The following is a 72,089-nucleotide window of genomic DNA, read 5'->3' as shown; positions in this document are numbered from 1 at the left end:
GCCACATCGATACCGACTGAGTTGGAAACCTGTGTGGGAATCGACGAGAAGCGACTCAATAAATCTTGCTAAATTCCATGGTGCTTATTAGAAATGCAGTTTCTGTTCACCTCAATTAAAAAGGCAGTTTCTGAACATAGTAACAGAAGTTCCTACTCACCCCACCCCCACTCCGGGAGAGGTGCTAACTGTCCTTGAGTGCTTTTTGTTCTCGATGTGAAGAGCTCTCACGCCTGAGTCACCTTCACGTCTCTTGTTGCTGAGTGACTCACAAAGAAGGAGTTTCACCAGAGCTGCAACTGCCTCACTTTCCCACTCGCTCTCCCCGTTTACATTTTCCTGCTCGTTAGTGATTTAAAGAAAACCAAAAGGATGCGATGTCATTCTGTAGCCTTCTCTGTCGATTCCTCCGTTTCAGTTCCAACATGGCTTAGATCTCGGGGCTCACCTTAATACGAGCGACGCTATGAAAGCACAAGTCCAGAGGTTCCCCTGAGAGTGTAATTTCTTTCATTGCTGTTGCTGATTGAATGAGTCGCTAACGTGCGAACTGCTCCAAAACATGATTCAGCACCTCTGCTGCCAATTCTCGCACGTCGAATAGCGACAGACAGCTTCCAATGAGGCCTTGCAGAGACGACTTTGAGGTACATTTGACAGACAGACTAGTTCAGGAATCCGTGGTGCACTGTGACACCAGCGCATCAGCTTCTTCCCTGTCTTTGAACAGGTCCGCCTGCGCAAGGAATGCAAATGGGGGACTGTTTTTCGTGGAAGGGATCAGAACGCGGTAACTACACTCTCAAACAGAATGGCATATGATCAGAACCGGATTGGAGAAAACCTTTACAATGCTTTGCACACTAATTAAATTGGAATTGTATTACATTTCACAAAGAGAGCAGATTTGTTCGAGCAATTTCGAAGGCAGGTTTGCAGATCGGAAAGCAAGCAAGAAAGCTCCCTTCTTGTCCGTGTAAAAGAGTGCAGTTGAAGAACAACGCAGCTTCCGCCCTGTTTCGAAGTGGGGACTTTTCGTGTGTGAGGCGAACGTGATGGCCACTACACTACAGAAACAAGCCTCAGTCGGGCGCGCTGCGACTCTGTGGCATCCTGCACTGAAAGTTGAAGACATTCTACGTTTCACCTTTCTTTCTCCAATAGCTCGTTGTTATCCAGGGTAATTGACATCTTGAAAAAGTTTTTAAAAATTGACGTGAAATTGGTGACAAAATATAGACAAGGATATCGTCAATGTTTGGACTGTAGGGTGAGGTGGAATAGGCTGGGACAACTTTCCCAGCAGCGTCACGGCTGCGACATGATTTTATGGAAGGGTTGTAAACTGAGTATTTACGTGTTTTACCCAAGCTAGGGTGCGGTGGAAACTCGAGAGCATAGGTTTAAGGTGAGTGGTCTGAAATTGACAAAGGACACCGAGGCACATTTCCCACACACAAGGTTATGCATGTGTGGAATGAGCTACCAGAGGAAGTGGACGAGGCGAATGCACTCAGAAAATTGGAGAAATTCAATAACATATGACATCGAAATTCATTGGAACGATTATCCCGTTCGCCAGAAAGCCAAATAACTGCAGGACTTTGTTTCACAACAGCGCATGAAATAACAGTCTCCATTCGGTTCCAGTAAAATCTCAACTTTCCTGGAACGTAAGGCAACAGTCGCGCTGTTTGAGATTTCTGCAGGGGAGGCGAACACCATCATGGCAGCAGAGACACTTTGCAATATTCGGCACGTTCCCACACCACAGTTAATTCCCCTGGAAGCTTACCAATTTTATTTTCGTTTTGAACATCAATGCGGCAGGAATCAAAGCAACATTTTAACAATGCTGCGGAGGTGGAGTTGATCAGCAGAAATGAGCACAACTCTGGTCCATGCAATAATCTACATTTTAAAAAATTGAATGATGAAAGATAGAGGGCTGAAGTAGAAATCTTTGCGCATCAAACTACTTCACCGCTCAATGAATTTACCACTGATTCCTCTCCAAGTCATGCTGGTATGTGCCTTGGAGGGTAATTCGCAAATGGTGAAGTTTCAGTGCATCTTCAACCTTGTCCGAATAGTCGGTACAGTTTTTGAGCTTTGAAGGTTGTGTCAACAAAGCCTGGATGACTTATTCCAGTGAATCTTCTATGTGGTGCATTCTGCTGCAATTGTGCCTTAGCAGTTAAGGGTATTAATATTGAGGTGTTCAACAATATACAGTTAAGTGACTGCATTGTCGTGGAGGGTACCCAGTTCCTTCAGTGGCATTGAAGCTGCACGCACCCAGGAAAAGGAGAGAGTTTTGTTAAACATCTAATTTATGCGTTGCGGACGATGTAGGCTTCACGGAGACGAGAGTTGAGTTAATAATCAAACGAAGTCGACCGACCGACATGTTTATGCCGTCAACTTCTTTATATGGGCAGTCAGGTTCCAATTCTCCTAAATACTAGCTCCCAGAACGATTACATGGAGGAATTCAGTTACATTGAAGCCATTGAATAACAATCATTTGTAGAGTTATAGAACATAGAACATAGAAAAATACAGCGCAGTACAGGCCCTTCGGCCTTCGATGTGGCGCCGACCGAAGCCTACCTAACCTACACTAGCCCAATAATCTCCATATGCTTATACAATGCCCGCTTAAATGACCATAAAGAGGGAGAGTCCACCACTGCTACTGGCAGGGCATTCCATGAACTCACAACCCGCTGAATAAAGAATCTACCCCTAACATCTGTCCTATACCTACCTCCCCTTAATTTAAAGCTGTGTCCCCTAGTAACAGCTGACTCCATTAGCGGAAAAAGGTTCTCACTGTCTACCCTATCTAAACCCCTAATCATCTTGTACACCTCTATCAAATCTCCCCTAAACCTTCTTTTCTCCAAACAGAACAGCCCCAAGTGCCTCAGCCTTTCCTCATATGATCTTCCTACCATGCCAGGCAAAATCCTGGTAAACCTCCTCTGCACTCGTTTCAATGCCTCCACATCCTTCCGATAGTATGGCGACCAAAACTGCACACAGTACTCCAGATGAGGCCGCACCAGAGTCTTATACAACTGCAACATGACCTCAGGACTCCGGAACTCAATTCCTCTACCAATAAAGACCAGTACACCAAATGCCTTCTTCACAGCACTATTTACCTGGGTGGCAACTTTCAGAGATCTGTGTACATGGACACCAAGATCCCTCTGCTCATCCACACTACCATGTAGCCTACCATTAGCCCAGTAATCCATTTTGTTGTTACTCCTACCAAAGTGAATGACTTCACACTTAGCTACATTGAACTCCATTTGCCACCTTTCTGCCCAGCTCTGCAACTTATCTATATCCCGCTGTAACCTGCCACATCCTTGTTCGCTGTCCACAACTGCACCGACTTTCGTGTCATCCGCAAACTTGCTCACCCAGCCTTCAAGCCCCTCCTCTAGCTCATTTATTAAAATGACAAACAGCAATGGTCCCAAAACAGATCCCTGTGGTACACCGCTAGTAACTGCACTCCAAGATGAACCTATACCATCAACTACTACCCTCTGTCTCCTTCCAGCCAACTAATTCCTAATCCAAACCTCTAATGCACCCTCAATGCCATACCTCCGTAGTTTTTGCATTAGCCTGCCATGCAACCTTATCGAACGCCTTGCTAAAATCCATATACACCACATCTATTGCTTTACCCTCGTCCACCTCCTTGGTCACCTTCTCAAAGAACTCAATAAGGTTTGTGAGGCACGACCTACCCTTTACTGAACCATGCTGACTATCCTTGATCTCATTATTCCTATCCAGATGTTCATAAATCCTATCCCTTACATTTCTCTCTAAGACTTTGCCCACAACAGACGTGAGACTCACTGGCCTATGGTTACTAGGGTTATCCCTACTCCCCTTCTTGAACAAGGAGACCACATTCGCTATCGTCCAGTCTTCTGGCACTATTCCCGTAGACAACGACGACATAAAAATCAAGGCCAATGGTTCCGCTATCTCCTCCCTAGCTTCCCAGAGGATCCTAGGATAAATGCCATCAGGCCCAGGGGACTTATCTATTTTCACCCTTTCCAGTATTCCCCAGACCTCTTCCCTACATACCTCAAGGTCATCCATTCTAATCACTTGTGACTCAATATTCACATCAGCAACAGTGTCCTGTTCCTGAGTGAATACTGACGAAAAGTGTTGATTTAGTGTCTCTCCAATTTCCTCCGCCTCCACGCACAACTTCTCACTACTATCCTTGACTGGACCGATACCTACCCTAGTCATCCTTTTATTCCTGACATACCTATAGAAAGCCTTGGGTTTTCCCTAATCCTACCAACTAAGGACTTTTCATGTCCCCTTCTCGCTGCTCTTAGCTCTCTCTTTAGATCCTTCCTGGCTACCTTATAACTCTCAATCGCCCCAACTGAACCTTCACGCCTCATCTTTACGTAGGCCGCCCTCTTCCCTTTCACAAGGGATTCCAATTCCTTATTAAACCACGGCTCCCTCACAAGACACTTTACTCCCTGCCTGACTGGTACATACTTATCAAGGACACCCATTAGCTGTTCCTTGAACAATCTCCACATGTCATTTGTGTTCTCCCCTTGAAGCCTATTATACCAATCGACGCATCCTAAGTCATGCCTTGCAGCATCATAATTTCCCTGCCCCCAGCTATAACTCTTGCCCTGCAGTGCACACTTATCCCTCTCCATCACTAGAGTAAAAGTCACTGAGTTATGGTCACTGTCCCCGAAGTGCTCACCTACCTCCAAGTCTAACATCTGGCCTGGTTCATTACCTGGAACCAAATCCAGTATTGCCTCACCTCTTGTTGGCCTGTCTACACATTGTGTCAGGAAACCCTGCTGCACACATTGGACAAGCACCGACCCATCTAACGAACTCGAGCTATAGCTTTCCCAGTCGATATCTGGGAAGTTAAAGTCCCCCATAACAACCACCCTACTACTTTCACTCTTCTCCTGAAACATCCTCGCAATACTTTCTCCTACTTCTCTCGGACTATTAGGAGGCCTTTAGAAAACTCCTAACAGGGTGACTTCACCTTTCCTATTTCTAAACTCAGCCCAAACTACCTCAGATGGCAAGTCTTCATCCATCGTCCTTTCCACCGCTGTAATACTATCCTTGACAAGCAATGCCACACCTCCCCCTCTTTTGACCCCATCTCTGGCCCTAGTAAAACATTTAAACCCTGGAACTTGCAACAGCCATTCCTGTCCCTGTTCTCCCCACGTCTCTGTAATGGCCACAACATCGAAGTCCCAGGTACCAACCCACGCTGCAAGTTGACTTACCTTATTTCTTATGCTTCTGGCATTGAAGTATACACACTTCAAGCCACTTGACTGTTTATTGGCACCCTCCTTCGTGATCGATGCCATGTTCCTACACTCAAGGTCCTGTACCCTAAAGCTACAGTCCAGATTCCCAAGCCCCTGCAGAGTTAGTTTAAACCTTCCCAAAGAGCACTAGCAAACCTCCCCCCAAGGATACTGGTGTCCCTCAGGTTCAGGTGTAGACCATCCTGTTTATAGAGGTTCCACCTTCACCAGAAAGAACCCCAGTTGTCCAGAAACGGGAATCCCTCCCTCCGGCACCATCCCTGTAGCCACGCATTTAACTGTTCTCTCTCCCTATTCCTCGACTGTCTATCACGTGGCAGTTATTTTCGCTGTATTTGGTCCTTCTGTGGGTCAATCCGCTTCTAATCGCTTTCTGATTTCAAGTTCCAATTCCCATCTGCGCCTAAAATTTCAACGCGTTTCCCGGCCGAAATTTCTCAACCTGTCTTAATAATATGTAAGGACGCTGTAAGAGACAGCACAGACTTACTAACATGTTGCTAACTCTGTATACAGTAGAACTTTGTGGAATGATTGGTTCGGCTGGGATTATTATCCTTGAAACAAAGGAGATGGAGGGGAACTTTATAATCACATAATCACAATTATAAACCTTCAATATTCGTGGGATCTTGACAGGGTAGATACGGGCAGGTGGCTTGCCCTATGCTCTGAGGAGAGCACCAGAGGACACAATCTCAGAATTAGATATTGCCCATTTAATTCAGGAATGAGGAGTAATTTATTTGCTCAGGGGTCAAAGAATCTGTGACATTTTCCAGTAACCGCTGTTGAGACTGTGTGATTGGGTATTTTCAAACTGTGCCAGATAATTAATTAGAAAGATAATGAAACTTTGTCGAGCTAAATGAGCAGAAAGGAATTCAAGATTATCAGATCAGCTATGTTAAAAATCACACAAAACTAGGTTGTAGTCCAACAGGTTTAATTGGAAGGACACTAGCTTTCGGAGCAACGCTCCTTCATCAAGTGGTAGTCAGGTGACTATCACTTGATGAAGGAGCATCGCTCCGAAAGCCAGTGTGCTTCCAATTAAACCTGTTGGACTATAACCTGGTGTTGTGTGATTTTTAACTTTGTACACTCCAGTCCAACACCGGCATCTCCAAATCAGATCAACCATGAGTTTGTTGAATGGTTGAGCAGACTCCTTGGGCTGAATAGAGTACTTCCACTTGGTTTAACATTTGGTCTAACGCCTTATTTTATTCATAAGTTCAGAATTGTGAGGGGATGGGATGACGTGACAGTAAAGGTTTAATAAACAGATCCGGCAGATCAGGAACAAGACTCATAAACTCAGGACGAAGAAATGTGCTGTGACCTGGGGGCAACAAATGAAACTGAGCACAGCACAGCTGGCTGTGTACAGAAGCTGTGATTGCTGAAGGAAATTGCTATATCTTATACAGTTGGCAAGTCAGTAATCACGCTGGATGTTGGATCGTTGTATGATTCACACACAGCAGGAATTTGTGAAAGAATGAAATGTTTGTTTCATTGGAGACATTTTCTGCTGTTCCAATTCCGAGTGACTGTTTGAAATATTGATCAGATGTTTGTGTGAAGCGTTAGGTTAAAATACTCATGAACAATCCCACTCGATAAACTTGTCACCCCAACCTCTTGTTATTTTTTTCTCTTTCTTTCGATGTAAATTCATCGAAAGACAAGATGGAATGGAGGGCGGAAAGAAAAATGCGTTCCTTCTCATTACACCAATTTCATCTACAATTGAATAGAATGACTGTTCCCACTCTTCATTTCGACTTTAATGTGCTGTCGATTATTTGGGAATCTCCCGTGCAGTGAAGGGCAAGAACAAGATTTTTGATCCAGTGTATACCAGAGTGTGAGGTGGAAAGAAAAGCTGCTAAAGCGGTGCGGCAAGTTAGCAACAAGAGTGTGACTCGAACCTATGAATGTGGAGCACAGCGGTATAATAACCCACCAACATAATCTCTGGGGCTCCTCTGCACATTTTGTGGTGGGGTGACATGTGACCCCATCAGGTTACATGTGGTAAAAGTCATAGATGAGAAAGTTCCAGAGTGGAATCGAATCCACACTACTGTGTTTCTGCTTTCACTAGAATTATAATAGCAGCATATTCCAATAAATAGTCATGCTGGTCAGAATGAATAACTGTCATTGATTCTGAGTCAGACCTGAGTCAGAATGAAACAGGACAAGAAGTTTCCGTCATATTTACACCTACATTTGACTCATAATTTCTTCCGTCACTTTCTCTCTCACGTGAAGAAGCAGCCATGGAGAGGGAAATAAAGGCGATGATGTCGCTCAATGGCCTTTCTCATTTGGCTGAACCTGAATTGGATTAAATCGCAAGAACTCATGATTTGTTCGTTTCATTTTAATTTTGCTGAAACCTCACAATGTTCATTGTAATAATCAGAAGTGAATTAGATATATCTCATTGGAACGATTAATGTTGTATTCAAATTTGCTCTGACTTTATTTCAGCTTAAGGAAAATACTGCTTAGAAAAACAGAGGGTTAAAGTGCAAAAGAAAACCCACCAGTTTTGTTGCTCGTTGCTTTGGCAAATTTCACTGAGTACTAAATGGACCAAACATCATGGTGTTTGTTCTCACATCCTGAACGCATGTGATGAAAGCAGGAAGTCGTTCTCCAAGCAACTGGTCACTTCCTATTCATTATGTAACATCTTCCCTTCACAACAAATAAAAATCCACTCAGTTCAATTTACAATGCTTTAGGTGGAATATAATGCCAAATCTTTCAAAATGCAGACTTTTGGAACCGAATCTTATTCAGCTGCACACACTAAAAGAATTTCTTTACATTTGAAGTCAACTAACTTAGACATTGTTTCCCCACAACTTCCGACCGACTACACCCCATCCCTACACCTTTACCTACCCACACGCTGTGTCTCTCCTTGTGAAATTTATTCCTTGCATGTCAACAAATGTGCCTTTCCAAATATTTTGAAAACCAGACTCTCGGAGTGACAGCGATTCTGTTCTCATCATTTCTTTCTCCTTCAAAGGTTTGATTAAAGGTATTGAACACCTGATATCTAGATGGTTACTTACTTGAAAGATGGAATTTTCCACCTATTTACTCTGACCAAACATTTCATAACCTGCAAAAAAAACCATTAATTCTTCCTTGCTTAAAGGATAACTGTTCTCAGTTTTCCAAGAAGACAAGTGAATAAAATATCATCTTCAGTACACCCCCATCAGCATATTCTCTAATGGCTTTACACCCTAGTAAACCCCATCATTATCAATTCATGGAATCACAGAATCCTACAGTGCAGAAAGAGCATTTCAGTCAATCAGGCCGGTGTCGACTCTCTGAAGAGCATCTCACCTAGACCCACCTCCCCTCCCTATTTCCATATATTTCACCTGAAGAAGGGGAATCCCTCCCCACTTATGATTTCAAATAAACCTGTTGAAGTATAATCTGACGTCCTGTGATTTCTGACCTTATCCCCACATTACCCATGGCTTATTCACTTAACTTACTTAATTCACTCCCTGGACACGAGAGGGCAACTTAACTTTGCCAATCAACCCAACCCTCCCTCTGAAAACCAGTGCGAATTACTGAGACAATGTTCCATCATACTGAGTAAATGCTGTATCATTTTAAAATGTTTTTATACCCTGGTAACAGCCTCATCAGAATAAATGAACCCAAATTCAATGTATCGAAACGGTACTCTGTCCTTTACAATTTCATTCGTGCTGCGGGAAATGTTTCTGCACTCATATTTGAATGTGTTTACGTTGTTTCTTCCTCAGCTTCCTGCTTGTAGTAAACACTTCAATCCGGAACAAGTCTGTCAAATACTTTTCATTCCAACACAGTCACAAGGTGAAGTTTGCAGAAGGCACGTGTTTGGCCGTTCACTGACACACAGCCTTCCGGAGAGCTGCAGTCCTTCCCCACCTTTATTCAGGCAGCACTGTCCTTCCTGTGACATGCCCCATCTAGAATGGAAGGACAGGTATCAATACCCGCACTTGGGAACGGGGCGACAGTTTTAAAATATTTACACTGTCGCCAGCGGAGAATTGAGCCCTGTGTCAGGCGGGGACACTAACTACTATACTACCGAGAACAAGAGTGTCAAAAGGGGGCCCTTCAACCAATTGTGGCCACACTTCTCAAATACTACTGCCTAATGAACTGAATCACATTTCACAATTCTTACCCCCCAGCCTTATATGTCTTGGCATCACAAGCTCACATCTGAATATTTATTCAGGTTGTAAGGGTTTCTGTCGCTCTGAACAATGCAGACAGTATATTCCAAATTCCAACCACCCATTGGCTGATCAAGCTTTTTCGCACATCTTCGCAACTGCGCCACTCAGTTCCTCTGATTCTGTGGCTGGGAGTTGGGACTATGTGGCAGCAGTGGTTCCTGCCTTGTGTGGGGAAACTGGTGAAGTAGCCAATGTTAAACTGCATTGCTATTGAAGCATACATTTCAACAACACCTGCACTGTCCCCGGAGTTTTTGATGTTTTGGAGAAATCTACTTATCTCAGCCAACAGCATATTAATGATGGAATCACCACAGCTTCTGGGGGAACCGACATTAAACGGTCAGCCCATTCTGAGTTCCCACATATCTGCCACTGTTCGCTTAGCACTGATGTTGTGCATTTGGTGCGCTGCCTAATATGTCCTATGAGACTGTACTTATTGCACTCTGTTAGCCCACTCATCTGTGGAATGCCGTGATCGTATAGTGGTTAGTACTCTGCGTTGTGGCCGCAGCAACCTCGGTTCGAATCCGAGTCACGGCAATAATTGCTCTATCTGCTCCAGCCCTTGGGAAACACAAATAAATCAGTTGTTTGAATAAGGTAATTTTTTCCAAGGTGATGATCTTTTCCCTTCAAATTCTGCTCGCTCACATCTCTGTATTTCATATGTCAGAATTCAAATCCACCCGCTCTCAGAGATTTCACTCCCTCCTACGATCACTAACTGAACGTTTCATCCCACAGCCCCCTTACATTAATTTAGAGATGCCGGTGTTGGACTATGGTGTAAAAAGTTAAAAACCACAAAACACCAGGTTAGAGTCTAACAGATTTGACTGAGCACTAGTTTTCAGAACGCTGGTCTTTCATCACGTGGTTGTGGAGTCATTTCCTATTTCATTAAGGCACTGCGGAATCGAACACAGTCTCTCACATTGATACCATTCAGTCTGTGCTGCTGCAGTCACCGTTGCTGGGTGAACGTGCCCCAAGCCCACCATCGGGACCTGCAGATCAGTTGATCCATTTGGTTACGGCTGTTGTGAGGCGAGTCCTCAGGTAGCAGCTTTTACTGATATGGACTTGCGATTATGGGCAGTCAAGCTCAGGAAAATGATACAGGACAATATCGAGGAAAAGCGACTTCTTTCAGACAGATCAGTTTCATGGGTTTTCCGCAATGGCCGAGCACTGTTACCACTGGACCGTTTACTCAGATACCAAGCAAATGGACCAGGGACCCGGGTTTGACTCCAACCATGTTAGAATTGGGATACAATACATATCTGGAATTACGAATCTAATAACACTTATAAATACATGGCCAATTGTTGAAAAAACAAAACCATCGTGTTCACTGACGTGCTTTGAGGAAGGAACCTGCTATTCTTACCTGGTCAGGCCTCGATGTGACTCCAGACTCACTGCAATGCGGTTGAGTCTCGACTACCCGCTGTGCAATTAGGGATCGCAATCAATACTGCCGAGACAGCGCCGCCCTCATTCTGTAACAGAATAGGAAAAAAGTTAATTTAGCTCTCGCTAGATTACTGTGTGCAGTTCGGCAATTCACAGTATAGTAATGATGTGATGGCACTGGGATCGTTGCAGGAGAGATTGAATGGGATATTGTCTGGGCTGAACAGTTTCAGTTATGAGGAAAGGTTGGACAGACTGGGGTTGTTTGTCACCGAGCAGAGCAGATTGGAGAAGACATGAATGAGATGTACAAAATAGTGAGGGATATGGATAGGATAGACTGAAAGAAGCGTTTGTTATTGATGGATGGATGGAACACTGGGGCCAAGCGATTTCGGGAAAAGGCAGAAATTTTTGAGTAGATGTGCTGAAAGCGTCAGAGAAGTGGAAACCCTTCCAACCTGAAAAAAAAACTGAGACGTTAATTTGCGATGCCAAAACATAAAAGACTATGGGCTGAACAATGGAAAACTTTATTCAGGTTGTTGAGCAGTTGTGTCGGACAAGTGCGGCCGCAACAGGCTGAAGGGCTTCCTTCAATGTTGTTGTCCTCCACAGTATCGTGGTCAGTGTCCCCTCCTGTCACAGGGTTCAATTCTCCGCTGGGGGCATCGTAAAGGTTTTAAACCTGTGGCTCTGTTCCCCAGTGAAGGTTATTCATGCCTGGCCTTCCATTCTCGATTTGATATGTGACAGAAAGGACAGTGCTGTCTGAATCAGCGCGGGGAAGGACTGCATCTCCTGGGGAGAGAGAGTGTCAGTGAAAGTGCAAACACGTAACTTCTGCAAACTGCACATTGTGTTTGTGTTGGAATGAAAACCATGATATAGAGTTGTTCCTGACTGATATGTTTATTTAAAGCAGGAATCTGAGGAAGAAAAACAGAGTAAACCCATTCAGATCTGAGCGCAGAAACATTTCCAGCAGAACTAGTGATGTTGTACAGCGTAGAACCACGTTTGGATGCATTGTGCTCGGTTTGAGGGCGCAGCTTGCTTTCACTCGGCTGAGTTACCAGTGTGTAAATGATACAGATAGTGTTCAATGTGATGGTACATTTGCTCAGTGGTTCGCATTGCTGTTACGTCTGTAGGTTAGGTGGATTGGCCATGTTAAATTGCGCTGATGTGTCCAGAGAGTGAATTCAGTAAGTTAAGTGAATTACCCATGGGTAACACAGTGATAAGGTCAGCAGTCACACGATGCCAGATTTTATTCCAGTGGGTTAGTTTGAAATCACAAGCCAGAGGCTTGTGGGGATAGAGACGGTAACTAGGTCTGGTTGAGGTTCTGTTCAGAGTGTCCCTACAGACGCGACTGGCTGAACTGTACTTTCTGTATTGTAGGGAATATGTGATTCTATCAGAGTGGACACTGCCAGCGCTTACTGGGCTGCTAAGACATTAGAGACGATGCTGGTGGCGTTTACTGGGGATGGGATTTTATTTATTTGTGTGATGGGAAATTTGAAGCTGAACCAAGGAAAACCGAATGGAAATTTTGAACAGCAATTGAGGTTTGGATAGAGTAAATAGGTATTAAATTCACTCTTTCAAGTTCGTAATTTTCTGAACGTCAGGCTTTCAAAACCATCGATGTCGGACAAAGAAATAATGGGAGCTGAATTTCTGTCACTCAGAGAATCCGCTTCCAAAATATTTGGAAAGGCACATTTAGAGACACAGAAGCAGTGAGTTTCACCAGGAGAGAGACAACCTGTGGCCAGGTAAGAGTGTAAAAGTAGATTGTGGGGAGTGGAAGGTGCGAGGAAACAATGTCTAATTTGGACGACTTTAGATGTAAAGATAGCTCAGAAACGTATGCAGCTGATTAAGATTCAGCAAAAACTCAGAGTTTTGAAACACTTCCGTTAATATTCCACATGAAGCATTATAAATGGAACTGAGCAGATTTTGTATATTGTAAAGGAAAGATATTCCATAATGAATAGGGAGTGATCCGTCTCTTGGAGATCGATTTCCTGCTTTAATCCCATGACTTAAAGATGGGAGAAAAATCGCCATGATGTTGGGTTCATTTGATACCACGAAAATCTGCCAAAGTAACTGAGCATCAAAACTGGCATCTTGTTTTGTAGTTTAACCTTCTGTTTTTCTCACCAATATTTTATTTAAGCTGAAATAAATTCGGAGCAAAATGGAATACAATATTAAAAGTCCCAATGTTATAAATCCATTTCACTTCCGATCATTGCAATGAACAGAGTGAGGTTGCAGCAAAATTAATAAAATGAAATAAACAAAAAGCATTTCCGGGAATTTTACCCAGTTCAGGTTCAGCCATATGAGAAAGCCCATCGAGCTAAAACATCACCTTCACTTCTCTCTCCATATATACTTCTTCATGTGAGAGAGAAACTATCTGAAGAAATTATGCATCAAGACTAAATGTGCGTGTGAATGTGACAGGAATTTCATGTTTGCTGGTTCATTCTGAGACAGTTCCGACGCGGAATGAATCAAGGACAGGTATTCCTTCCAAGGACGAGGTCAATTCCTTGGATTTTGCTGGTATTATTATTCCGTTGAAAGCAGAAACGTAATGGTGTGCATTCGATTCATCTCAGGGAATTTCTTATCCCCTCGGTGCACCATATGTAATCCTGATGTGATCAAATGTGAGCCCCTTTGCAATGGGCTGAAGTGACCCAGAGGCTAAGCCGACGGGTTGGTCTTACATTGTGCATGTATGGATGTGAATCCTACTCTGGCTGTTACTTCTATCAAACGAAGCTGTGGATTTCCTTTGTGCCTCGTATCTTTAGTATACATTGGATGGGGAATCTTGCTCTTGCCCTTCATTGCACCGGAGATTTGTGATAAATCGAAACCTCAACCAGGTCGAAATGAAGCAATTTTATTCTGTTGTAAGTTAAATTGGGATAATGAAAAGGAGTGCAACATTTCTTTCCTCCTTTCATTCCCTCTCGACTTTCTCTAAATTTACTTCGCCTGACAGAGAAACAAATAAGGAGAGATCGAGAGCAATAGATTATCCAATGGGATTGTAAATGAGTATTTTGGTGTAACACTCCACACAAAGGTCTGAGCAATATTTCAAATAATCAATTGTAATTGGAGCAACAGAATACTTCTCCAATGAAACAAACCTTTCATTCTTTCACAAACTGTTGCTGTGTGAATCACACTGCGATCCATTATCTAGCATGATCACCAAGTTGCCAACAGTATTAGATCCACCAATTTTCTTTAGCAATCACAGCTTCTGCACCTACCCATCTGTGGTGTACTCAGTGTCATTTGTTGTCTACAGGCCATGGCATATTTCTTGTTCACAAGCTTATGAGCCGAGTTCCTGACCCATCTGATCAGTTTGAGAAAACTTTTCTATCACTTCATCCCATCACCTCAGAATTCTAAACTTATCAATAAAATAATACGTTCGACAAAATTATGTAGGATTGGAAGTCTGCTGAAAATGTGTTGTTGGTTAAAGCACAGCAGGTTAGGCAGCATCTCAGGAATAGGAAATTCCGGCTTATGCTCGAAACGTCGAATTTCCTATTCCTGAGATGCTGCCTAACCTGCTGTGCTTTAACCAGCAACACATTTTCAGCTGTGATCTCCAGCATCTGCAGACCTCATTTTTTACTCGAGGATTGGAAGTCGACCATTCAGTCCATCGATTCTGCTTCACCATTCAACGAACTCATGGCTGATCTGATAATCCTCTACTCCATTTTCCTGCATTACCTCGACAAAGCTTCATCATCTTTCTGATTAAATATCTGTCTGGCACAGTTTGAAAATACACAACAACTCAGCCTCAACAGCAGTTTCGATAAGGAGTTCCATCAATTCACTGGCCCCTGAGCACAGAAATTACTCCTAATTTCTGAATTAAATTGGCAATAACTAATTCTGAGTTCATGTCCTATGGTGCTCCTCATACCAGAGGGTAAACCACCTGCCCATATCTACCCTGTCCAGATCCCATGAATATTGGACGTTTATAAATGTTAATATGTGATTATAGAGCTCCCCTCCGCCTCCTCTGTTTCAAGGAGAATAATCCCAGCCGAACCAATCATTCCACGAACCTCCATATTCTCCAGTGTTGACAACATGTTTGTAAATCCCTGCTGTCCCCTGCAGCGTCCTTACATATTATTAAGGCAGCTGGAGAAATTTCTGTGAGGCAACGGTTGAAATTTCAAGCACAGAAGGGCAGTGGAACTTGAAATCAGACAGCGACTGGAATCAGATTGGTCCACACAAGGACGAAATGCAGTAACGATAAATTTGACAAATGAGAATCTGATCATACCGTATTGATATTCAATAGCTTTAATGTCACCCATTTCCCCTGTGTAATCGTCCACGGAGCAAGTATGTAAAACGGATTGAGACTGGTTATATAAATATTTTGAGAGCAAACACATGTCCGTTAGTAGACAGTTTTTGATTATAAACTCAACTCATTGCGCCGTGAATCCTACACCGTTTGCAAGGCACAAATGGGATGTGGTACAGAACTCTGTCCATTTGTCTTGATGGGTGTAACTTCAATAATACTTAAGGGACTGGACACCATCCACGACACTGCAGTCACTTGATTGTACCCTATTTATTACCTGAATATTTATTCACTTCACCGCTGAGGCACAATTGCAGCAGAGTGCACCAAATACACGATGCACTGGAGTAAGTCATTCGGGCATTTTTGACAGAACCTTCCACGCTCAACAGCTATACTGACTATAAGGACAAGGTTGGAAGATGCAATGAAACACCACCATTTGCAAGTTCCCCTCCAAGGCCCATAGCACCCTGACTTGGAAATGAATCAGTGATAAACTCATTGAGTGGTGAAGCAGTCTTGTTGGGCAAAGTTTCATACTTCAGCCCCCCATCTTTTATCTTAAATTTAGTAAATGTTGATTTATGCGGTGACCAGACTTGGGCTCAGTCCTTCAGCTGCGCCCTAAACTGGTGATTGCTAAAGTTCTACTGTCAGTCACAGCCTCTGGTCAGCAATAGATAATATCCAAAAATCCTCTCAATAAACTGATACCCCTCAAGTTGAAAGTGATGCTGGGGAAGCACAGCAGGTCCGTCATCAGCTGAGGAAAAATCAATGTTTCAGACAAAAGTCCTTCACCAGGAATGAGACTGGGAGCACATGGGATAGAGAGATAAATGGGAGGGGGTTGGATCTTGGGAGAAGGTAGCTGAGGGTGCAGTAGGTGGATGGAGGAGGGTGCGAAGGGGATATATCAGAGCGGAGGATGGAGCGGATAGGTGGGAATGAAGATACACAGGTGGGACAGTTCAGGAGGACGGTGCTGAGCTGGAAGGTTAGAACTGGAGTAAGATGAGGGAGTGGGCTTGACGAAACTGAGGAAGTCCACATTGATGCCATGGGGTTGAAGGGTCCCGAGGAAGAAGATGTGGTGTTCTTCCCCCAGGCGTTGGGTGGTAAGGGATTGATGACGGAGATAGGCCAGGACCTGCCTGTCCTCGGGAGAGTGAGAGGGGGAGTTGAAATCTTTGACCATGGGACAGTGGAGTTGATTCTTGCAGTAGTCTTGGATATCTTCTCTGAAGTGCTCTGTCAGAAGACATCCGGTCTCCCCAATTTAGCAGAGACCACATCTCCTCTATAGATTCATAGCAGATACAACAAATGACATGTGTGGAACTGCAGGACAACCTTTGATGGATGTGGAAGGCTCCAATTGAGCCTTAGACAGAGGTGAGGGGGTAATGTGGGCGCAGATTTTGCATTTCCTGCGGTGGCAGAGGAAGGTGCCATGAGGGAATTGACGCCCATTGGAGGTTGTGGACTTGATTAGGGAGTCACGGAGGGAAAGGTCTTTGATGAAAGCGGATAGGTTTGGGGAGGGAAATATATCCCTGGTGGTGTGGTCAATTTAGAGGTGGCAAAAATGTCGGCGGATGATGTGATTTATGCAGTGGTGGGTGGAATGGAAGATGAGGACCTTCCTCTCTCCATTTTCTGCCGTTGTTGTGTTTGGAGGTGTGGGGTTAATGGATAGGGGTGCGGGACATGAATGAGATGCGTTAGAGGGTAATTGAATCCCTTGCTGCACTCACCCCATGGCCCTGACTTCTTGGCGCTGCGGGTATCCTTGTGTCGATTAAGTTTGACAATCAGTTGAATTCCAGTCCACACGCACTATTCCCATTTTCCTCGTTGTTCAACTATTTTGATTCTTCCTTATTCTCCCATGGAATGTTGTCATCATTGGTCTGAAGAGCATTTGTTGTTCATTCTAAATTCACCTTGAACTGAGTCAGAGGGCATTCATGGGTGAATCACGTTGTTGTGGGTCTGGAGTCACATATTGACAGGACACGTTATGGTTCGAAGGGACATGAAAGAATGAGTGTTCAGTAAACTAAAGTTATTGTCTCTGTTCCTGAGATTGGGTTTATTTTTCAGATTTTATTCATCGAATTTAAATAACAGCAGCTGCCACGTTCCAGTCACCAAAGATTACAAGCCCAATATATCGCCGCTGCACTGACAACTCCCTGATATATTTCTCCATTCAAAGAATGACATTGTCAATTCAGATTATCCCAGAGAGAATACGACGCATTTCTGTGTTGGAATGCAAGCAATGTACGCTGTATTAGGGTGTTTACTGAAGCAAGAGACTGATGTGAAGACGATGTGAGCAAAAGCAGTTCTTACTGTCAAAGTAACAAAATACCACTGTGTTAAGGAAAATCTCTGAGAATGCTTTCGATTCACCAGCCTCTCACTGAAGGCTCCAGAAGTCTCCCTCTGAGCCAGTCCTCAGTGGAGGTTAATGGAGGATCTGGGAAAATTTCACGAAGCATGGTCAGTCGGAGCAAAAATAAGGAAGACGTTCGTTTCAGCAGTGTTTAACAATACTACCTTTCCCGTGTGCAGTCGAACAGACTAAATGATTGTGCTACAGACTGCGACAGCAAGTTCCGCTGAAAAGTAATCCTTAAAAACCGGTGTAAGCAACACAACGTTATTGGGGTACACCGCGTGGAAACAGATACTTCGGTGTATCTCATCCATGCTCACCACATCACCAAAATTAAAGAAGTCCCATCCCCCAGCATTTGGCCTCAATCCCTCTAAACCCATCCTATCCAGAAACTCATCCGATTACCATTGCAATTTTCTGAGTGCAATAGCCTCCTGCACTTCCTCTGGTAGCTCATTCCTTACACGCACACTCTTGTGTGTGGGAAATGTGCCTCAGGTCCTTTGTCAATTTCAGACCACTCACCCTAAACCTATGCTCGAGTTTCCAAATCACCCCGTGTGACTTTGCACCTTTTGTTATGCAGGAGACATTTGCTGACGCCGGAAAAGTGTGATCGAGCCGTCTATCGCGATACGTCCAGGTTCCCGTTTCGACAGTGGCGTTGTTTCGTGTACAGCTGCTGCCGTTTCTGCTGGTCACCTCCAACAGCTTGTTGAAATGCTGGTTTCGTGCCCGCCTTGTTGATATTCAATGCAAACTGAAAATGTGTTTGGTTCCCGGGGAATTAACTGTGGTGTGGGAAAGTGCCGAGCTTCTCAAAATGTCTGTGCTGGTGCTCTAAGGCTGCAGCATGTTTGAAAGAGTAGGTTGGAATTACCCTGCTATTAGTTATGAGATTACTTTATAACTCATGCCCTTGGACTGTCTCACGTTTAGCATCGAGAACACAGAGCACTCAGATACAGTTAGCACCTCTTTGACGTCTTCTGGGTTGTGGGGTGGCGTAATCACCTTTTGACATCTGTTAATATACTCTGAAACTGCCTTTTAGATTGACGTGAACAGAAACTGCATCTCTAATGAAGACGAGAGAATTTCATAAACTTTCTGAGTCGCTTTCCATCGATTCCCACGCTGGTGTCCACCTCAGCTGCCCGCCGTGTGGCTCATGCACAGGTGTAGACATCTCTGCAGCAAGCCGCATGGTTCATGTCAAAGACAAGGAAAACGCCAACTCGTACTGGCCCCGAGGTGTGTGCTTCCTCACAATGTGATCTGTCCTTCTCGGATAGTAATACTACCTTCACTTTTCAGCTCGAGAACATTCTTTGGGATGTTTAATCTTCAAAACAGACTTCGATCCCGTAAGTCTGCTGCACGATCTGTTCGGCTTTGTGCATTTTCCCTGTAGTCCGGTGTGTTTCATGTTCCGTGTAAACGTGAAAGTTGCCCTGTTTTGAGCAACGGGTGCAATCATTTCCCAAGGCAAGAATCGAAATCCCAGTCATGTCACACAGCTCTTGGTTTCTTTGTTGAATCAGATTCGAATTTCCATTCTCTCACACAGACCTTAGATTTGTGGCTCAAACGAGTCTCTGAAGGCAGATCAGCTTCCCATGGTTTTTGTGTGGCTTGATGGGTTATCATTATTTGCTGCAAAATTGATATTGTAGCTGGGCAGATCCCAGCAGCAGCGCGAACAGGGCAGGGATCTGGAACTCTTTCCCCGGGACTGTGATTCTGTTGTTTTGCAGGCGCACCATTGAAAGTGTACGAAAATGTCCGATTGTGGGTGGCTTGTCTTGTGGCCGATTGGTCGGAGGTGCTGTGTTGAGTTTATATTTCTAATGAGGATTGTGTTCGAATCTCACCATTTGTGTGCTTTACTGGTTTTACTGCAGCGTGTTAATGTTCAGTATTAAAATTCCAACACGATAGCTTACTTTGCTTATTGGAAATGTATCTCCGATTTGAGAGAATGCACCCTCTCCAATGTGCCAGTGTCCATGCCGTAGTGATCGCATTCGCCTCCCACAGGAAAAGCCCGGACCTCAAGCAGATCCACTGCTGCATCATGTTCCGGCCAAGTTGTGTTGTTCACTATTCCACTGAAATCGAACGGATATTGGGATTTCATCACTGGTGTGAAACAAAATCCTGCAGTGACTTTAGTTATCATTATTTGGTGTTCTAGTGCATGGAAAAATAATTCCAGTTAATTGCAATGTCATATGGTCTTAAATTTCTCTAATTTCCTTCACTTGTGTCCTGGAGATGTGAGCTGCAAGCAATGCCGCATTGTTGATCGGATGAGCAAACTAATGTAATCGAGACTGTCTTTGGGAATCTTCACTTTTCATGGCTCGTTCATGTTCGGTTCTTTGTTTTCCCTCATTTCAAAGTTTTTCGGGAGGTGGCGGTGCACTAAGTTTCCAATATATGTTGGGAGCGCAGTTTGGAATTGTTCTGAAGGATCTGGGAACCGTTTATGGCTTATTGCCCTCGGACTGACCCCAGAACAGCATTTATGCTTCGAAATCTCTGGAAATGCATTTTAAACAAACTCCCATTTCCCAGCATCTGGCCCCTATCCCACTAAACCCTTCCCATCCAGAAACTCATCCGGTTGCCTTTGAAATCTTCTGAGTGTACGAGCCTCCTCCACTTCCTCTGGTCGCTGATTCCATCCCGCACAACCTTCTGTGTGGGAAAGGTGCCTCAATCCCTTTTATATTTTACCGTCTCACCTTACACCTATGCTCTCCAGTTTTCAACTCACCCCACATTGCCGAAGACAAAAACTGAAGTATTCAGTTTACAAACCTTCCTTAATGTCATGCCCACATTCAGACTTGCCCAAACTGTGCATCCCTGACAACATCCTTATCTATATTTTGTGAGCAATTTCACATGATTTTCTTAATTTTTCAATGATGGCAATTACGCTGGAGAGCATCCAGCTCCTGGAAACGGAAAGGTGAAGCGTTGAACTGTAAATTTTAGTGCTGGCCGACTCTGAACACCAGCTGTTGACGGAGATGCTTCCTGTATTGTAGTGTGGATTGGAGTCACCTTATACACGAAAACTCCCCGCTTCAAAATCCCCGCTTCAAAATCCGACAATAACAGCCCTTATTCCCGATGGCAGCCTTTCAGACTGTGGTGAGCAGAGCTTTCTAACTTGCTGTTCACGTCAGCAAACCTGGCTTTGAATTTGCTCGCTCATACATGCTCGTGTGGTGAAAAGGAATACAATCCCATTTCATTACTGTGTGAAACATTGTTACAGTTTTCTCCAATCTGGTTCTGAATAAGCACAGATGTGTACAGCACTGATGGTCATTCTGTTTCAGAGTGGGGTCACCGTGGTCTGATCCTTCCACTAAAAGAAATACCGCATTTGTTTTTCTTGAGCAGGCGGCCCGGTTCAAAGTCAAGGAGCAAAGGTTCCCAGCAACAATCCTCAACTGAGAACCTGGGCATTTTTCATGGGGAATCGTCAGTGGGAGTAACGTTGTGGAAGCACCCGGTTCTGCAGTGTTTCTAAACACTAAATCGAAGCGCGATTGGATTTTAGTATTCAGAGGCACAATTTAAATTGATTGGTAAAACTGGAATTGTTTCTTAATTAGCAAACAAAACTGACTTGTTTCACAACCAACCGTTGCATTTTTCCAATTTTTCAGTAAACGCTGAGACTGCGAGCTTGTCATCACAGGTATTTGTCAGCTCTCAGTTCCGAACAGCATTCACTCTCATTTAAAGTTGGAGTGCACGCCTTCAACATCTTAACGCTGTTCTCATCACAAAATCCTGCAACTTCTAATCTCGGGGACAGGGGTTGGATTGCAGCCGTTACCATGTGAATGTAAAGATTTTCACACGAGAAGCACCATTCATGAGGAGAGAGTTTCTGTAAGCTGTGTCCCAGGGCTGTGCAGAGAGCTGCAGTGGCCACTTTCTGTTGACAGCAGGTGTATGGAGAGAACAATGTTTGTCCCTGTCTTACTCCGTGTGGGGTCAGGGAACACAGAACCATCAATGGTTTGGGCTGCAATTCAACCTTGCCATGGATTTTCCGGTTTAAATGGAGCTAGGGTGGTATTCCCATTGTCTGATCTAGAACAACCAAGGTCTCAAACTACCAACCATTATCTTGCAGCCTCCTGCTGCCAATTTGAGCCTCACAGCCTGTCATCAACCAGGCGTGCCGATTTCCCTAAAGCAGGAAGGTTAGCGGGAATCTGAAGGGCGGTGGAACAGCTGGAGCTCTCACTGTTTTCAGAGTCTGTCACCAATTTTCCTGCTTTCATGACCAAGAGTGTCAGAGAGCTTGAGGGGTCTGCAAACACCCAGAGGGAAAGGAACCATCACAAACTGGAAGATATCCAGACTCTTCATTGTGACTTCCTGAGCTACATCACTATGACTCTGGTACTGGGATAATTCAAGCGCACGGCTTGACAGAATCTGGAAATTAAATACAGAACTACAGGCTGTTCAGTCCAAATGCAATCCATTAAGATACAGTGGATAGTGAATCTATTCCAAATAACCACTTCATCAAATCCTCCCTGTCAATCTATCCACAAACTTTTTTTTGTATTTCTTCATCCATTTACCCCAACTAATGTGAACATCTTGTTTTCATCTTCCTTATCTATACCAGTTATTAGCCAATAAGCTCTGTCGCATCTCGCTTCAACTCCAGTTGCTCCATCGCATCATAAATCACTCCTGAAACTTTCTGGTAAATGAATGAGTCTATCCCCTCTCTGGACCCTCCCATCCTTCACAATATATGATGATCTCTGTTGTGAGTATACTGATCACACCTGGAGGAGGGATATTGTGAGTTTCTGAAATTATAGAGAGGGTGCAGGAGGAACCCAATAAGACTGGCACGTTTTGGGAGAGAGAAATAATGTTCATGTTTAGAGACAATTTCTTACTTTATTTTGATTATTCTTTTCTCTCTGCCCTAATAGTGATGGATCTCGTAAGCTTCTTTCTCTGAGGATTTCAAGGAAAGTATCAAACAAAGGGAATTATTTGTCTCTCTGATTTCTCACCTGGACTGACACTGCCTTTATTAAACCTCTTTGAATATTTGAAGAAGATTCACAGACAGGAAACACCAAAGAAACATTTAATCAAAATCTGACATGAGATCAATCGATTCATCAGAAACTGGAAATAATTGGCGTTTGAGTGTTGCATCCTCAGTCATTACCAATCACTGCATATAATTTCTCCATCATATCCTCCCTGACGGATCTGTACCAAAGTCTTAGGTGATAGTTGATGTATCCCATACCTGAGGGAGGTAGAGGAGGTTGGGAGCTGACAGGATGAACTAGGTTGGGGAGTAGATGGTGTTTGTGTGACAGACGCTGGGAGTATTTGATCCTCGCTCAGTCAGCCATTACCCTCACGCCATGCGGGCTGACCGGGGGAGTATTGACCTGTTACTGTCTCTGTCTGTCTGTGACAAAGTGTGGGCTGGGGGTCACTTGTTCCCTTTTTGCCTTTTCTATCTCTCTCACTCTCATTCTCTCTTTCTCTTCTCTCTCCTCTCTCGTTTTCTCTCTCACACTCTCATTCTTCTGCTCTGTCTTCTCCACCTCTTCTTCACTTCTCTTCTCCTCCTCTTCTCTTCTCCCTCTTTCTCCTCCTCTCTCTCTTCTCTCTTCTCTCTCCCATCTCTCTACTCTCTCCCATCTCTCTTCCCTCACACTTCTCTCCCACTCTCTCTCCCCCGACTCTCTCTTCATTTCTCTCTCTCTTGTTAGGGTCGTACGGTGGCTCAGTGTTGACCACTGCTGTCTCACAGTGCCAGAGACCCTGTCCAAATTGTGCCCAAGGTGACCGTCTGTGTGGAGTCAGCACATTCTCCCCAGTGTCTGCGTGGGTTTCCTCACCCGGCCCAATGGTGTGCAGTTCAGGGTGGACTGGTCATGGGGGAGTTGCCCAAAGGGTTAGGTGAACTGTTCAGACAGAGAAAGGTCTGGATGGGTTACTCTCCTACCCATCTTCCCACCCTTCTCTTTCCCCCAATCTCCTACACCCCTCTTCTCTGCCACCCTGCCCTCACCCGTCTTCACGATTCTCTCCTCTCTTTCCTCCCCCACTTTCACCGTCCTACCCATCTGCACTTCTGTCTTTCACCCAATCTCCTCCTCCCCACCTCCCACCGCTCTGTCCTCCTGAACTCTCCTCGCCACCTCCTTCTGCTCCCACGCCTCCTGCTGCCTATTCCCTCTCTCCACGCCACCACCTCCTCCCCCTCACCTCTTCTCTCCCCGCTAACATCCCCCCGCTCTCCTCCTCCTCGCCCCGACACCTCACCCACTCTCCCCCTCCCCCTCTCAGAAACCCTCCTTTGCCCCTGCTGCTCTCTGCTTCATTCTCCCTGCCCCTCTCTCCTCCACTTCTCTCTCCTCTCCCTCTCTCTCTTTCACCCCTCTTTTCTGCGCCCTCTCTCCTCTCCTCTCCTCCCCCTCCATCCTCCCAAACTCCTCCCCTCTCTCTCCTCCCCCTCTCTGTCCTACCCCTCTCTCCTCCCACTCCATCCCCTCCCCTCCCTGTCGTCCCCCTCTCTCCTCCCCTCTCTCTCCTCGCCCCTCATTCTCCTACCCCCCTCTCCTCCCCCTCTTCGTCCTCCCCCTAACTTCCACTCTCTCTCTCTCCTTCCCCTCTCCATCCTCCCCCTCTCCACCCACTCTCTCTCCCCTTTCCTTTCTCTCCTCCCCCTCTCTCCTCTCTCTCCGCCCCATCTCTCTCATCCCCCTCTCTCCTCCCACTCTCTCCTCCCCATGCTCCCCCTCCCATCTCTCCTCCCACCTCTCTCTTCCCACCCTCCCCTCTCTCTTATCCCCCTCCCCCTCTCCTCATCCCCACCCCCTCCTCCTCCTTCTCTCTTCTCTCCTCTCCCCTCCCCTCTTCCCTCTCTCCTCTCCTCTCTCCCCTCTCCTCTCACTCCTCACTACTCTCTCCTCCTTCTCTCCTCACCACTGTCTCCTCTCCCCCTTCCCTCTCTCCTCTCTCCTGTCCCCTCTCTCCTCCCCCTCACCTCTCCCTTCTACTCTTTCTCCCGTCTCCTGCTCACCACTCCACTCTCCCTTCTCTCATCTCTCCTCATCCCCTCTCCTCACCCCTTCTGTTCTTCCACCCTCTCCTTTCTTCACCTCCACTCCTCTCCTCTCCCAGTTCCCCACCGTCTCATCCCCCTCTTCTCCACACTCACTTCTTCCCCTGTCCCGTCCCACTCTTCTTCACCCCCTCTCCAAAAATCCTTCCCTACTGCCTCGTATACTCTCCTCCAACCTCTACTCTCCCATCTCTCCTGCCCCCTCCTCCCTGGCTCTCCTCCCTGTCTATGCTGCATTTCCCTGCTCACCTTCCCCCTCCTTCCCCGACTTCTGCCTCTCCTCCTCACTCTCTCCTCCCCTTCATCTCCCACCGTGCTCCCCTCCTGCTCATCTTCACCTCTTTCCTTCCCAATCCTCCACACATCCTCTACCCCTCATGTCCCTCTCTCCTCCACCTCCCACCCCCTTCTCCACCCTGTCTATCCTACTCCACCCCAGACTCCCCCTCACCTCACACCCCAAACTCCCCCTACGTCCTCGCTTCCTCCTCTGTCTCCTTCCCTCGCTCCTAACCACTCTCCCTCTTCCCCATCACTCGTCCCCCCCACTTCATTCGCTGTCTCCTCCCAGTTCTCCACCTTCCACTTCCTCCCACGTCTACTCCTCTCCTTCATTCCTCCCCTTCTCTCCTACAACCGCCTTCCCATACACCCTCCACCCCTCTACTCCCCCTCACGCCATCCACCCCCTCACCCTCTGTCCTCCTGTTCCCTCTCCTATCCAACTCTTCCCACCCTCTCCTCCCATCTCTACTCCTACTCTCGACAACCGTTCCCAGCTCTCTCCTTCCCCCTCTCTCAGCCCTCTCTCCACCCCTTCTTTCCTCTGCTCTGCCTCTTTCCCCAATCCACTTATCCCCGCACCTCCCCCTCCTCCATACTCTCTTCTTCCCTTCCCTCCTCGCCTCTCCCTCCCGTCCCCACCCCACTCTCCCTCCCCATCTCTCACATTGAAAGGTGAGGCATACAAAGTGGTCAAAAGCAACAGGAAATCGGAAGGTTGGGAAAGCGTTAAAGATCAAAAGAAAGTCACAAAAAGAGTGAGAAAGAACCGTAGGAAAGAACAGGAGAGAAAATATGTACCACAGAATTTAAAAACAGATAGCAGAATTTTCTATGAAAACTTTAAATGAAAATGAGTGGCTAAGGTAAATGTTGGTCCTTCAGGGGACGAGGAGGGGCATTTAGTTATGGGATGTGATGAAATGGCTGAGGCACTGAACAGGTATTTTGCATCGGCCTTCTCTGTGGAGGGCACTAATACCATGCCAGAGATTGACAAAGTGGTGGAGTCAGTGAGGATCTGGAAACAAACGTTATTACGGAACGCGAGTGTTGGGCCAGCTTATGGAGCTAAGTACAGACAAGTCTCCTGTCCTGGTGTAATGCATCCCAGCGTGCTAAAAGAGCCAGCGGGGGATAGAACAGGTGCACTGTCAGTAATTTTCCTAGTTTGCTGGACTCTGAGGCAGTTCCAGCAGATTGGAATACAATGGCGCCGCTGTTTAAAAAGGATGGTAGACAAAAGATGGGGAAGTATAGATCAGTTAGCGCAACATCTGTAGTGGGGAAAATGCTTGCGTCTCTTATCAAGGAAGAAAGAGCAAGGCATTGCTGGATTCCCCGGGTGAATTCCTTCCCACACATAGAACAGCTGAACGACTTCTACCCCATGTGAATAGGATGATGTTAAATAAAGACCATTGAATTTAAGAACTTTACAGATCTTAACTTTTTTTTCCCCACAGTCAGGGAAAAGCCCTCTTGTCAGTGTAAAGCCACTGGTGTGACATGAAGCTGGATGACAAAATAAATCTGTTCACACAGAATGTCTGTGTCAATGAGTCTCCAGTTGGTCTGGGAATTTGCAATTCTTCTCAGAGTCCAAATATTTCCATGGTGCTGATCTCTTCACATATCGCCAAGTTGGATGATCTGGTGAACCCTTTCCCAGAAACACAACATATTTATGGCTTCTCTGTCTGTGAATGTTTTTATATTGTTAACTGGATAATGTTAAATAATTTCTGCAGTCAGTTCACTGGAACACTCACGTTCTTAGATGTGTGTGTGTGTGTGTGTGTGTGTGTGTGTGTGTGTGTGTGTCTGTCTGTGTTGGGGCTTGACCACACACAATGTTGTTTGAAACCTTTGCTCACTGACATACAAGATAATCATGTTCCCTTTATGGCCAAATGCATATCGTGACTCTGTTGGATCTTTACATCATGTTTGATTTCTCTCACTTCTTGCGAGAGGTGCAAGTGGAGTTCAATGCAGCTAAATGTGAGATGAGGCACTTTGGGAACAATAACAGGAAGGCGGAATGTTGGGTTCTTGGTGGTCATGTGGATGTGCAGAGGGATCTTGGAGTCCATGTACATAATCCCTGAAAGTTGCCACCAGATGGATAGTCCTGTTAAGGCGGCATCCGGTGTGATGGTTTCATTGATAGGGGGATTGAGTTCTGGAACCGCAATATCATGCTACAACTATGCAAAATGCTGGTGTTGTCACAGTTGGAATATTGTGTACAGTTCTCGTTGCCCCATTACAGAAAGAATGTGGAAGCATTGGAAAAGGTGCAGAGGAGATTTATCAGGATGGTGCCTGGTCTGGAGGGAAGGTCGTATGAGGAAAGGCTGAGAGACTTGGATCTGTTCTCATTGGAAAGAAGGCGGCTAAGGGGGATTTGATAGAGACGTATAAGATAAGCAGAGGATTAGACAGGGTCGACAGTGAAAGTGTTTTTCCTAGGGTGATGACGTCAGCATGTACGAGAGGGCTCAACTACAAATTGAGGGGTGATAGATTTAAGACAGATGTCAGAGGCAATTCTTTACATACAGAGAGAGTGGTAAGTGTGTGGAATGCCCTACCTACTAAGGTAGTCAACTCAGCCACATTAGGGAGATTTAAATAATCCTTAGATAAGCTCATGGATGATTTTGGGATAGCGTAGGGGGACGAGTTGAGAAAATTCCGCAGGTCGGTGCAACATTGAGGGCTGAACGGCCTGTTCTGTGCTTTATTGTTCTATGTTCTATAATCTGAATCTTGTTCCAAGGTAGAAATGACAAATTCTAGAGGCCACAGATTTCAGGGGATAGGGGGAAATTTAATGAAAATAAAAACTGAAAGAACAGAAGATGCGGTAAGTCAGAAACAAAAACAGGAGTTTCTGGAAATACACAACAAGTCTGGAAGCATTTGTGAAGAGAAATTAGAGTTCACGTTTCTGATGAAGGACCCGAAACATAAAGGGATTTTTTTTTTCTGACACTGCAAGACCTGCTGAGCATTTCCAACAACACGTGAAAGTTTAAAGGTAATTATGTCAGGCAATTTTCTAATGCAAAAGGTGGTAGATGACTAGAATGTACTCTCTTGGGAGGTGGTAAAAGCAGAAACAATCACGATGCTTAAGACGCATTTGAGCACACTCATAAGTCGACAGGGGTTGGCAGGGATATGGATCATGTCCAGGCAGATGGAATTAGTTTGGAATGGCATCATGGTCTGCACAGACATGATGGGCCAATTATTCCAGTGCTGTACTGTTCTGTTTTCCAGGGGGTACAATGTGTGGAGCGAGAGTTACTACTTTTTGGACCACACAGTAGTTGATACATTTTGAGACAGGAAATATATATTTGGATGGCACAGACACAAAGAGTAGAGACTGAAGGAAGGGGGGGGAGGGGGGTGGGACAATGTGTACAATTCTTTAAAGGAGATAGGACATAATCAAAGTGTTGTGATCAAAAGATATGGGACCCTGGGTTTCATTAAACAATTTCATTGATGGGTTCGGTCACAGTCAATCATTGTATCCAATTCAGGTCAACAGATTCCTGCTCAGGAAGGATCTAAGTGATTGTCAGGGTGTGGAGTGCAGACTTACTGGTGTGGTGCACTGATCAAGAAAGTGCAGTCACTGGATTCATTTGGAAAAAAAATGCTATTTTCTTTGAAGAAATCAAGTTGAATATATCTTGATAGAATAAAATGGATAAGCATTCCTGATGAAGGGCTTATGCTCGAAACGTCGAATTCTCTATTCCTGAGATGCTGCCTGGCCTGCTGTGCTTTGACCAGCAACACATTTTCAGCTGTGATCTCCAGCATCTGCAGACCTCATTTTTTACTCGAAGATTATAACACATCCAGATACAGCAGACAATAAAATAAATCGCACTTGATAGGTGATGGCTCAAAATTTAAGATTAGATATAACGTTTTCAGAAAGTGGGAGATGAGCAAGTGTTCCCATTGACTGTATTGGCTGGAAATATGCAGAACATGCTGCCTATTATGGTGGTGCAAGTAGAGATGGTCAATGATTAACAAATACGATTATATCAGATCTGAGAGAAATAAACTTTCTGGATTTTGGGGCCAGTTGGAGAATGAGAATAAGGGATTCTGCTACAGAGAGCCAGCTTGGCTTTGATGAGCCCCTTTCTATGCCATAACACATTTTTTTTGTACTTGCTTAACTTGTTCTGGTTATTTGTCTTCAGGGGTTAAATTATCGTTAAGGTGAATCTACTCTGTGTTCATGCTCAGACCGACACAGGTTCCACATCAGGAGATAATGTTCATTGCTTTATATATGGTTGTAGGGGAGTCCCCTGGTAGGATACACAGAACTGAAAATCTGCTCTAGGGTGTTTTCACCAGGATTGTGAATACCTTGGAACATCTAGTGCCACACCAATACCTGAAATGCTTTCCGACTGACTGACTAAATGAAAAATGTTCCTTCCACAGCATGATGCTGGCTGGAGTACTGTGGTCAGTGTTGTTTCACAAGGATCCGAAATGCAATATCTATTGTCTGTAACACATATCAATGATTAGCATGGAAATGTAAACGATTTAATTAGCAAGTTTCTAGATAGTACAAAGTGATGAAGTTGTGAATGTTGTCAAAGAATACAGCAAGAATGAGATCAGTTGGAAAACCCATACAAAAATAGATTTTAATCTAGACAAGTGTAAGGTGATGTATTTTGGGAGACTCATTGCAAGAGGAATGTATTCACTAAACCTAAGGGCTCTCAGCAGCATTGATATACAGAGGGATCTTCAGGGGCAAGTTCACAGCTCCCTGAAAGTGGTGAAGGAGGTGGATGGCAGGCTTGCCTTCTTCTGTCGGGGAGTGAATATAAACCTGTCATTAGGACACCTTTGGAGTATTGTGTGCTGTTTTGATCACCACATACAAAGGAGGATGTGCAGGCTTTGGACCGCGTGAGAAAAGGTTTACCAGGATGTTGCCTGGATTGGGAGAGGTTGGAAAGACTTGGATTTTTGTCTTGGGGAAGTCAGTGGCTGCGGGGGATCCGAAAGGCTCAGACAGAGTGAAAAATCTGAATTTTTTTTCCAAGTTGAAATGGCAAATTCTACAGGCCATAGATTTAAGGGGAGTGGGGGCAAGTTTAAAGGAAATGAAAACTGAAACAACTGCAGATGCTGTAAAACAGAAGCAGAAACATTTTCGGGAAATGTTCAGCAGGTCTAGCAGCTTCTATGAAGAAAAATTAAAGTTAAAGTTTCTGAGGAAGGGTGACCAGACCCGAAACATGAACTGATTTTTCTTCACAGATGCTGCATGATCTGCTGAGCATTTCCAACAACATGTGCAAGTTTAAAGGCAGTTGTGTCAGACAAGTTTCTTATGCAGAAGGCGGTAAGTGACAAGAATGTACTTTCCTGAGAGATAGGAAAAGCAGAAAAAAAAATCACAACTTTTAAGAGGCATTTGGGCGGGCACATAATCAGGCATGGGTTGGCAGGGATATGGACCATGTACAGGCAGGTGGAATTAGTTTGGAATGGCATCATGATCCGCACAGACATGTTGGGCCAATTATTCCGGTGCTGCACTGTTCTGTTTTCCAGGAAGTAGAATATGTGGAGCGAGAGATAATATTTTGAGTGAAATATGTCCCTTCTTTAGAACACACAGTAAGTTGATGCATTTTGAGAGAAGCAATGTCAAAACGGAATATATATTTGAATGGCACAGATACAGACAGCAGGACAGCAAATATGGGGGACAATGTGTACCAATCATTAAAGGAGAGAAAACATAAACTGGTTTGAGTAAAACAAATAGATGCTTGGCTTCCTTAGTGGGGGAACGATAATAAACTCACAGAAAAGATGCTGACCCTTGACAAGACTCTAGTTAGGTCGCAGTCAATCATTACATTCAATTCTGGTCAACAGATTCCTGATCAGAATGAGGAAGTTAAACTACCACAGAGGGGCCAGTTCCATACCTTTTGCTTCTCTTTCAGGACACTGTGGGGTCTCAAGGGTTAAACATTCCTTGCCAAAGGCCTTATTTCATCAACTGAAGGCCTGTACTCTTAGAATACAGACAGAACACCACAGAAAGGGGGAGGCTGACTGTATCTCAAAATAGAACCTCTTGCAGCCACACATGTGGATTTCCCCGTAACCCTAGACAGAGGAATTTGCCCTTTCCAGACAAGACTGAGAACCCTGGGCACAACCCTATTAAACTGCCTCCCGCTCCCATTGTGTTACCTCTCCTCCATATTAGCATAGGTAAGTGAATCCCCCGTTTACTGAAGGAAGAACCCTTCTGCCGTAATCTCTTCCCATCAACACATAATCATGAACAATATGATAATCAATTTCTGTAATCCATTCACATGTTATAACAGGACATAGACATTCATCAAGCTTTGCAAATTCATAATTCCCTACTTTAAACTGTGTAATGACATTCGCCCATGTGACTGACATGCCTTTGTCTAATTCCTATTAAATATACTGTCTCTGTGGGTAAGGCAGAGATTCGTGAAGACGAGTTTCTACAAGTAGGCACTCGGCTACTTTAGAGACACTTTGAAACTCTCGCCGGCTGTCCAATAATAAAGCTATTGCTGTTGTGCAGAAAACTTGCATCGTCCGGATTTGTGGAACAATATAGTCATCAACAATGAAGGATATAAGTGATCTTCAGAGTGTGGAGTACAGACTTACTGGAGTGGTTCACTGATGAAAATGGTCAAAGCACAGCAGGCCAGGCAGCATCTCAGGAATAGAGAATTCGACGTTTCGAGCATAAGCCCTTCATCAGGAATAAGAGAGAGAGAGCCAAGCAGGCAAAGATAAATGGTAGGGAGGAGGGACTAGGGGGCGGGGCGATGGAGGTGGGATAGGTGGAAGGAGGTCAAGGTGAGGGTGATAGGCCGGAGTGGGGTGGGGGCGGAGAGGTCAGGAAGAGGATTGCAGGTTAGGAGGGCGGTGCTGAGTTGAGGGAACCGACTGAGACAAGGTGGGGGGAGGGGAAGTGAGGAAACTGGAGAAATCTGAATTCATACCTTGTGGTTGGAGGGTTCCTCCTCCAGTCGTCGTGTAGTTGTGTTCTGCCGGTGGAGGAGTCCAAGGACCTGCATGTCCTCGGTGGAGTGGGAGGGAGAGTTAAAGTGTTGAGCCACGGGGTGATTGGGTTGGTTGGTTCGGGCGGCCCGGAGGTGTTCTCTGAAGCGTTCCGCAAGTAAGCGGTCTGTCTCACCAATATAGAGGAGGCCACATCGGGTGCAGCGGATGCAATAGATGATGTGTGTGGAGGTACAGGTGAACTTGTGGCGAATATGGAAGGATCCCTTGGGGCCTTGGAGGGAAGTGAGTGAGGTCCTTGGACTCCTCCACCGGCAGAACACAACTACATGACGACTGGAGGAGGAGCGCCTCATCTTCCGCCTGGGAACCCTCCAACCACAAGGTATGAATTCAGATTTCTCCAGTTTCCTCACTTCCCCTCCCCCCACTTTGTCTCAGTCGGTTCTCTCAACTCAGCACCGCCCTCCTAACCTGCAATCCTCTTCCTGACCTCTCCGCCCCCACCCCACTCCGGCCTATCACCCTCACCTTGACCTTCTTCCACCTATCCCACCTCCATCGCCCCTCCCCTAGTCCCTCCTCCCTACCATTTATCTTAGCCTGCTTGGCTCTCTCTCTCTTATTCCTGATGAAGGGCTTATGCTCGAAACGTCGAATTCTCTATTCCTGAGATGCTGCCTGGCCTGCTGTGCTTTGACCAGCAACACATTTGCAGCTGTGATCTCCAGCATTTGCAGACCTCATTTTTTACTTGGTTCACTGATGAAGACAATGCAGTCACTGGATTGATTTGAATAAATTGCGATTTTCTTTGAAGTGAAGAAGTTGGATATAGTTTTGATGGAGCTGTATAAGATTATAACAGACCTAGATATAGCAGACAAAAATATCTGTATTCGATAGATGATGGCACAAGAATTAAGGTGAGATGTAAGGTTTTGAGATGGGGGAGATGAGCAAGTGTTTCTACTGACTGTATTGGCTGGAAAAATGCAGAACATGTTGCTTATTATGGTGGTGCAAGTAGAGAAGATCAATGATTAATAAAAACAATTATATCAGATCTGAGGGAAATAAACTTGCAGAGTTTGGGGTACATATGGAGAATGAGAATATTGGATTCTGCTACAGAGAGCCAGCTTGGATTTGTTGGGCCTCTTTCTGTCCTATAATGCATTTTATTTGGACTTGCTTAAATTGCTCTGCTCACCGATAAAGTTGTCATTTAGGGAAATCTACTCAGACCAATGCAGGCTGTCCCTCCACAGCAGGAGATAATGTTTACTGCCTTATACTGGGTCCCTGATGGGTGGGGGGAGGGGGGGGGGGTGAATGGTGGGGGGGCTAACGGTGCATGTAACAGTCTGTAGCATTTATCTGAAATGGTAGAACACCAGTGCAGCCACACTAGGGACCGACTCTAAAAATGTGGGGAATGCCAGAAGGGAATTCTTTAACTATCCCACCTGGAAACTGGCCAAACCAGTCAGACTGGGGATCTGTTCACCTGCTCTGTGCGTGTGTGGGGGGAAGGGATTCACTCAGGCATCCATCCTGCTGAGACACCAGTCAATTTACTGATAGCCACAGTTGAAGGATATTTTTCCCCTCTTTCTCACGCCAAGTGATGTACAATGGTTTTGGCAGCTCATAAAGTTTTGCACGCAGAGAACTTAGGTTTGGAAATGTTTATGACATGTTCGAAGATGTTCAGATTCACACTGGGTAGAGACTTTTATTTTCCTTTATTCATTCACAGGATGAGGGTGTCGCTGGCCCGGCAGCATTTCCTGCCCATCCCTAATTGCCCAGAGGGCAGGGAAGAGGGTCTGAAGTCACAATGTAGGCCAGACCAAGTAAGGATGGCAGCTTCCTTCCTGAAAGGGTAGATGGGTTTTTCTGACAATCTATTAATGGTCATCATTAGACTCTAAATTCACAAGTTATTTTTATTGAATTGAAATTGCCCCATCTGCTGCAGCAGGCTTTGAACCCAGGTCTCCAGAACACTATCTGGGATTTTAGATTAACTGTCTCACGACAATACCACATGGCCAATCCTTCCCCACATCGCTGTCCATCTGCACAGAGTGAACAGTGGTTTTCTGGTTCATCAGAACTGGTTCATCACATGTACGTTTGCTCAATAATTGCAGGAGTTGGATGTTGATTGGCAATTGACATCCATCTCCGAACCATGTATTCTGGGGTTTGTTTCTGGTGATGATTGGAAGCACCATCAGTCTTGTTATCTTTTAGCGATAAAAAGAGTTTCAATTAGCTTTCTGTTAAATGCATGGCAATCAATTCTATTTCACAACGCTCAGGCAGATTAATTTCTTTTGAAGGGCTCTCCATCTCCCCAACCTCGTCCATCCTTACCACCAAGAATGCAATAATCTCATAGAGTCTCTTTATGACAATGAAGGAGACAATCTGATCAGCTGCTTCTTTCCCTACTCCTATGTCGGGTTGGGTCTTAAACTCCCCTTGCCGCAGTTGTGATCCTGCATCATTGTACAGTGTTGCTCATATTTCATGTCTTGGCCTATCAGTGTTCATGATACTGCATGTAGTATATGGGACCAACAGTGTAAGAGTTTAGCTCTTTCCTTCCAACAACAGCAGTAGAATTGTACTCCAACAAAACTTACAGAATCATGGCCCAGCATATCCCCCAATTTACCTCTTACCATCGAATCAGAGGATCAATCCTCGTTCAACTGAGAGAATTCAGGAGGGCATGCCAGTAACAGCAGCATGAATACCTAAAAATGAGGTGTTAACCTGATGAGGTTACCAAAGAGGATTACTTGTGTTCCAAACAGCATAAGTGGCAAGTGATAGACAGAGCGAAGCAATCTGGGAAACAACAGATCTAAGATTTGCCGTCCAGCCACATCCTGTTGTGAATGAAATCAGAGCACAGCTGGAGTTCTGAGGACAGTTCTCTTCAAGATATTAACCAACAAGAACATCAGACTGGATTAATTATCATAAAGCTCAAGTCCGTTTAATATTCTTATATTTACAATCAATGTTCAATTCACCAATGTAGCTGAAGGTAAAGACAATCTTCAAGTGATTGTAACAGTGGAGACATCTGAATACTTGATCAGCAAATTTAAGCCTGTTGTGTTTAGATAGTAATAATTTTAAAGACATTTTAAAAAAGTAAGGTGACTTGAGTATAATGGAAGTCATTGATTGGTGGGTAGCTGATAATCTTGTCTTAATCTGAAATTAATTTAGGATTATTCAACAAATAAACACTTTGTGGGAACCCCAGTCCCATGGAATGCACATCCAGTTCCATGTGGGAAAACCAGGACACTTCTTGTCTGAGCGACAACCATAAGAACACAGAGGTGACACTGGAAATGTCAGGAACACTCGTTAAAGTACTGCACACACTTCTGATCCCCACATTCCAGGGTTGATGTGATCACACCAGAGAGGGTACAGAGGAGATTGATCAGAATGTTTCTACAATTGGAAAATTTCTGCTCTGAGGAGAAGTTGGATAGGCTGGGGATGATTTCCGAGGAGGATGAGCTGAGATTTAATTGAAGTGATAAAATACTGAGGAATCCAGATCGAGTGGATAGGAAGGAGCTATTCATTAACTGAGAGGTCAGTAACTGGAGGTTTTAGATTGAAACTAATTGTCAGAAAGAAGGGGAGGGGAGAATTCGTTTCACTCGGAGATGGTGGGGAACAGGAACTCACTGGTGGGGTGGCAGAGGCAGTAACCAGCATCACATTAGAATAAAAGGACATGGATGTAACTGAGATGCTGGAGCACGCAGGGCTGCGGACTAAAGTTTGCAGAATGGGATCATTGTGATTTATTTAACATTTCTCCAGAATATTAAACTCAAGTCCAATTTGAGAATTTATGAACATCATCTGACCTGAATTCCAAATGTCAGAATAAATTTAGCAGAAAGTTACAGCACAGATTGAGGCCACTTGGCCTATCCTGCATGTCTTGGCTGTAATAGAATGACCCAGGCTTTACAGCGTTCTGTACTCACCAATGAGAGCAACAATTTCAGACTGTGTACTCTGCCCTCTATGTTGTTATAATCTGCTTTTTCAATGTATTTCCTTGACAGCTGCTCACTTTACTTCCTGGTTTCTTTCCCAGCCCTAACTCCATTCCTCATGGCCTTGAGGGACTACCATTTCTGCAATATAATCTCTCCTGCCTGCCCCCGTGAGACACTGTCTTTTTGTCCTTGTCTCACCCCCACCTTGCTCACAACTTGTTAAATTTCTGATGGTTCCCAGACCTCTGTGACTTCACTGCGCCCCCTGGGTCAGTGGCAGGAGTTTTGAATTCTCTTCCTCATGAGATAATCGGAAATCTTTCTGGCTGCAGTTTCCCCCAGATTTCATTTGGAAAACAAAGAGGGTTTGTGTCAGAGTCTGTTATTTGTGAGCCTTCCTCAACAATCCTGAGCACTTAGACATCATCTATGACCCTCCCACAGATGTGCAGGTTTGCTGGATTGGCCGTGCTAACATGGTCTGTAGTGTGTAGGTTAGGTGGGTTGGTTTAGCCATGGTAAATGTGGGGTTATGGAGTTAGGGTGGGACAGCAGGTCATTGCAGATTCAATGGACCGAATAGTCTCTTTGTGCGCCTAAGGGATTCTGTAATTCTAACTATTTGTGATTGTTGTCACATTTTCCTAAGGCCAGGTTCATTCAGCTCAGGTACACATGCTGCCTTGGTGTTTCTGTAGGTGCTCACTCAATCCTTTACTTCTGTTTTACATCAATTTCACACTGTATGTGAGGGTGGGAATGAACGTGTAAGTATAAATACTCCAACCGAAACCCCTCACAAGTTAGGAACTGTTTCTGCTACTAGCATCACTCACAAGGAACAGAAAAATAAACTTTCAGTCACAAATCTGACAGAAACAGAGGTTATAATCTCCAGGAAAGGCTGAACAGCTTAAAACTCTTTTCTTAAGAAAAGAGGCTCAGAGACAACCTGGTACAAGTAGGAAGCGTTGTATCTGTATTTTCAGAGATTTGAGTTTGAAATAATTGGGTTGGAAGCATGCTTCATTGCCCCAGGTCAACAAAGGTGCTATCTCAATGTGCATCTTTCTATCTGCCGATCTGTCTGAGTCAACAATCAGATGGATATGTCATTGTCTGAGTATTTTCCCGAATTCCTGATTGATTCTGCCTCCCCCTACAATCTCAGGTGCCAGTTGCCTCTAGTCCACAAGGACATGTCGAAGAGCATGACAGGAGAATGGATTGAAACCAAGAGTTCAATAGCCAGAATGAAATAGGAAGAAGGAAATAAACGGGATTTTTGGATCCCAGGGGATACAGATTCCAGGATTAATCCTTGTAGGCATTCTCGCAGTTAAATGAAACAGCATTCCATGATGAGAGTTAAATCCGGGTGGCAGTAGAGGGAGCCACAGAACATTAGCAGGTTTAGTTCAAACACAGGAGGTTTGTTCAGTCAGTTAACAGTGTGTTCAACATGGAGGTGAAGTGAGGAGCGAGGGGAAATGTTACCACAAGCTGCAGATGGATAACTTTCATTGGAACAGGAGGAAGCCATTCAGCCCTTCAACCCTGCACTGCCATTCAATAGATCATGGCTGATTTGTGGCCTAAGTTGCAATGTTCAAAACTCTCCAAACTCATCAGTAAACTCCTCTGAAACAGACAAGATTAATATTCAAAAACAAAACATCTGCAAATGCTGGGAAATCAGGAACTAAAACAGAAATTGCTGGAAAAAGTCAACAGATGGGTCAGGTGACCAGCTGCAGCTGACCATTCTGCTTGTTCTGTAACACTCTCTGGAACAGGTTCTGGTGCGGGGGGAATGAGACTGTCAATAATAACTGAGAAAACAGGAGGATGTGCTCAATCAGAATAAAACCCATTTTGGTCTTGCACTTTTAATCAAAGGCAAACATTGTTCATTATCATTTCAGAAATAAGCTGGTAGGCCAGAAATCAACTCTTCATGTCATTGGGCCTGGGAGACTGTGTTAATTCTGACCTGGTTCAGCCGCCATGTGAATCCTGAATAATGGGGTTGACTCTGAACCATCTCCTGGGCAGTCAGAATGGATGACAAATGCTGCTCCAACAAGTGATGCCATGATCTCACGAACAAACGAAACAAATCCGATCACTATGGTTACTTGTGAACATGCCGGTGTTATTGGAAGAGGATGAATGGGAAGTTTTATGGGATAAAGGGAGAAGAACGGCATTCGGTGAGGTGATCCTTTGGAGAGCTGATCAGCCAATCAGTAACAATTCTGGGAATAATTAATTCTGAGCCCTCTAAGGAAATATCAGAGCAGGGTTTGTAAAGAGGTCAGATTGATTGAGCATCTCGGTGAACACAAGTGAGACACAGGTACAGAGAGGTTTTGGGATGGATTAAATTAAATTTTATACATTTGCACAGTCATCAACATTACAGCAGTGAAAAATGGGAGTGATGGAGAGAGTGGAATTAGAGCAGCAAATAAATCTTCAACATTGATGCAGCTAAAGGGGATGCTGGGTAAAGATACCATAGTTAGTGCTTATTTTATTCTAGACACACCAGCCTAGGAGCACATCCTTCCTGAATCTGTCCTATCAAGCTCTTGAAGATTTTTGTTCATTTGAAGGGTTTCATGTTTAGATACTCCAGAGAAGACAGCTTCAAGCTCCTCAATCTCTCCTGCCAGGGCATGCTGCTGTTAGAATTCAATTCACTGGCATGTTACTGGCTGCTTCATGGACTGGAACTGGCAACTGAGACCGAAAGGCTCCTGTATAAAATACCTTCAATGGTATTGCCAGACATGAGTGGTTTTAGGAAAATGACCTTGACTTACGGGCATTGAGTGTCAGAGCACTTCCTGTTGTGTGGCATCCTGTTTAGATACAATCTATTGATAACTATTAGAACTGACTTGCACTGGCTCTGTCAAAGTGGTCAGAGCATTATGGCTGTCATCGAAGCTGGTAACAAACTTCCCATGGGTTAAAAATTGTAAATGACAGAGTAGGTAGAAGTCTGATGACACTGTTGGAGTATTGATGTTGTTGTTAATCACATTAACTCGGCAGGAGTTAGTTGAATTCATATTGTCTCTTTCTGAATCTCAGGATGTCTCTCTGGGCAAGGAGTCTCCACAAACAGCAATGAACAGGGGTCATCTGTTTTGATTTAAAGCACTGCTGCTTCACAGCACTAGGTACAAGGTTGGAATCCAGCCTTGGTCAACGGCCTGTGTGGAGTTTGCACATTCTCCCCAGAATAGTGTGGGTCCACTCCAGGTGCTCTGGTTTCCTCCAAAGATTTGCGGCTTAGGTGGATCAGTCGTGCTAAATTGTCCACAGTGTCCAGGATTGTGCAGACTCGGTGGATCAGCCATGGGAAATGCAGTGTTACAGGGGTGGAGTGCTCCAGATGGGATGCTGTTTGGATAGTTAGTGGGGTTTGATGGGCCAATGCTCGCCTTCCACACTGTCGGGATTCTAGTCTATGATTGACGATAAAGGCTCCAGAGCCGGGTGCCCTTGAAGAAGGAGCATGTAGTGTACATCAATGCTCTCGATGCCTTCAGATAGAGGTGGGCACCGCAGTGGATACAGTGCTTTATCTCCATTGCTCCCTCCTCTCCCCCAACTCTACTCTGATTTGGTCCCTTCCCACTTTGTCATTTGTAATAGTTTGCTTTGCCTGTAAGGAGCATTGTTTATAAATATTCAATTGGTTACACGGGTGGTTTACTGCTGGTGATTAGATGTTAACCAAAACCCAAATAGCTTAATGATGATGTTGATTGTGGGAAGGTTGCTGGGATCACATTTCTGGCTTGGTGAAGTGGAGAAAAAAAGAACGCTTCACTGCTCACAAAATGAGAACTAAACATCAGTTAAATCACAGAAAAGGTTCAGACAGAGAGGGAATATTTCCCTGGAGATTGAGTAACTGGAAAGTGATGATGTCCGGGAGTAGACAGGATTTGTTTTACAGGGCGTTTGAAATTTTTAAAAACTGTTATATTCAGATAGTTTCATTTCATTTCTTTTAGTTTTATTTATTGTGGAATAAACAGATACAACATTTTAACACTAAACTCACAAACCTTGTGTTAAAGATAAATGTTGAATAAAATCCATCATACCATCTCTCACTGAAAACTGATGTGGAAGTGCAATCTCCTGGAGAATCCCTGCCCACTCCTTCCTACCCGGGCTCCGTGGCTATATACATACCTGGGATATAGCAGCAGGAGGCGGCCATTCGGCCTTTCAATCCTGCTCCACCTTTCAATGGGAAACAGCTGACCATCCAGCTCAGTCTCCTGTTCCTGCTGTGTTCCAATCCCCTTTCATGACTTTACCTCGAAGAACTATATCTAAGTCCTCCTTTGGGTTCACTGCCTTTTGTTCCAGTAACGTTGCTGTGTTACTGTGTGGGTGTAGGAAGGGGTAATGTGATGGCGATGCCTTCTGGAGGATGCACTCAGCGTCCCTCATCATCCTGCACTAACATCAACTGGGTTTCAGCAACTAGAGATAGGAACCATTTCCAGAATATGGGCATCACTGGCTCGGCCAGCATTTATTCCCTATCTCTAGTTACCCTTGAGAAGATGGTAGTGAGCTGCTGTCTTGAATCATTCGCAGTCCATTTGGTGCAGATAGACCGACAATGCTGTGAGCGAGAGTGTTGCAGAATTTTGGCCAAGTTATTCTCTATCTTTGGTTCTTCAAATGCTGGTTAACATAATCAGGATCTGCATATGAGTTTGAGATTTCAGTCTGCAAATCTTCACCGTCTAGCACACTGCATAAAGGAATATGTACAGGTTAGACATTCAGAGCAGACAATTCTAGTTTTTCCCCTTTCTTCCCCCAAAGCTGTAACCCTCCAGCCCACTTACTCTCTCCCACCATTCTGCCTCTGCTGTCCCTAATGTACCCGCCCCCATTCTCATGGAGTTACCGGTAAACAGATCCATACCACCACTTCCTGTCCTCGTTAGACTCTGCACCCTTTCTGGGTTTACTCCATTTCACTTCAGTTACTGCAAGGCAATAATGTTACAGCAGAATAAATCAAAAGGCGACAGAAATAGTGGTAGCAGATCCTGGACAGAAGAGGGTCCTTCAGTCTGGGAGAATGGGTCAGATTCTTCTTTGTTTCCCATTGTTTGTTTCCCAGCGTTATGACAAGTTGGGGATGGAACTTGGGCCCATGTGGGTGTGGTGACACTTTGACCCCCCAACCCGTCAATACTACAAGCTGATACGTTCCTCCTCCAGCCAATCACAATGTCAAATGCTTTTCGCTAATTACCCCAAAGCATATGCTCCAAAATCTGCCCATATTCTGCACATGTGCAGTTCTGGGCTTCCCCTCACACGCGTAGTCCCTGCCTCAGGGATTGTGGGAGTTGTAGTCCCCATGAAGCTACTGGATCCATGCTTCTGGAGAGTGAATGAAAAGTGTGGACTGGAGGGTGTTGTGTATAGGATCCCCATTCAGACATACAGGACATGTGGGCTGTCACTGGATTTTACTGAGACATATGCTTCCACAAACTGCTTTCTGATGTAAGGAACATAGATTGCGGGGTGGGGAGGTCAATAAGGGGTAGCAGATTTTAAGCAGATGTAGCTGAGTGGTTAGCACTGCTGCCACACAGCATCAGGGACCTGGGTTTGATTTCAGCCAGATGCGACTGTGTGGAGTTTACACGTTCTAACCATGTCTGCGTAGGTTTCCTAGGGTGTGCGAGCTTCCTCCCACATTCCAAAGGTTAGTGGAATTGCCTATGCTAAATTGCCCACAGTGTCCATGTATGTGCTGTCCAGAATACTCTGTTGTGAATATGTATCCTATACTTTAATACAAAGCCTAGGTCTTTGACAATGAAACGCAAAGCACCCAGAAAACTTCGCCTCCCCTCGTAATCTGATAGAAGACTTCTGATAAATCTGGTTGAAATTAGAACACAGCTGGAAAGCTGGAAGATTAGATCCAATCCAAAATCCAGTGCTTAAACAAAGGAGACTACAATAGGATGAGGCAGGAGTTGGCTAATGTAAACTGGAAACAAAGACTTTACCGTGGGAAAGTTGATGGACAGTGGGGGAATTTTTCGAAGTGCTCAGCAAAAGTATATATCAGGGAAAAGGAAGGACTGTAGGAAAAGGAGCAATCTGCCATGAGTGGCTCAGGAAATAAGGGAGTCTACCGAATTGAAATAGAAGGCATACAAATTGGCAATAACCAAGGAGATACTAGGAGATTAGAAAAAACTTTAAAGATCAACAGAAAGCTAGATGGGATTGGGGGAGAAAAGTGATGAGTAGTTGTCCCCAGGGCCAGAATAGCAGTTTACACTGCTAGAGGGGAACCTATTGTGTGGGGAACATATGGCCTCTGTAATTGTTCAAGCACTTAACTGTTACCATAGAGGCAATCCTGATCACGTTAAAAATCACAACACACTCCAAAAGCTTGTACTTCCAAATAAACCTGTTGGACTATAACCTAGTGTTGTGTGATTTATAAGTTTGTCCACCCCACCCCAACACCGGCTCCTCCATATCAGAATCCTGATAGACAGCCCCACTGAAACTGAAGTGCCTGTCAGATACTTGAGAGAGCCACAGGGGTGTATGTTTTAAGCACAAAGTGCGAAAATGAACTAGACTTCCTAACTGACGGTTGCCATGGAGATAATACTGAGAGAGAGAGTCTCTATTCAAAGTCCCAAACCACAAAAGGTATAAGAATGGGAGCTTTACATTGGACAGGCGGGGAGTTACCTGATCCTGCCTGGAGGTGTTTTGCATGTACACTATCCAGGTAACTGCCATGTCTCATCAATAAAGACTCAAAGAAGACCTCTCAGAGTTCTGTACCTAGTTATTCCTATCCAGCAGGGTTTAGGAATGTGAGTACACAGCAGTCAGTCTTCACAGTGGAGGATATGAAGAACATGCCAGTAATTGATAAGGAGACTGAGGAAGGTGAGGACCTGGATATAACCATTATCATGAAAGAGTTAGAGCTGGGCAAGCTAATGGAGCTAAATGTACACAAGTCTCATTGCCCTGATGGAATACATCCCAGGATACCAGCAGGGTTAGTGGGAGAAATAGCAGATGCACTTAGAGTCATAGCATCCTGCAGCAGAGACAGGCCCTTTGGCCCAAATTGGCCTATGGCGATCCGGAATGTCCATCCACACTAACCCCATTTCCCTGCACTTAGCTCATCTGCTTCTGGCCCTTTCCTATCCATGTATTTATCCAAATGTCTTTTACCTGTTGTGAGAGTGTACCCCCCTCAATCACTTCCACTGGCAGCTCATTCCATATACATACCACCCTCTGTGTAAAACAGTTGCCCCTCAACTTCCCTTTTATTCTTTCCCCTCTAACCTTCAACTGATGCCCTCCAGTCCTTGATTCCCTGGGAAAAAGACTGAATGCATTCACCTTATCCATGCCCCTCATGGTCTTATACACTTCTAGAACAGTACCCACTCAGTTTCCTCTGCTCTAAACAAAAAACTCCTCGCTTGTCCAACCTCTCCCTATAACTCAGACCCGTGAGCCCTGAGAACATCCTTTTTAAATTGTTCTGCACTTGTTACAGTTTAATAACTGAAACCTACACTGCATTCATCATATTTCCAGTGTTTCCCCACGGCGCTGGAACCGACGTGACAACAATCCATGATCGAGAATGAACTCCTTTACAACAATCCCATTTTCATCGTATTTCCCATGGTGCAGGTATCCTTGTGTCTTTCTGGTTGCATGGTTAATTAAAGACTTGTCCTTCTACAAAGCAAAGCTGTGGCTTAATTGTTCCTGGGAAACATGCCATGAATTTTCAGACTTTCAGAAACAAATGAACTCTCTCTCCACAGTCACCACACTAACATGGACTTGGCTGTGTCTCAGTATTTTTTTCCAGTCACACTGAGATTTGAATAATTTGCCCACGGACAGAATAAACACCTTTCCTTACACATGAAAAGGCCAATGAATATTCAGACCGGCACGGATCAAGTAACTATCAGATCTGAACAGGAAATTCAATTTGAATTTCTCATCCACAAATCCGCCCTTTCAGTACCCTACACCTGAGAAAACAACTCACCGCATTAATACAGGATGGATCTTTATAAGATAATTATAGTATTAAATTGTAGTTTCATGTTTCTCAAAGTTTTAACTCTCAGTCTAACAATTTCTTTCTTCTGTGAACTGAAATCCAAACCAATCTCCTCACTCCTTCCCTCCACACCCAGTTCTCTCACTCTCTCTCTTATCTTTGAATTCAGTTTCCTAGCTCTTGTCTGCGGATTAAAAACCAAATCAATGAGTCTGACTCTGAGTCCACCAGGGTGGGGGGCGGGGGGTGAGGGGGGGATGCTGTTGCTGAATCCTCTGAAGACAACCATCCTGCATACACTGCTTCCTGCACACTCTGGCCAAAACCCGTCTTACTAAAATTAACCAAATTAGAACTCAAATTGCAGGTCCATCCTTGTCACTTTCCACAAAAACTCTGAATCTTCACAAAAAAGAGTTCTGATAACTTTCTGCAAAATGCTGCCCCACTGATAGTCTGATCACATGGCAGGGTACCAGGAAACAGGCCATTCCCCTGGGTCCTGCTCCCAGAGGGAGGAAGATGCCAATGACAGATTAATCCCTCACAACCACAGCCTCCTTCCCAGGCACTGTGCATACTCCCACAATTGGCCAGCACTGTGCCCATACACTGGTCTACCCTCCGACAGCACGTGCTCCCGGTCATACAGGAGCCTGGGTGATTGACAGCAGCTGCTGCCCAATATATCAGAATCTCGACAGTATGGAAACTGGCCCTTCGGCCAAACAAGTCCATACTGACCCTCCAAACAGTAACTTATACAGACCCATTCCCCTCCCCTATATTTACCCCTGACTAATATAACTAATACTATGGACAATTTAGAATGGCCAATTCACCTGTCCTGCCCATCTTTGGATTGGGGAAGGAAACCCGCTCAGACACGGGGAGAATGTACAAACTCCACACAGACAGTTGCCAGAGGCTGGAATCGAAACCGGGTACCTGGTGCTGTGAGACAGCAGTGCTAACCTTCCCGTCTTCTTCTCTATAGACAGGAAGGGGCAGGGCTGGAGAACTGGGGTAATGTGATTGCAAACAATGAATGAATGTGGAGGACACTGGGGGATGGACAGGTCAGTGAGGGACAGGAGCAGTGCAGCAGCAGGAGGGGATCCTGGACAAACTGAGCAATGGGAGAGTCTGACAGGAGAGAAACTACAGGAAGGTTCTGTTTAGAGGCTGAGGCAGGGACAGCTGGGAGACAGTATGGCCTGGTGGCTTGGGCAGGTTTTCTAATCAGCCTCTTCAAAGATGCTGTTCCGCAACTCTGAGCCCGATCCTCCTGGTCCAGAGGTAAGGACACTGCCACCATTTCCTGGTGGGCAAGGGATACGGGGACTGCCTTTCAAAAGGAACTCAACTGTGTTGGTGACATTAACAAGACTCAATATACAGTCACAGACAAAATGCTGGTGTACTTGAACTTCATCCAGAATATTAACACCTATAACTGGGCAACGCAGACCCCGATGTACAGAGTTAAATCCTGGATATTAATAACAGCTTTGTGCATGGGAAATCATGTATTATGAATCTGACTCAGTTTTTTTGAAGAAGTAACAAAGAGGATTGCTGAGGGCAGAGCATGGACATGATTTACGTGGACCTCAGTAAGGCGTTCGACAAGGTTCCTCATGGGAGATTGGTCAGCAAGGTTAGATCGTATGGAGTACAGAACTGGCCCGAAGGTAGAAGGCAGAGGGTGCTTTTCAGGCTGGAGGCCTGTGATCAGTGGAGTGTCACAAGGATCGGTGCTGGATCCACTACTTTTCGCCATTTACATACATGATTTGGATGTGAACATAAGAGGTATTGTAAATAAGTATGCGGATGACACCAAAATGGGAGGTGTGGTAGACAGGGAAAAAGATTACCTCAAAGTACAAGAGGATCTGGATCAGATGGGTGATGGGCTGAGGAGTTCAGTTTAGAAAAATGCGAACTGCTGCATTTTGGAAAAGCAAACTTTAGCAGGACATACAGTTTATAGTAAGTTCCTGGGGAGTGCTGCTAAACAAAGAGTCCTTGGAGTGCAGGTTCATAGTACCTTAAAGCAGAGAAGCAAGTATGTAGATAAGTGAAGAAGGCAGTTGGTCTACTTGTCTTTATTGGTCAGAGCATTGAGTATAGGGGTTGGGAGGTCAAATTGCGGCTGTACAGGACATTGATTCGGCAACTTTGTAATATTCCATGCAATTCTGGTCTCCTTCCCATCAGATGGATGTTCTCAAACTTGAAAGGGGTCAGAAAAGAAGTCCAGGATGTTGCCAGGGTTGGATAGGCTGTTTCCCCAGACTATCAGAGGCTGAACAGTGACCTCAAAGAGATTTTTAAAATCAGGCCGGGCATGGATAGGGTAAATAGACAAGATATTTTCCTTGCAGAGGGGGGGAATACAGAACTAGTGGAATGGAAGGGGAGGGTAGACAGAGAGGGGGTGGGCAGAGGGTCAGAGAAGGTGGGTGGATCGAGGGGGTTGGGACAGAAATGGGTGGGGACGGATAGGGGGGATAGAGAGGGGAGGTACAAAAATGGATGGGGACAGAAAGCGGGATTAGAGAGGAGGGGAACAGACGGGGAGGGTACAGAGGGGGCGACCGACGGAGGGGTGAAAGAGACAGGTGTGCAACTGACAGGGGGGCGACTGACAGAGGGGGCGACAGATGGGGGGACAGACTGACAGATTGTGGGACAAACCAACGGGGGGGGTGCGACCGACAAGGTGGGGGGGGCGACAAAGGACTGACTGACAGAGAGAGGGGGGCAAACCAGACAGAGTGGGGGGAGATGGGGGAAGATGGAGAGTTAGTTTATAGATCTACAACTCAACCCTGTTCGTGTTTTCTCCTCCTTACCTTAATTCCCTCTGAAGGGCTCAGAACAACTGCATAGTTCCTGGAAAGTGGGATTTCAGGGAGATCAGGTGCTGAACGTGGCATTTGGGACACTGACCTTTAATGGAATGCGCTGGTCAATAAATGGACTCTCGTTTGACTCCACAGTCTGTGTGGTGTTTGCACATTCTCCCCGTGTGTCTGCGTGGACTTCCTCTGAGTGCTCTTAATTTCCTCCCACAAATCCAAAGCCATGCAGGTTAGGTGGATTAGCTTTGAGTAATGGTAGGTTACAGAGTTAGGGTGGAATGCTGTTCCGATGGTTGGTATGGTCTCATGGGCCGAAAGGCCTGCTTCCACACTGTGGGGATTCTGTCACTGAGTATAGGGGTTAGGAGGTCACGGTGTGGCTGAGTAGGGCATTGGTCAGGCCAGTGTTAGAATACTGCATTCAATTGTAGTCTCCCTGATTTCAGAAAGATGTTACCAGAATACGACTCAACCTCTTAATGGCAAGTTCCTGGGAAGTGTTGACAAACAAACAGACCGTGCAGTGTAGGTTGATAGTTCCTTGAAAGTGTGGTTGAAGGTAGACAGGTCGGTGAAGGTGGTGTGCGGTATGCTAGCTGTTATTGGGCAGTGCATTGAGGATAGGAGTTGGGAGATCATGTTTCGGTTGTACAGTTTATTGGCTCGGCCACTTTTGGAATCCCCAGACTGCTTTCAATTCCAGTCTCCCTGTTACAGGAAAGATGTTGGAAAACTTGCATGAGTTCAGAAAAGTTTACTAGGATGTTGCCAGTATTGGAACATTTGAACCATAGGGAGAGGCTGAATAGGCTGAGGCTATTTCTCTGCAGCACTGGACACTTTAGGTGGCTTTATCGAACTTTATAAAATTATAAGGAGCAATGATAGGGTGACTAGTCATGGTTTCTTTTTTCCCAGGGTAGGGGAGACCAAACAAATGTGAATCTTTTTCCCAAGGTGGAAATGACAAATCCTAAGGGGAGATGGCAAGTTTAAATGATATGAAAACCGAACCAACTGCAGATGCTGTAAACCAGGAAGAGAAACAGAAGTTTCTGGAAAAGCTCAGCAGGTCTAGCAGCAGGTGTGAAAAGAAATTAGAGTTAACGTTTCTGAGGAAGGGTGACCAGACCCCAAACTTTAACTGATTTTTCTTCACAGATGCTGCATGACCTGCTGAGCATTTCAACATCAGTGCAAGTTTAAAGGGAGTGGTTTGGAGTATATACCTGAGAGGAACTTTACGAAGTTTATAAATTGTAGTGAGACCACATCTGGGAGTAATGACAGAAGTTTTGGTCCCTTTATTTGAGGAAATACATCATTTCATCAGAGGCATTTCACAGAAACTTGACTGGGATGAACCCTGGTTCGCAGGGATTATCTTTTAAGAAAAGGCTGAAGTAGTTGGGACTCCACTCACTGGATTTGGGAAGAATGAGAGGTGATCTCATTGTAACATGTAGAATTCTTAAGGAATTTGACAGGGTAAATACTGAGAGGATGTTTCCCATCATGAGGGAGTCTGGAAGCAGATTTTGGGTCAGTCACGGAATCACGGATTCTGTTTTAGATTCGTCAAGTTTAAGGCAACACCAACACGGGTCAGGGGTTTCAGTAGCAATGGAGCTGGGGTGATGTGGAGACAAGCAACATTTTAGAGATTGGAATTCCTGGTGTTTGTGATTGTGTAGATGTCTGATCAGAAGGTCAACTTGTGGTTACAGATATGACAGCAATATTGTGAAGAGTATGGTTCTATCTCAGATAGTTCCCAGGGAGAGGAAGGGGGTTAGCAGTAAGGGAAAGGAATTTGTAATAGCAACTGAAGGCAATGAGTTTAACCACTACAATGTTTCATTGGGGGAAACTGCAGCCAATCGCGTAGTGGGAGCGTGATGAGCAGTTTGATAACTGAGTAATGGAGAGGGATGATGGGGAGGGAGAGCTGGGCATTGTCAGTGTACATGTGAAACCTAACACGGTGCTTTTGGACGATGTCACCTCCTGGCAGTATGTAGGTGAGAAACAGGAGGGACCAAGGAGAGATCCTGAAGGGACACCAAATACAAGGAATTCAGAAAGAAAAGGGAGTGTGGAGATGGAGGAGGTGTTTGCAACAACGGTGAGGTCAAATATTAGTTTGTAGCAGAATGGGAGAGAAGGACATAACCAGAAAAGAGAGACAGATAGAACAAAGAACAATATCTGTGACTTAGTGAGGGGGAGTGATGAGGAGGAGGCGCAGCCTAACACCAAAAACACTTTCTACATTAGTGACGTCACCCAACTCCACCCTAGTCTCAGCTCATTTACTGAAACACTCGTCCATCCCTGTGTTATCTCCAGACTTCGTTATCAAACACACTCTTTGCCAACCTCCCACATTCAACTTACATGCAATCTCAAGAGTATCTAAAACCCTACTGTCCAAGTGCTCACTTGTACCAAAATTTGTTGATCCATCAACAAGCAACAATTTAAAATTCTCACCCTTGATGTAATTCCTGGCTGTGAACATCCCTGTCTCCCTGCACCACACAACCTGTGAGACCCCGACAACTCATTTTCTTTCAGATTCCCAACGATATGTTTATTCATTGCTTCACCTGTCTGGCTGTTTCTCCTGTTGCCAAGGCAACACTGTCTGGAATTCCCACCCTAACCCTCTCAGACCTGCTTTCCTCCTGCTTTCAGGTATTCCTGAAAACCTGTTTATTTGGCAGTTCTTTTGATCACCTGACCTAATATCCCCATCTGTGGCCTTATGTCAGAAGCTCTCAATAGTATTTCTGTGGAATTATAAACTTTAAAAAAAACAAACTGTTGTTGATTTGCACATACATTGTCAACTCTTCACTGTCGCTGAGTGAATAATCTATAACAGCTCTTACCCAACCACATTGTGGGAGCACCTTCACCACATGAATTGCAGCTGTACAGGAAGTCAAACATCACCCTCTCCCCAGGCAATGGGGCTTTGGCACTGATCACTGGGATCTGTGGAGGGAGAAACAGTTGATATTTCAGGGAGTGTAAAATGCATTATAGGGAGGGAAAATGGTGCAGCATTTGGGATTTTCAAATTGGTGTTTTACAATGTGCACTACGTTCTGTAAAACCTCTCATTCCATACTGTGAAAATTTTCTTCTCTTTCTGGTCAATACGTCTTTCCTTTCCCCTGCCCTGCACCTTCACACATTTCCAATGTCTTGGTCACAACACACTGTGCTGTCCGTGAAGTTTACCACGTGGTTGAGTATTGTCCCGCCCCTCATTCACTCCGATTGGTGAAGCAACAACTAGCACCTCTAGCCCCCGTTCCCCCATTAACATCAAGAATCCGAGGCCCATTGTGGGCTGGAGCATGCTCAGTGCTTCCTGCTTTTGCTGCTGTTCATCAGGTATAAGAGAGAGAGGGCTCATCCCTGTTTCTCCTGATGTCAGACAATAACAACAACTACCTGCATTGTAGGGAGCCTTTCACATTGACAAATCTCCTAAAATTCTTCACGGATGATGGAAACGTTGATTAAAGAGAACGATTTTTAGATACATCTTTAAGGTGGACAGAGGGGGTTAGGGAGAATATTCCAAAGGTTTGTGTACTCGGCAGCTCCAATTGTGGAGTGATATAGGTGGGCAACAGCTTACAATGGAGACAGTTAGGGGCTAACCATAGGTTAAGAACCCCATGTCGAAGCCCCCCACCCCACACACCAGACCTTGTTCTCACAGCCTGTCATTACACACTACCTATGGTTAGCCACTAACTGTCTCCACTAACAGCTAGTCACCCTCCCCCAGCCACATTATTATCCACTCCTTTATCCAACTGTTCTTCTCACTCTATCCCCACCTATCCTTTACTCCTTATATCCTCTCCCCACACTATCTTCTGCAAATAAACTGACTTTTTTTCCTCAGTAACATCTGTTCTATGGAAAGGACACCGGATCTTAAACTTTAACTCTGATTTCTCTTCACAGATGCTGCCAGACCTGCTGAGATTTTCCAGACCCTCCGGGTTGTTAGTTCTGTTTTACATCTTCCGCAGTTCTTTTGGTTTTAATTTACCGGAAGTTTGTAATTCAGGTCCTACAGCCTCTGTCCCAGTCTCTGCTGTCTCTCCCACCCCCACCCAGTGACACTGCACCTGCACAGCTCATGGACAGGTGTCGGCTTGCTGACCACACCCCTGATTCACTCCCATTGGCTGCAGGGGAACACAGACTCTCCTCCTATTGGTCTGGAGCTGCCGTCAATCAGCCGGGCACTATTGTCATGAGAGTGGTTGGCTCCTCCCTCTCTCTGCCCTGGGATGAGCTTCATCATTCACAGTGAATAGGGCAGTATCACAGAGCACAGGGGCTGGGGCTATTCAGCCCATTGGGGCTGTACTCTCTCTCTCTGGAGATGCTGCAAATCTGTCCCAAGTCCCCTCCCATGAGCCCATAGCCTCCCAAATCTTTCCTTAAAAAGTAAAATTCCAAGTCTGTTTCAGAATACCTGCTGAATCTGTGTCGTTCAGACTGTTCCAGATGCTCAGAACTTACTGAGTAAAATAGCGTTCACATTTTCACCTTGTATTATTTGCCAATTACTTGAAAATAGTTACTAAAAATTGTGACAGTGTTAACAATTCCTCTCTCTCTCTGTAAATTCAAGACCTTGCAACCAAATCTGCACAAGATCGAAATCACTGCTTCACCTTCTCAGCTCCAAGGATAATTATCTGTGCTTCAGCTAGCTCTGCACAAAAGAGAGGAATGCATCTTAAATTATCAACATCAAAGAAACAGACCTTCGGTCCAATTCGTCCGTGCCAACGAGGAATCCTAAACTAATGGATTCCCATTTACCATCTATTGGCCTGTATCCATCAAATCCCTTCCTATTCATGTATCCAATTGGAAGCCTTTTAAATGTTGGGATTTTATCAGCCTCCACTACTTCATCTGGTAACTCCTCCCATACACACACCACACTCAGCTTGAAAACGTTGCCACTTAGATCCCTTTTAAATCTTTGCCCTCTAAACTTAAACCCATGTGCTCTAGTTTTGGACCCACCTAACCTGAGGAAATAGGACGCCAGCTGCTCACCTTATCCATGCCCCTCGTGATTTTATAAGTCTCCATGGAGACACCTCTCAGTCTTTGACTCTCCAGAGAAAATAGCCCCAGCCTATTCAGCCTCTCCCTGTAGCCCAAATCCTCCAATCCTGGCAACGTTTTTGTAAATCTTGTCCAAACCTTTTCAAGTTTCACAACATCCTTCCGAGAACAGGGAAATTCAAACTGAAAACAGAATTCCAGAAGTGGCTTAACCAACATCCTGTCCAGCCACAATATGGCGTCCCAGTTTCTGTATTCAATGCATTGACCAATAACGGAGAGCGTTAATGGAGTCCCATTTGCCAGCGGTTCACCCTTATCCCTCTAAATCCTCCCTCTTCATGTACCAAATCAGATGCCTGATTCCAAGAACAGGGAGATTGGAACTGAAAACAGAATTCCAGAAGAGCTGTAATCAGTGCCCTGTCCAGCCACAATATGACGTCACAACAGCTGCATTCAATGCATTGACCAATAATGGGGAGCGTACCAAATGCTGCATTCACTACCCCACCTCCCTGTGACTCTACTTTCAAGGAACTATGAACCTGCACTCCAAGGTCCCTTTGTTCAGCAACGCCCCTCAGGACTTTACCATTAAGTGTATAAGTCCTGCTCTGATTTGCCTTTTCAAAATACAACAGCTCACATTTATCTAAATTGAACTCCGTCTGCCATTCCTTGCTCCAATGGCCCATCTGATCAAGATCCTGTTGTATTCTGAGCTAACCTTCTTCACTGTCCATGACACCTCCAATTTTGGTGTCTTCTGTAAACCTATTGACCATACCTCATATATTCACATCCAAGTCATTTATTTAAGGGCCCAATATCCATCCTTGCAGCACAATGCTGCTCACAGACCTCCGGTCCGCAAAGCAACCCTCCATCATCCTCTGTCTCCTACTTTCAAGATAGTTTTGTAATGGCTTGCTCTCTCTGCATTCCATGTTATCTAACCCTGCTAACCAGTCTGCTTTGTGGAACATTGTTGAATGTCCATATCAACAGCATTCACCGCCTTCCTTATTCAATTTTTTCGTCACTTCAAAATACTCACTCAAGTTAGTGAGACCCAATTGTGCATGTACAAAGCCACATTGACTCTACCTGATCATTTCTGTCCCGCTGCGCCTTCCTTGTTCAGTCCACACCCTCCCACCAACCCACGCTCCACACACTTGACCCTCCCTTACCACCACGGGAGATGTAAAACATGCGGCCACACCTCCCTCTGACCTCTGTCCAAGACCCCAAAATGATCTTTTCACATCAGGCAGAGATTTGCCTGCACATCCCAAAACCTCATCTTCTGAATATGGGAAATTTAACATGGTTCATCCAACTAAACTACACATCTTTGGACTGTGGGAGCAAACTGGAACACCCGAAGGAAATCCTCACAGACACTGGGGAGAATGTGTCAACTCCAACACAGACAGTTGCCCGAGGCTGGAATCAAACCCAGGTCCCCGGTGCTGAGGAAGCAGCACAAACCACTGAGCCACAATACTGTGGGATCTTTGATGCTGATGAGCTGCCCCACTAATACCTCAGTCACTCACCCTGCCTTATTTCCTAAGAGGCAGTGATGATGGGGTGAAATCAGACAGTTAATTCAGAGACCCAGATAACGTTCTGGGGACAAGGGTTTGAATCCCATCACGGCAGATTTTGGAACGTGAATTCAATAAATATCTGGAAAAAATAATCTAGTGATGACAGGAATCCATTGTCAATTGTTGGAAAAACCAATGTGGCTCACTCATGACCTTTAGGGAAGGAAAATGCCATCCTTACCTGGTCTGGTCTGCATGGGACTCCAGACCTATAGCAACGCAGTTGACTCTTAACTGCCCTCTGGGTAAACGCAGCAATAAATGCTGGCCGAGCCAGTGACAGCCTCATCCTGTGAATGAATAAAGAAAACAGGTCAGGTTTTGTTCCTTTTCTCGTCGGTACATCCTACAAACTCAATCAGAAACGTTCTCGTACACACTGAACAAATACCTTTCCATCCAAGCCCTTAACACTACAGCACTCCGAGGCCATGTTGGTAAAGTTAAAACCACTTATCATTGCATCCATATTATTCTTACAGATATCTGAGGTCTCCTGGTAAAATTGTGTCTCAATTCCCTGCTGACTATTGGGAGAGGGTCTATAACACAATTCCAGTAAGATGGTCATCCCTTTCTTATTTCTCAGTACCAACCAAATAACTTGCCTGGATGTACTCCCAGGAATATCCTTCCGAAGCCCAGCCATAATGTTATCCTTAATCAAAAACACCTCTCCCACTGCGCTGTTGGTCCCTTTCTATCCTTACTATAGCATCTATACCCTGGAACATTAATCTGCTAGTCCTATCCATCCCTGAGTGATGCCTCTGTAATTGCTGTAATATCCCAGTCACATGTTCAAAACCATACCCTGAGCCCACCTGCCTGACCTGTCAGGTCTCTTGCACTGAAATAAATGCAGTGTAACTGGTCCGTCCCACCTCATTCTGTGACTTGCTCTTGCCTGCCTTGACAGTCTGACCGGTGAACAGTACCAGCCTCAGACTCACCTCTTTTCTCACTATCTCTTTAGGTTTACCCCGACTCCCTCACTGGTTTAATGCCTCCCGAGTGGCACTAGCAAATCTCCCTGCTCATCAGGACCCCATGCTTTCCCCTTCCTATGCCATTGCTACCAATGTACAATGTCCTCCCACTGGTTATTCTCCCTTTTGAGAATATTCTGCTCCCTCTGTGAGACACTGGCACCAGGGCAGCACCACCCCATTCTGATGTCTCACTGTCAGCTGCAGAAATGGCAGACTGTGCCCCTGACTAGAGAGTCCCCCATCACTATCGATCGTGTGGAAATGGATATACCTCACATTATGTTAGAAGCCAGTCTCAGTACCAGTAACTTGGCTGTCAGTTCTGCATTCCCCTGAAAGTCTATTACCACCTACATTTTTCAAAACCGTGTACTTGTCTGAGATGGGGATAGCCAGTGGAGACTCCTGCAGTACCTACCTACCCCTCCTAGCTTTCCTGGAGGTAACCCATCTACCTGACTGTATCTGCAGTATCTTGCAATCCTGAGACGGCCACATATCACACCCCCCGGCTCCTGTTAACTCCTCACTGCCTTTAATCACTCCTCCACCAATCCATGCGTTCCAATAGGATTTGCAATCACACTTCCTGCAGACATAATCATCAGGATCATTGAGACTCTCCCTAATCTCCCACATCCGACAGGAACAGCACGCCACTCTACAACAGGCCATCTCTCCGCCTTAACAACCTACAGACCAAGACAAAGACACAGTCTTACTTCTCAAAAAATACTGCCCGAGATTAGCAATGCTTACATTTCATATCTTAAACATTTAATCAAGAGACCCAAAGACATTAAAAAGAAATCCTCACTTTACTCCTATTGTTGTAGATTTAATAAAATAAAACGGACTAAGATTGATATTTGAAGAGACTGAAACTCACTGAGCTGAATCCCGGCTCTGAGTACTTCCAAGGGGAGGTCTCTCTGAGGGCAGCTGTGAAATGTCACTGTTTCTCTTCTCTGCCCGCTCCATTTTCAGAGAGGTTTTTAACATCACAGCAAGTCAGCTCAGAGAGGTCACTGCTTGGTTTTATTCACTGGGGGTTGCCTTTGCTGCCCAGACCAGTATTTATTGGCCACCTTCACTTGTCTTGGAGAAAGTGGTGGTTAACCGCCTCCCTGAAATGCTGCAGTCCATGTACACCACAGTGATGTTTGGACAACAGTCCCCCTCTGGCCCCACAACCCTCCCTGTCTCCGTAATCCCCCTCCGCCTTCAGAAATTACATGTCCGTGGCATCAGATTTTTATTTAGATTCATTTTTGTTTAATAAACACCCCTCCCCCCAAAAAAGTGAAATATTTCACTCCCAAACAAATTTCTGTTGATTAACCTTTTGGAGAGGCCGACACATGGACGTTGCACATTGTTCACGTAGAATGATGGAACTTTCTTTAAACATTGCTAAAAAGGGGAGGCAATGGCTTAATGGTATTCCTGCCAGATGAGTGACATGTGCAATGTTCCGAGGATTAGGGTTAGAATCCCAACATGGCTGTGCGGACATCAGAATCCAATACAATCTAGAGTGAAAAGGCAAAGGATGACCATGAAACCATTGTCGATTGTCAGAAAACCCATCTGGTTCACTCATGTCCTGTAGGGAAGGAAACGGTCATCCTCACCTGGTCTGGCCTACATGTGACTCCAGACCCACAGCAATGTGGCTAGCTCTCAACTGCCCTCAGGAAAATACATTAAACACTTAACAAATACTCCGCAGGAATCATTGAAAAACTGTCTGTTCCCTGAACTAAAACTGAGTTTCAGCTTCACCTTCTCCCTGTCTCCCCTCTCCCTGTTTACACCCAACTCCAAAACACACTCATTGAGACAAGCAGCCCTCTCAGTGCAGCCCTGTTATTGTCATTGCCTGCTCACACCTACACTGCCCTCAGCCTCCTGTACTGTTCCAATGCATCTAATGGGAGCTCAGGGACAGCATCTCATCTTTCAATGCAGCCCTTTGTAACCCCAGAGTCAACATGGACCTCAGCAGTTTCTGAATGAACAGACCGTTGTCAGAATCTGGAACGTTCCACCTGAAATGGTGCTGGAATTCGAGTCCAAAAGGACTTTTGATGGGAAGTTTGCAGTTAATTGAAAATATGAAGTTTACAGGTTAACATCATGAAGTGAGTGATTGTAAGATCTCTCAGATTTAGACCCAAAGAGACCAGGTGTAATTTGGATAAATCTGTGCTCCCTCTCAGGCCAATAGCTCCTTCCTCAGCTGCAGGGCCCACAACATAGCGCACACCCAAAGGGTGATCCAACCACGAATTTGTACATCTTCCTGCTTAACAAAAATATTGGAGATATTTTCCACAAACCTTTCTCCTTCCACATTTAGACGTCAATGATATTCAGATCCTGATGACTCCATTGACTGTAAAAACTTACTTTTGAGATCCCAGCCTCAATTATTCTGATTTAATATCCTATGAAATGAATTCACAAAACAAAACTCAGAGCCAGTGCAGGAAGAATACAAGACATATTTTTCTCTTGGTATGTGACTGATGTGTAAATGCCTCTCTTCAAATCGTACACCACCCCCTCCCCCATCCCAGAAAGAGGACATGTCCATGCCCCTCACTGTATCTTGCCCCCAATAAAGATGGCGGCCATATCCCAAGACCTGTCACCGCCTGAGGGCCGCAGCCATTTTCCCATCTGCTGCAAACACGGGAAAGAGTTTCTAATTCAGATTAATGACCCGTACAGAGTGTAATTAACACTTCCCAGCCTGAAGTGACTCATTGTCTCCGTCTCCGAGGCCACTCTCCCCTTCCCTGTTTGCCTCTCCCACATTCACCAACGGCCGAGTCACGTGACACTGCAAAGGCGGAGTTACTGGTGACGTGTCATCCCACTGGCCACGCCCCACATTCACTCCCATTGTTTGGATGACCAGCTGCTTCCACCTGGTCCACCAGTCCCACCTCCTTTTCCTATTGGTCCGAAGCTGCCATCAATCAGCTGGACCCCATTGTGAGGTCAGTGGTGGGATCCTCCCCCTGCCTGAATCAAACCCGGAAGGTGGATGGATGGTGTCAATCAGGAACAACAAGCAGGAGGTGCTGGGAAAGCTCAGCAGGTCTGGCAGCATCTGGGAACAGGAATCTGTCCAGTGGCCCTTCCTCAGAACCGATGGGAGCTGGGAAAATTAGAATCCTGACAGTGTGGAAACAGGCTATTCGGCCCTAAAAGTCCACAGCGTATCTCCGAAGGGTATCCCACCCAGACCCATTCCCCTACCCTATTACTGGATATTTCTCCTGACTAATGCACCTCACCTACACATCCCTGAGCATTATGGGACATTTAGCTTGGCCAATTCAACTAACCTGCAGATCATGGTAGTGCAGGAGATAGGGGTTAAAGAGCAAATAATGGGCAGGTACAGAACCCAGAGAGAGACAGGAACATTTGGAAAGACAAAGGAGTGGATTACGATCTGGCTGGGAGGGTGCATAGCTGTTAATGGAGGGGACGGGAACCTGTGTCTGGCAGCATCTCAGTGGAGGTGGCGGAAATGGCGACTGATGATCTACGTTTTGCTGCAAAAACAGACCCCGAGCTTCCAGCTGCCTGTCACTTTAACACACGAGCCTGTTCCCTGGCCAACGTCTCTGTCTCATGCTTACTGCAGTGTTCCAGAGAGGCCAGAACATACCAAATGGCCCGTATTTCAAGGACTGCAATTTCCCCTCCCATGTGGTCAATACCATCCACTATATCTCCTCCACTTCCTGCACCTCTGCCTTTGAAACCCACACCTCCAACTGCAACAAGGATAGAACACCCCCCCTCCCCCCACCAAGTCCTTAACTTCCACCCAGATACAACATATCATCCCCTGCCATTTCCACAACCTACAATCAGACTGCACCACCAGATTCTTAAGGGGTTTGACAGAATAAATACTGATGTGTCTGAGGGTAAATACAGAGGGGGGAGTTTGAAACCAGATTCTGAGTCAGTCACAGAATCAAGGGTTCTGTTTCGGATTCATCAAGTTTACGGGAACACGGGTAAGGGGTTTCAGTAGCAATGGATCTGGAGTGAGGAGGAGACAAGCAACATTTAAGAGATTGGAATTCCTGGTGTTTGGGATTGTGTAGATGTCTGATCAGAAGGTCAGCTTCACATCAGATATAACTGTAATAATATTGTGAAGAGTGTAGTTCTGCTGCATCGTTCCCAGTGAGAGGGAGAGGCTCAGCAGTAAGGGAAAGGAATTTGTCAGACAATGGGTTTAACCATTACAATGTTTCATTGGAGGAAACTGCACCTAATCGAGTAGTGGGAATGTGGTAAGCAGTTTGATAACTGAGTAACAGTGGAGTAATGGAGAGGGATGATGGGGAGGGAGAGCTGGGCATCGTCAGTGTACATGTGAAACCCAACATGGTGCTTTTGCACAATGGCACCTCCTGGCAGTGTGTACGTGAGATACAGGAGAGGCCAAGGACACCAAATGCAAGGAATTCAGAAAGGAAAGGGAGAGTGTGGAGATGGAGCAGGATTTTGGGAGAGAAGGATAAAACCAGAAAAGACAGAACAAGGAACAATATTGGTGAATCAGTGAGGGGGACTGATGAGAAGGAGGAGGAAAGAGAGTTGGAAAGTCTATAGTTTAGTGAATTTAGGGTAAAGGGTCAAGATGAGTTCTGATAAGGCTTGACAAGAGACTGGAAGAAGATGTAAGTTTAGGACAAAAACCAGGAACACCATGTGAGGCAGTTTGGCTCTGTGGGCTAGTGAGAGGGAGGGAAGCAGCAGATTGGATTATCTCAGTCTTAGTGACAGAGAAACGCCATGTGCTCCAAACTCTTTTTGTTGGATGGAGGAGACAGGAGGATGGACAGTGTTTCACAAAGAAACAAAACCTGGGTAAGTGATATTTAAAGTGATTAAACAAACCTAATATATTTAACTTTTATCCAAAATATTAAAACAAATGACTGAAGTCCTGGTTCGAATCCCAACTTGGCAGATGGTGGAATCTGAATTCAAGAAAAAATAACTGGAATTAGGAATTTCCTGATCTCCATGAAACCATTTTCAATGGCAAAAAAAAATCCTGCCAACCCGACAGTGGCCCAGCCAGCTACTCACTGTATTAATCACTGCAAAGTCTCAACAAAGGAATGAAACTGGGTGGACCACTCGGTATCTAACAAGGCACCAGAAAATACAGCCACAGAATCAGCCCTCTGGATGGTGCAACGTCCTCCAGACTAACATCTGGAGTTTGGTGTCAAAATGTGCAGAGCTGTCTCACAGACCAATCAAGGAACAGCCTGACATTCTCATACTCATGAAATCAACCCTTACAGACAATGACCAGACACCACCATCACCATCCCAAGATATTGAGATTGTGGTGATGGAAAAGCACAACAGGTCAGGCAGCATCCGAGGAGCAGGAGAATCGACGTTTCGAGCCTAAGCCCTTCATCAGCCTGACCTGCTGTGCTTTTCCAGCACCACACTCTCGACTCTGATCTCCAGCATCTGCGGTCTTCACTTTCTCCTGAAATCTCTGAATATGTCCTGTCCCACCGGCAGGACAGACCAGGCAGAGGTGGTGGCACAGACAGGGAGGATTTGCCCTCTGAGTACTCAGCATTGACTCCGGACACCAGGAAGTCTCATGGCTCCTGTTGATTACTAGGTACCGTCCTCCATTGGCTGATGAATCACTTCTCTTTCATGTTGAACACCATTTGGAGGAAGCACTGGGGAAGTAAAATGGTGTCAAACGTACTCTGGGTACAGGATTTCAATGTCCACAATCGAGACTAGCTCTGCAACAGAATTACTGACTGAGCCGGTCAGGTCCTAAAGGACACAGCTGTTCAACTGAGTCTGCAATGGGTGGTGAGGGAACCAAGAGGGAAAAAACATACTTGATCTCATTGTTATGAATTGACCAGCTGCAGATACATCTGTCCATGACAGTAACGGACAGGACACATTCCTCTTGGAGACAAAGTCTTGGCTGAAAGTTGAGAAAAACCTCCATTGTGTTGAGTGACACTATCACCGTTCTAAATGGGACAGACTTTGAAGAGATGTAGAATCTCAAACTGGATCTCTGAGGCACTGTGGGACATCAACAGCAGCAGAACTGTACTCCAGCACAATCTGTAATCTCATGGGTTTGTAAATCCTGCTCTCACCCATCACAAAGGACAGGAAAGGAGGGCATGCCAACAGCAGCACCAGGTGTACCTAAAAATGAAGTGCCAACCTGGTGAAGCTACCAAACAGGACCATCTGCATTTCAAACAGCATCAGCACCAAGCCACAGAGCTAAGTGATCCTACATCCAATGGAACAGATCGGAACTCTGCAGTTCTGCTACACCCAGTTGTGAACGGTGATGGACAATTAAATAACTCACTGGAGGAAGCATCACAGATATCCCCACCTTTACTGATGGAGGGGCCTCACACATCCATGCACCAGATACGACAACAGCATTTGCAGCTATCTGTATCCAGAAGTGCAAAGTGGGATGATCCATCTCATCCTTCTGCAGTGGTTTCCAACATCACAGATGCGAGTTTTAAGCCAGTTTGATTCAGTTTGGATAACATCAAGAAATGGCTAAGTAGTGCAAAGGCTACGGGCTCTGGCAATAATACTGACAGAGGAGGTTCCAGACTGAGTCTGTCTGTCATAGAGAGTATGGCTGCCTCATGGAGTTTGAAGCACTGCAATGGGTCCATGCAAGTCATGTTAGTCAAGGATATTATAACGGTGGCTGTGAGTACTTTTGATGAGGACTCTATTACTGAGGTAGTGTGGGCTGAGGTTAGAAACAGGAGAGGAGAGGTCACACTGCTTAGAGTTTTTTTTATAGGCCTCCACAGAGTTCCAGGGAAGTTGAAGAGAGGATTAGCAAAATTATTCTGGGTAAGTGCAAAAGTACCAGGGTGGGCATTATGGGGGACTTTAGCTTCTGTGCAGAGAGGTAGCGAGTCTGTTTGAGAACGTGGCTGAAGAGCTTATGGGGGACTTTAGCTTCCCCAACATTGACTGGGAATGCTATAACTCTCATACGTTGGGTGATCAATTTTTGTCCAGTGTGTACAGGAGGGTTTCCTGATACAGTATGTCGAAGGCCAACAAGAGGGGAGGCCACATTGGATCTGGTGATTGGTAATGAACCAGGCCAGGTGTTTGATTTAGTTTTAGGTGAGCACTTTGGAGCGAGTGACCATAATTCAGATATGTTTAGTTTAGCAATGGAAAGGGACAGGTACATGCCACAGGGCAAGAGTTATCAATGGGGCAAGGACAATTATAATGCAATTACGCAGGAATTGGGATGCATAGAATAGCGTAGCAAAATGCAGGGGATGCAGAGAATGAAAATGTGGAGCTGGTTTAAGGAAGAGATATTGCATGTCCTTGATAGGTATGTCCCTGTCAGGCAGGGAGGAAGTGATAAGGTAAGGGATCCGTGGTTTATTACAGAAATTGCATCGCTTGTTAAGAAGAAGGAGGCTTATGTGTTGATGAGACAAGATGGTTCAGATGAGGAGATGGAGAGTTACAGATCAGATAGGGAGGATTTAAAGAGAGTTAAGAAGAGCAAAGAGAGGACACGAGCAGTCTTTAGCAAATAGAATAAAGGAGAATCCTAAAGTTTTCTATAGGTATGTGAGGAATAAAATGATGATTACGGTAGGAGCAGGTCCAATCAAAGACAGAATGGGAAGTTGAGTGTGTACCATGTGGAGATCGGAGAGGTGCTAACGAACATTTCGCATTGGTTTTCACTCAGGGAAAGGAGAATATTGTAGAGGAGAAGAATGTGGTATGAGATATTAGACTAGAAAGGATCGTGATTAGTTAGAAACAAGTGTTATCAATTCTAGAAAGAGTGAAAGTAGACAAGTCCCCTGGGTTGGATGGGATTTATCCAAGGATTCTCTGGGAAGCTAGGGAGGAGATAGCAGAGCATTTGGCTTTCATATTTGAGTCATCATTGTCTACACGTTTGGTACCAGAGGACTGGAGGATTGCAAATGTTGTGCCTTTGTTCAAGGGCAGTAGAGATGACCCAGGTAATTATACACCAGTGAGCCTGACTTCTGTTGTAGGAAAGGTTTTGGAAAGGATTATAAGAGATAAGATTTATAATCATCTTGCAAACAACAATTTGATTTCAGATAATCAACATGGTTTCGTTAAGGCAGGTCATGTCTCGCAAACCTCATTGAGGTTTTTGAGAAGGTGACCAAGCATGTAGATGAGGGTAGGGAAGTTGACGTGGTATACATGGACTTCAGTAAAGCCTTTGATAAGGTTCCACATAGTAGGCTGTTGGAGAAAATGCAGAGGCATGGAAATGAGGGTGATTTAGCAGTTTGGATTAGACACTGGCTTTCTAAAGGAAGGCAGCGAGTGGTGGTTGATAGAAAATATTCAACTGGAGTCCAGTTACTAGTGGTGTGCTACAAAAATCTGTTTTGGGACCACCACTGCTGTTTGTCATTTTTAGAAATGACTCAGATGCAAGCATAGGTAGATGGATTAGTACATTTGCTGATGACACTAAAGTCGGTGGAGTAGTGGACAGTGTGGAAGTGTGTTACAGATTGCAGGGGGACTTGGATAAACTGCAGAATTGGGCTGAGAGGTGGCAAATGTAGTTCAATGCAGCTAAATGTGAGGTGATGCACTTTGAGAAGAATAACAGGAAGGCAGAGTACTAGGTCAATGGAAAGATTCTTGGTAGTGTGGATGTGCAGAGGGATGTCGGAGTCCATGTACATAGATCCCTGAAAGTTGCCACCCAGGTGGATAGTACTGTTAAGGTGACATATGGTGTGTTAGGTTTCATTCATAGAGTAATTGAGTTCCAGAGCCGCAATATCATGCTGCAAAGATACAAAAAGCTGGTGCAGCCATACTTGGAATACTGTGTGCAGTTCTGGTGCCCATATTTCGGGAAGGACAGGAGGAATTGGAAATGGTGCAGAGGAGATTAACCAGGATATTGCCTACTCTGGAGGGAAGGTCTTACAAGGAAAGGCTGAGAGACTTGAACCTGTTCTCCTTGGCAAGAAGGCTAAGAGGGGATTTGATAGAGACATACAAGATGATCAGAGGCTTAGATAGGGTAGACAGTGGAAATCTTTTTCTAGGATGATGATGTCAGTATGCACGAGGGGGCATAACTACAAATGAGGAGTGATAGATTTAAGACAGATGTCAGAGGCAGGTTCTTTACTCAGAGAGGGGTAACGTACTACCTGCTAATGTAGACAACTCAGCCACATCAGGAAGATTTAAACAATCCTTAGATAAGGACATGGGTGATTTTGGGATAGTGTAGGGGTGAGAATCAGTTCACAGGTCAGCGTGACATCAAGGACTGAAGGGCCTGTTCTGCGCTGTATTGTTCTATGACTATTGTGCTACAAGAGATTTCTGCTGTCTTAAACAGAGTGACAGATCTTGTATGTTGGCTTACGAAATGTCACTGATCGCTACCAAAAATGTACGAGGTCAAGTTAGGGCAATAATAAGTTGCTGCAACAGGAGGGGAGCAGGTAACTCCATACAAAACCCTGCTTCTTCTCACCTATTTTTACCTCCAAAATAGAGGGAAAGCACCTCTGGATCCCACCACAACAATTTGCCCCACAATCCTGGTATCTGGCTGCGCACTAGGTGGAGTGGAATAGTCTGTACTGGGACCCATTGGGGCCCTGAAACACTTGGTAAAGACTAAAATCATCTGAGCATTGAGAACCCCACCACATTGTATGCATTTTCTATTGTTTTTACTCGGTTCCCTTGTTTTTCCGAATGAACCTGTTTAAAGTTGTTATTAGACACACCTGCACTCGCTGTGAATTGAACCCAGGCCTCCCGGTCAAGATTCGGGATATTTTCACCGCATCACAAGACATCGACTCTAAATTCCCTTGTCCCTTAACGTTTCTGGTGCTTACCTGCTGAGTCACGCCCGAATCAACTCTGCAAATTGGAGGAAGGGGCGGAACTGGAGGACCAAGCAGCGGCCGGTCCTCCAACCAGAGTGAGTGAGGGGCGGGGCCAAAGCATTCTCGGGAGTGAACGCGTCAGGATTGGTCAGAATGCAAACTGTTTTGCAGGATTGATCGTTTTCACTACATAGTGGAGTGTTAAACCTCTGTCATAAATCAATGTGAGATTTTAAGAAATAGTTGTGATGTAAATCTGATAACGTACATATTTTCAATCGATTTGCACAAATTGAGTAAGAAACTTGTTTTCAAACTCAGAACGACTGGTAATTTACATACTTGGCCAGTATGGTTGAGTTGGACCGAACAATCTACTCTCATACTAGCCAACTCTATATCTGTAAGTCGACAGAACTGTTGTTAATGACAAATATTTCACCCATGATTCTCTTCAGTTATGAATAATCTGTATAAACTCACCGGAAACCTCAGACGCACGCGCAGTTTGGTTCCCATGTGGCACATGCGCAGTGTCACACTGATCGGGACAGGGAGAGGGAGAGACACGGAGCTGAATTCTCCGGCAGCGGCTGCGATCGGCTTCAGAGAGTGAGCTCAGAGCCGGTGTGTGGGAGCGTCGCTGGGAGAAAGGAGCGGACAGAATTCACAAATCTCGGATAGAAGTTAAAAAAAAACCAAAAAGCCCCTCCAGGCCCGGGGAAGGAGGTGGCGGTCTCTGATCGGGGAAGCGGCTCAGGGTCACGGCCGCCATTTGTTTGAGGGAAGAGGGAGCGCTCTGGGCCGCCATGTTGTGAAGGTCAAGGTGCAGGAGGGCGGGGCTCTCGGGGTCTGTAGAACAATCAGAGGAAAGGGAAGCCCCATTGTTACTGATGAATTCCATGAACACAGCGTCACTGGGCGGTCCCGCAGGAATCTCCTCTCTCAGTCCCTGCTGTGATGTTTCACCCCAATCACAACCAGCAGCTCTCCTCCTCTCTCAGCTCCCCTTCTGTCCTTCCTGCAGCATCTGTCCCCTGGGGCATTGAGCTGCCTGTCCTGTCCCTCCCTCAGCTGTTGTTCTGTAATCCCTGTGATATCCCAATCCCATCTTAGATTACTTCACTAAAGACAGGGATGTATCCGATGGATTTTTCTTAACCTCAGCAATTGTTTAATACTCACTTACATGTTTTTAATTACATCATTTTTGAAGCATTTATTTCACATTCAATCATTTGCAATGGTGGGATTTGGACTTGTGTCCAGAGAACACTTGCTGAGTTTCTGGATAAATCGTCACACAATAATGCCCCAAGGCCATCACTTCACCTGCTCACAGTTTGTATATCCCAGTGCAACATGAATCAAAACGGTGGTTAGCACTGCTGCCTCACAGCGCCAGGGACCTGGGTTCAATTCCCGCCTCAGGCGACTGACTGTGTGGAGTTTGCACGTTCTCCCCGTGTCTGCGTGGGTTTCCTCCGGGTGCTCCGGTTTCCTCCCACAGTCCAAAGATGTGCGGGTCAGGTGAATTGGCCATGCTAAATTGCCCGTAGTGTTAGGTAACGGGTATATGTGGGGTATGGGTGGGTTGTCGCTTCGGTGGGTCGGTGTGGACTTGTTGGGCCGAAGGGCCTGTTTCCACACTGTAAGTAATCTAATCTAAAACCCTTTCTTCCTGCACAATTGTTTGACCCGGCGCTCTGGTGTAGTGACTCAGTACCTCACCGTCTGGTATCCCTCACTGTGGGGGTCTAATTGCTGCTTCTGTCAGCGTCTCTCACTTTTGAAGCTACTCCAGATCATGAGCCAACAGAATTCTCCGCTCCAGAGAGATGAGGCAGCACAGGTCAGGAATGGAGACTGGGATTTTCCAGATCTATGTGAGGCTCAGTGCCATTCTATATGTGTCACCCTCAAAGCATTAGTCTAATTTCCCATTCTGCCCCTTTCTGTGTCTTCTACAGGTACTCATGGAGTTCCTGCCTCAATAGACTTGCCAACTGCTGTTTGGGACGATGGTTGGTCAGCCAGAAAGACAATGTCAGGGAGGTCGGAGACTTCAATCAATCCTGCTGCCAGGTAAGATCATTCCAGTGCACAGAGCAGAAAGTAGTAAGAGGGATCCAAACATCAGCTAACAAAACAGGACATAGAGAAAGTGCTGGAGGGGGAGCACAGTACAAACACAACCCAGGCTCAATCACCATACCTGCTGCAAGTTTTGTTGTAATGAGACAGCATCGGGAGTTCCCAGTTATCAGTCCAGGCCTGTGCTTTCTTAGGGAGCATCAGAACAACTGAGGGGAAAGCAGGCCTCCCATGAGAGGATGGTAATGCAATCTGGGATCTTTCTGTTCCCTATTCCCTCTCCAACACTATCTATGGCTTGTATTGAGGACCAGTGTCTTCAATCATTCTAACTCCTATAACAGTTCCTATCTCTGTCATCTCCTCCCCTCTCACCAATTATTTCACATATTTGAAACCTCCAGTCCAGATGACCATCCTTATCACTGTAACTTGCTTCAATCTCTACAACATGCCTTGTCTCGATAGTCTTCTCCTCCTCCAATAACTGCAGACGTAGGGTCTGTTTCTGTGCGGCATGATTCTTCGGCCGAGGTTTCCGAAATGGAATGAGTTGCATTTGCCTGTGTTTGGCTCATATCCCTTCAAACCTTCTCCTCTCCATGTACCTGCCCAAGTGTCGTTTCCATGTTGTAATTGTACTTGTTTTTACCATTTCCTCTGGCAGTCCATTCCGTCTCTGCACTATCCTCTGTGGATAATGTTGCCCCTCAGCTCCCTCTTTAAATCCTTGCTCTCTCACCCCACCTTTATGCCTCTAGCTTTGGACTCACCTACCCTTGGCTATTCACCGTACTTAGGCCCTACATTGTTTCATAAACCTTTATAAGGGCACCCCGTGGCCTCCTCTGCCCAGGAGAAATATTGACGACAGTGTTACCAATATCTCCAAATCATGTACTCAATGCTCTGACCAATGAAGACAAGTGTGCCAATTACCACTTTCAACACCCTGTCCCCCTGTGATGCCAGTCCAAGGAACAATGTAACTGCACCCCTTGGTCTCTCCCTTTTCTACAACACTCTCCAGGGCCCAACCATTAACTGGTTTGTCTGATTAAATCCAATACCTGAATTAAACTCTATCTTTCATTCCTTGGCCCACTGGCCCAGTTGATTAATATTCCCTTCGATATCTATATTCCCTGCCCACTCTTCCACTAATCTTGGTATCCACAAACATACTAACAGGGACTACTCTCTTTTCACTCAGATTGTTTATGTAAATGGTGCACAACAGTGGTTCCATCACCAATCCTTACAGCACACTGCTGGTCAGTGGCCCCAGTTTAAACAACAACCCTCTCCCACCATCCTCTGTCTCTCACTGTCATCCCATTTTGTATCCAGTTGGCAAGCTCTCCCTGATCCTTTGTTATCTACCGTTACTAACCAATGGATCATGCTTCACCCTGAACAGGGGTTTGTGGAAGCCAGAAACAACGTCTGTTGCTCTGCCTTTGTCTATGTTTTTGGTCACATCTTGAGCAAACTCCAGTCAAGTTTGTGAGACATGTTATCCCACGCACAAAGCCATGCTGGCTGTTCGTAATAAGGCCTACCTGTCAGAACGACCTCCAACAACTGACCCACCCTGATGTCTCGCTCATCAGCCTGTAGCTCCCTGGCTTTCTCTTGCAGCCTTTCTTAATTAATGACACAACATTATAATCATAGTCAGAGAGTCATACCACACTGTTCGGTTAACACTAACCATACTCTAAAACGGATCTCATCCCACCTACCTGTTCCTGGATCATATTCCTTCATACCTTTCTTATTCCTGCCCTAATCCAAATGTCTTTTAAACATTGTAAATGTCCCCACATTCACCCCTTCCTTGGGAAGTTCATTCCACACACAACCCATCCTCTGTGTAACAATGTGCTCCTCATGTCTTTTTTTTATATGTCTCTCCTCTAAACTTAAAAATGTAATGCCTTGCCTTGAAACTCCCCTGTCCATGGGAAAGACAACTCCCATTAACTCGATCTATCCTCCTCATGATTTTATAAACATCTATGAGGTCATCTGTCAACATTCAGGTTTCAGTGAAAAATACCAACCTGTTCAGCCTTTCTTTATACTGAAGCCTTTCATACCCAGCCACATCCCAGTAAATTTCCTCCCAACCCTTTCCTGCTTAATAATATCCTTCCTATAACTGGTCGACCAGAACTGGACACAGTATTCCAGAAGGGGACTCACCAATGGCCTGTATAATCTCAATATGGCTTCCAACTCCTATATCCAAAGGACTGAGCAGTGAAGGCAAATGAGGCAAGCACCTTTTTTTAAACTATCCTGTCTCTCCATGTTGCAAATTTCAAAGAATTATGTACCTGAACCCTGAGGTCCCTCTGTTCTACAACACACTACCGAAGGTCCTACCATTAATTGTATAAGTCCTGCCCGTGTTTGCTGTACCAAATGCATTCCCGCACATTTATTCAGACTGAACTCCATCTACAGTTTTTCAGCCATTCACACATTTCATCAGGATCCCTTTGTAATCTCAGAAAACCACCTTCACTGTCCACAATGCCACCCTCCAGTCTATCAGCCTATCACATGCATCTCTCTATGGTACAAATATCTCTGCTAGGGGCCCTACAATGTCTTCACCAGCTTCCCACAATGTCCTGAGGTACATTTGGTCAAGTCCTGGGGATTTATCTACCTTTGTGTTTTAAATCCTCCAGCACCTCCTCTTCTATAATGTGGACTCATTTCAAGACATTGGGTCATAGAGATGTACAGCATGGAAACAGGCCCTTCAGACCAACTCCTGCATGATGTTTCTAGTCACATTTGCCACAATTTTGCCAATATCCCTCTAAATCTTTGCTATTCATACACCCATCCACATACCTGCAAATAGCCTCCCCAGATCTACTTTAAAAATTCCTGTCTAATACTATCTTGCTCCATTGAATAACTTGAACTTGTGGGCCAGGCCTTTCCTTTTCCATCACTATTTTCAAACGAATACAATTGTGGTGACTTTCCAAAGTGCTCCCCCACTAACACCTCAGTCCCGTTCCCGACCTTGTTTCCCAAGGGGAGGTCAGCTTTAGCCCCATTCTCCAGTTGGGCCACTGACATAATGACTGGGAGTTTCAGGAACACACTTAACAAATTCCTTTCATCCAAATGCTTAACTTAGTAGCAATCCCAGTCCAGGTTTGGAACAGTTAGGATCCCCTATCATTACAACCCTAATATTCTAAGAGATATCTGAAATCTCCTGACATATTTGCTCCTTCATCTCCCATTGCCTATCGCTGTAGTCCGACCATAGAAAACTAATGGCCATTTTTTATTTCTCAGTTCCACTAATATCGTTTAACTGGGCGATCCTGCATGAATACTCCCTCTAGGTCCTGCTGGGATGTTTCCCCCAGTCAAAACCACCAGCTCTCCGCCTGTTTTGCCTCCTGTTCTATCCTTCCTGCAGCATCTGTCTCCGGAACATCGAGCTGCTGGTCCTGTCCCTCCCTCAGCTGTGTTTCTGTAATACCTATGGTATCCCAATCCCATGTTCCCATCCATGCTCTGGGTTTATCTGCCTTATCTGTCTGGCCCTTTGCATTGAAATAACTGCAGTTTAATCCACCCGTTTTCCCTCATTGTCTGCTATGTTCGTGCCTGCCTTGTCTATTTATATTGCTCTCTACAACATCTGTACCAGCCTCAAATTTCCTTCTGGCCTTACGACTGTTTGGAGTCACACAGCCCTGCCAGACAAGTTTAAATCCTCTCGAGCAGCTCCAGCAACGTTCCCCACCAGGATATGGGTCCCCCTCCTGCTCCCAGTTCAGGTGCCTTCCCAGCCCTGTCTACCTGTGCTGACACCTTCAGACATCCAGGGACTTGCCCACCAAGGTCCCTGTGTCCCTCAGTACTCCAGGAGGACCGACCATTCATGATGGATATCATTCATTTATGAGACTTCCCACAGTGCATTACCTCACAGTGATCAGAAGTAAACTCTGTCTGCCATTACTCTGCTCAGTTTATCATCTGATGGACATTAGACTGCAGCCTGAGTCCATCCCCCTCACTATGGACAACACCCTCATCTTTCATGTTATATACAAACCTACTAATGTTACCTTCTGCTTTCATATCCGAGTGATTAATGTCCATAATGTCCAGCATGGCTCCTGAACAGATCCCTGTGGTACACCCGCTGGGCAAAGGCTTTCAATCACAAAACCAACCCTCCTCCAATTGTGGAGCCACTTTACCAACTGACCTTGGATCCCATGGGATCTTCCCTTTTGGACCAGCCTTCCGTGTGGGACCTTGTCAAAGACCTTAATGAACTCCATATAACCCACATCATCTGGACTGCCCTCATCAATATCAGAGGACAGTTGTCTAGCAGATCCATACAGACAATCCTGACTGAAACTGCGGGGGTATCCGATTCTGGCGAATACATTGTAGAGGTGTTCTTCTTCCTCTTTTTGCAGTTCTGGTGTACTGCAGTGTGTTGTGGCCCTTTTGAACCGTGTCTTGATGCAACTTCTTTTGTGTGTGTTGGGGTGGTTGCTTTCGTAGTTCAGGACTTGGTCTGTGTGTGTGGCTTTCCTGTATACCTTTGTTGTGAATTCTCCGTTCGGTGTTCTCTGTACCATCACGTCTAGGAATGGGAGTTGGTTGTCCTTTTCTACCTTTGTAGTGAATCGGATTCCTGTGAGTGTGGCGTTGATGATCCGGTGTGTGTTCTCTATTTCTGTATTTTTAATGATTACGAA

General features: G+C 45.2%; 1 long non-coding RNA gene and 1 other non-coding gene across 2 annotated transcripts; one reads left to right on the top strand and one right to left on the bottom strand.

Moving 5' to 3' along the window:
* Nucleotides 1-10,153: 10,153 nt before the first annotated feature.
* On the top strand, nt 10,154-10,225 carry trnah-gug (transfer RNA histidin (anticodon GUG)). The gene has a single exon. It is a non-coding gene; the product is annotated as a tRNA-His (tRNA).
* A 30,356-nt stretch (nt 10,226-40,581) lies between these two features.
* Nucleotides 40,582-65,216, bottom strand: LOC132813381 (uncharacterized). Its single transcript, XR_009644058.1, has 4 exons — nt 65,128-65,216; nt 54,439-54,547; nt 50,415-50,520; nt 40,582-41,299 (listed from the first exon to the last, which is right to left on the bottom strand). It is a non-coding gene; the product is annotated as an uncharacterized LOC132813381 (long non-coding RNA).
* Nucleotides 65,217-72,089: the final 6,873 nt, after the last annotated feature.

The sequence above is a fragment of the Hemiscyllium ocellatum genome, unplaced genomic scaffold (assembly GCF_020745735.1).
Source record: "Hemiscyllium ocellatum isolate sHemOce1 unplaced genomic scaffold, sHemOce1.pat.X.cur. scaffold_363_pat_ctg1, whole genome shotgun sequence".
Taxonomy (NCBI): Eukaryota; Metazoa; Chordata; class Chondrichthyes; order Orectolobiformes; family Hemiscylliidae; genus Hemiscyllium; species Hemiscyllium ocellatum.
The sequence above is the reverse complement of the archived record's forward strand: the minus strand, read 5'-3'. Positions and strand labels throughout refer to the sequence as shown.